Source organism: Sinocyclocheilus rhinocerous, unplaced genomic scaffold (genome assembly GCF_001515625.1).
Source record: "Sinocyclocheilus rhinocerous isolate Xijiao unplaced genomic scaffold, SAMN03320098_v1.1 scaffold603, whole genome shotgun sequence".
NCBI lineage: Eukaryota > Metazoa > Chordata > Actinopteri > Cypriniformes > Cyprinidae > Sinocyclocheilus > Sinocyclocheilus rhinocerous.
The window spans coordinates 1,495,149-1,566,461 of NW_015656630.1; the positions used below are offsets into that span (position 1 = coordinate 1,495,149).

At 36.4% G+C, this 71,313-nt stretch overlaps 5 protein-coding genes across 7 annotated transcripts; 3 read left to right on the top strand and 2 right to left on the bottom strand.

The window, feature by feature from the left end:
• Positions 1–2,474: 2,474 nt before the first annotated feature.
• Positions 2,475–15,471, bottom strand: paxbp1 (PAX3 and PAX7 binding protein 1). Its single transcript, XM_016528437.1, has 18 exons — positions 15,041–15,471; positions 14,403–14,531; positions 13,712–13,903; positions 13,199–13,417; positions 12,843–12,943; positions 11,846–12,069; positions 11,225–11,414; positions 9,243–9,366; positions 8,305–8,407; positions 7,261–7,376; positions 6,971–7,170; positions 6,728–6,878; positions 6,496–6,617; positions 5,773–5,849; positions 5,563–5,629; positions 5,303–5,449; positions 5,013–5,167; positions 2,475–3,198 (listed from the first exon to the last, which is right to left on the bottom strand). The coding sequence occupies exons 1-18, from the start codon at positions 15,318–15,320 to the stop codon at positions 3,081–3,083; spliced, it is 2,715 nt and encodes a 904-aa protein (XP_016383923.1). The 5' UTR covers positions 15,321–15,471; the 3' UTR covers positions 2,475–3,080.
• A 2,418-nt stretch (positions 15,472–17,889) lies between these two features.
• LOC107720579 (E3 ubiquitin/ISG15 ligase TRIM25-like) lies at positions 17,890–21,773 on the bottom strand. The gene is made up of 6 exons (XM_016528303.1): positions 21,189–21,773; positions 20,378–20,473; positions 20,036–20,269; positions 19,691–19,844; positions 19,460–19,519; positions 17,890–18,543 (listed from the first exon to the last, which is right to left on the bottom strand). Exons 1-6 carry the CDS (start codon positions 21,771–21,773, stop codon positions 18,014–18,016), a joined length of 1,659 nt encoding a protein of 552 aa, XP_016383789.1. The 3' UTR covers positions 17,890–18,013.
• A 2,017-nt stretch (positions 21,774–23,790) lies between these two features.
• Positions 23,791–32,200, top strand: hephl1b (hephaestin-like 1b). The gene is made up of 19 exons (XM_016528280.1): positions 23,791–23,957; positions 25,526–25,770; positions 25,857–26,069; positions 26,719–26,907; positions 27,052–27,306; positions 27,648–27,819; positions 27,924–28,063; positions 28,180–28,311; positions 28,403–28,608; positions 28,702–28,846; positions 29,718–29,930; positions 30,027–30,234; positions 30,309–30,448; positions 30,545–30,670; positions 30,856–30,962; positions 31,157–31,376; positions 31,603–31,742; positions 31,862–32,024; positions 32,124–32,200. The coding sequence occupies exons 1-19, from the start codon at positions 23,791–23,793 to the stop codon at positions 32,198–32,200; spliced, it is 3,258 nt and encodes a 1,085-aa protein (XP_016383766.1).
• Positions 32,201–35,116: 2,916 nt separating this feature from the next.
• On the top strand, positions 35,117–46,465 carry LOC107720664 (large neutral amino acids transporter small subunit 4-like). 3 transcript variants are annotated; one of them, XM_016528439.1, is made up of 16 exons: positions 35,117–35,231; positions 35,864–36,099; positions 39,562–39,856; positions 40,017–40,072; positions 40,180–40,256; positions 41,879–41,971; positions 42,055–42,188; positions 42,282–42,475; positions 42,575–42,718; positions 42,943–42,960; positions 43,213–43,278; positions 43,714–43,780; positions 43,907–44,039; positions 44,985–45,058; positions 45,183–45,306; positions 45,405–46,465. In XM_016528439.1, the coding sequence occupies exons 2-16, from the start codon at positions 35,940–35,942 to the stop codon at positions 45,564–45,566; spliced, it is 1,797 nt and encodes a 598-aa protein (XP_016383925.1). In that variant the 5' UTR covers positions 35,117–35,231; positions 35,864–35,939; the 3' UTR covers positions 45,567–46,465. The 3 variants fall into 3 exon arrangements, with proteins under 3 accessions (XP_016383925.1, XP_016383924.1, XP_016383926.1); XM_016528438.1 differs by lacking the exons at positions 43,714–43,780; positions 43,907–44,039 and adding an exon at positions 43,472–43,604 and having other exon boundaries at positions 43,213–43,345; XM_016528440.1 differs by lacking the exons at positions 42,943–42,960; positions 43,714–43,780; positions 43,907–44,039 and adding an exon at positions 43,472–43,604 and having other exon boundaries at positions 43,213–43,345.
• Positions 46,466–48,613: 2,148 nt separating this feature from the next.
• On the top strand, positions 48,614–69,455 carry LOC107720580 (phosphatidylinositol transfer protein alpha isoform). Its single transcript, XM_016528304.1, has 12 exons — positions 48,614–48,807; positions 53,269–53,299; positions 61,668–61,813; positions 63,067–63,158; positions 65,059–65,066; positions 65,307–65,381; positions 65,487–65,570; positions 65,644–65,721; positions 65,866–65,976; positions 66,742–66,864; positions 67,464–67,548; positions 68,981–69,455. The coding sequence occupies exons 1-11, from the start codon at positions 48,791–48,793 to the stop codon at positions 67,509–67,511; spliced, it is 813 nt and encodes a 270-aa protein (XP_016383790.1). The 5' UTR covers positions 48,614–48,790; the 3' UTR covers positions 67,512–67,548; positions 68,981–69,455.
• The last annotated feature ends 1,858 nt before the right edge of the window (positions 69,456–71,313 follow it).

Genomic DNA, 71,313 nt, shown 5'->3' on the forward strand with positions numbered 1-71,313 from the left:
TCCTGAGAGTCATGTTATTAAACATTCAAGGGCTGTGTTAAGGAGGACTTTTCATCAGAGTAACAGGGGGGACATTCAATTCAGGGACACATGTTTTAAAGACTTTAAGCACTAAAAATATATAAATAACAAAAAATATATTTTGTTGAGGAGTATTATAAATAAGAATATTCAACAATATTGAAAATTTTGGAATTTGATTTTATTACTTATATTTGTGGCTGAAGTTATGAAAGCTTACTTGGGGACATGACAGTTTAGCCTTCTTGCACTAAAATAGGAGCAATATTTTTTTTATTAATTAATTTTGGGTACATATTTATTGTGTTCTATGGTAGAGGAGTAGTAACTTTGTAAGATGAGCATTTAGAAACAAGTATTAGCCCATTTTTACAGAAAATATACCACATTATATCATGGGGACTCAAATGGCACCAAATGCTAGGAATGACCCAGAAATATATGTGACCCTGGACCCCAAAACCAGTCATAAGGGTCAATTTTTTGAAATTGAGATTTATTCTGAATAAATAAGCTTTCCATTGATGTATGGTTTGTTATGATAGGACAATATTTGGCCGAGATACAACTATTTGAATAGCTGGAATCAGAGAGTGCAAAAAAACAAAATACTGAGAAAATCGCCTTTAGAGTTATCCAAATGAAGTTCTTAGCAATGCATATTACTAATCAAAAATTAAGTTTTCATATATTTACGGTAGAAAATTTACAAAATATCTTCATGGAACATGATCTTTACTTAATATCCTAATGATTTTTGGCATAAAAGAAAAATTCATGGGGACTCAAATGGCACCAAATGCTAGGAATGACCCAGAAATATATGTGACCCTGGACCCCAAAACCAGTCATAAGGGTCAATTTTTTGAAATTGAGATTTATTCTGAATAAATAAGCTTTCCATTGATGTATGGTTTGTTATGATAGGACAATATTTGGCCGAGATACAACTATTTGAATATCTGGAATCAGAGAGTGCAAAAAAACAAAATATTGAGAAAATCGCCTTTAGAGTTATCAAAATGAAGTTCTTAGCAATGCATATTACTAATCAAAAATTAAGTTTTGATATATTTACGGTAATACAATGTTTTTTTGGCTATTGCTAAAAATATACCCCAGCGACTTAAGACTGGTTTTGTGGTCCAGGGTCACATATTAAAAGCAAATACCACCTGGGTGAAGAAATTGATAGGCTATTATTTGTTGGGGAAATGGCGGACATGATAAATATAATCTAGGCTAAATTAGGTAAAGATTCCATAAACACTCAAGGATGGTTTGGAATTTCATCAAAATTAGAAATTTCAGAAAATCTACTCCGGCACAATAAGGTATGCATGTATTTCCACTTAAGAAAATAATCTTGCTTTGGTAAATCAATTATGACAAAGTAAAACATGAGATGGTGTCTAATTAGGAGTCATAATTATGAGATAAAAAGTCACAATTTTGAGAAGTCAGTATGACAAGACAAAATTATGACGAGTCATAATTCCGACACAAGTCTTTTCATATTTTTTCATCATTTAATGTCAACCGCCTTTATGTAACCACACCTTTAGTATCTCATAATTTTAACTTATCATAAAGACGGTTTATCTATTAGAAATTGGCATCCATATGCATGTGATTTAAAATGAACCAAGATATCAAAAGAAAAAAAAAATGCTTCTAGACCACATGGTTCAAGAGCAGAGGGTGGCACTAACGGGTTTGAAATCAAGACCAGACCAGACAAGTTTAGACTCTCACTTCTTAATGTTCCACATTTCCCTCCAAAGGGAAGGGTTTATAGGCTGCCATAGACTCCCAGCCAGAAACAATAGGAGCCTCCATACCTTCAGTGACTGGCCCTAAAACGAATGAAAAACCGCTAGGGGAGAATACAGTTGCATATTAATAAAAACCAAAAACTGACATGCTGCTGTGCTCTCTGGCTTGGGTTTAAATAAATGTTTCTATAGAATCCATCTGAGTATATATCACTTTGTACCTCAGGCTAAAGCACAGCTAAATAGCCACCGGAGGAAACTGTTGACATAACTATGAAGTGTTTTATATGCAAATTCTTAACTGCATGTAAAAACAATGGTATGCTTAAATCTTTACAGTCATATGGACTAGTGTAATTAAAATGGAAGCCTGTTTCCACAATAAGAGTAAAAAAGTAATGTACTTGTGAGAAAAAAATAAGAAAGTGACATTGTGAGATATTAAGTCATAATTACAAGTTGCAATTACAATAAATAAGTCACACTACATGATACAAAGTTGCAATTATGAGAACTATACCTTTAAAGAAATTAAATTGCAATTGTGATATTTTATAATGCAGCTGTGAAGTGTAAAGTCACAATTACTACAGTTTTTTGTTTTACTAAAGCAGAAAACTAGCCTATATTTGAAATCCCAAATTTCCAATATACTTTTAAACCCAACTGTATATCAAGGAAGGAATTTATCCTCAATATTAACAACACTTTATTTATGCAAATAAAACATTTCAAGTTCCAGGAAAACAACAACAAAAAATAAGATAGTGGGATGAGGTTGGCACATGAGCGATTCAAACTCTGCTTTTAAGATGGGCAGATGCTGGATCATTCAACCCATGGCTGTGCATAAATATTTTTCAAACGATTACAATATGCAGTATGTAACCTGCTCACAGAGATCAGCTTTAGTGCAGTATTTGTGGAAGGGAAAGAGCACAGAACCCATGTGTGAGTTGCAAAGTGGTCTTTTCTTGTAGGTATTGATACTGCAGAGTGATGGACAGTTTAAAAGATGCATTAAGAAAATCCATCCATTTAAAAAAAATGAAGTAAAAAGAAGTGACCTCTCTTTAGGAAAGGGATTACAAAAGTCTTAACACAGCAGCAGAGTGCACTTCAAACCCACTTCCATTGGATTTCAACTGTACTGAAGGAGAGACATCACTAGATTCCACCAACGTGTCCCCAAAGGAAACCCTTCAGCTGCACAAATAAATGTACAATATTCACAGTATTTACATGGTGTGGTTCATCCAAAAACGCATCCCATTGCTTTGCCTTTCATTTGTTCTCCAGGAGAGTCTTTATATCTTTAATGCCGTGTTCTGACGCAACCGCAATCACGTGGTCTAAAGCATTGAGCCGTCCCAGAAGCCGAACCACCTCCTTTATGTGCTCCCTATAGAGAGAAACAATCACTGCATTAATAAAAAATAAAGGGGTGATGCTTACATTGGAGAGCCATTAATATAATGTACATATATACTTGAACGCTACATTTTAATTTAACAATAAAAAAAGTTTAAGGTCAGTTTAATGTCTCTTGCAAATCAAAATATTTGAATGATTCCTGAAGGATCATGTGACACTGAAGACTGGAATAATGACGCTGAAAACTCAGCTTTGCAATCATAGGAATAAATCACATTTTAAAATATATTCAAATAGTAAATCATTGTTTTAAATTAAAATATATATTTCACAATATTACGGTTTTAATGTATTTTGAGCATACACTGTTCATTTCGTTAACAAAAAGTATGACGAAAATGTTCGTTGACGAGCTTTCTTCCCGTGACGATGACGAGATGAGAATAAGGTCAATAAACGATAACTGTGACTATATCAACATGCAATATCGTTGACGACAAAAGACTAAAATGTATTTAAAAAAAATAAAAACTACACCAAAATTTATTTTGATTAATTTCGTTGAAAAAAGGAGCCTCTGTACATGCCTCTACTACTACATGAGTTTTCATGCGTGTGGTTGCCAGATACCAAGAGTTCAAATCCCCAAATCAGAGCTACTCCGTTAAAAGGATATCTTTTCTGCCCGGTGTTTTGCTTAATTTTGCAATCTAGCAAACATGCGCATGCGCTCGCTCTTCATTACGGAAGCACCAACGATGATCTGAAAACACTGATGAATAAGTAAGCTGAAGTTTAGCGATCTCCATGTGAAATGTTCAGCTTAAATGAAAGTGTCATTCAGCCATTATTGGAATTAGGGATGCACCGAATGTTCGGCAACCGGAATTATTCCGAAAATATAACCGAAAATAGCAAAAAAAGCTCATTCGTTGTTTGGCCGAATAAGCGAAAAGACTGAATAAATTGTACCGAACAATGACGTGATGTGATCAAATAAAGGGTCGTGCTAATGCAGCAAACATGTCGGCAATGTGGAAGCATTTAAAACTGTCGGAGAAAGACGCAAAATCATTACAAGCACCGACAGCGAGAGACCGTTTAGTGCTGCATCTGTATCTCATGTCTCCAATGAATGGAAGGGTGGTTGTTGCTGGTTACTGTATGATGACTGAAATGGCGAAATGGCCTTAATTAGTAAACAAACTGAAGAATGTTATGTTTTCTAATACACACACGAAATTGCATGCATTCAAACAGCGCTGCGCTAGCTCGTGGCGCCAGGGTTCAAAGTCCAAAGCGCAAGGAAAATCTGCGCTGAAACAGTTACTCGTCAGTGGCTCAGTAACATTTTTATGAATTTTTACAAGGTATGGATGTGACAATGTGATACGTGATACGTACAAAATTTGGATAATTTATGCAGTGGTGGAAAAAAATTGGCAAAATATATTGGGGAAACAACCGCGAAAAACCATGTTCGGTATTCGGCCTTTGGCCCAGTGTTTCATTTTGTTTTGCTTCGGCAATGAATTTTAATTTCGGTGCATCCCTAATTAGAATTACTATTAGGAATTTCACTGTTAAAATATTTTGATTGTTTTTGCTAGTTTTCATAATGTAGAAAGAGAGTGCATATCTAAGTCTTTGATATTTATTTATATATTAAATAGCCTATAATAAATCAGTACACTAGATGAGGTAAAAAAAAAAAAAAAAAAAAAAAAATGTTAACAAAGTAAAAATTTTTTTGATTTGTGCTTATTGGTAAAATTGCAATACCTGAAATGTAAAAATGAGTTTCTCAAATGACAACAATCTTTTCGATATTTCGATCTTTACCTCACGTTTCTCTTCTCCACGTCTGATCCAGCCACACAGCCATGGTAAAGACTGCTGGCCAGGTGTTTCAAATATCTGCAGAAGTTCTCCAGCTGAGGAAGAGTCTGCTGTCCTTTCAGACTGCTGAACCACTGCACAGGAAAACACTCCACCACCTGAGGGCAGCAGTGAGAGCAATGAAGTGCTTTGTGTCGAAGAAGGAATTGGTATGTAAATACCGTGTTCACATGAATATCAATTCCCAACTACACAACTGATTTGTTAAATAAAAATGTGGAGACAAGTCATACCCTGCGGCATTTCTCCACATGTTCCTCGCTAACGTCAGTGGTCTGCAGGGCTGAGAGAATGTAGCGGTTTAGTGTGCTGTCCACGGCGAGCTCCTTCAGCACTGACGGAGACAGGATCCCATCCCATATTAAGAAATTCCCAAGTAACTGAACACAAGAAAGAGTCTTTAATATTTGAAAATATTTCATGTTAAAATAAGAATAACTGATTCAAACGACAGCAGAAAGTCTTGAGAATATATAAGCATGACTAGCCATACCTTCACACAAGACCAAAACTGTCTCTGGGAAAAGAGGTAAGGACCAGAGTTCTTGTTCTCCATTACACTGTCAGGGAAGAAAACAAAACTTACAGATCACACACTGGTTTACAAAACATATTTAGTCACGATCGGAAACTAGATGATGTGTATAAAGAACAGCATATACAAACGGTGACACAACAGGAGTGATTCAGCTTTTATACTCACTTTTTTGGAAACAGAGGCAGGAAAATGTCATCATCAAGAGTCCGTCGAATTCGCATGACTATGGTCCTCAGAAGCTCCTGAAAACAGACAAATTCTTGTCTTAAGATATTAGATTTTCATTTTTCTCTATGAGAATCAAGCACAATTTAGCCAAGTAAAGCCTGACTTATGAAATAAGTCAAAAATACAGTTTATTGACCATCTAGACAAAAAGAATGTCAGGCTTTTACAGCTCATATAGTATGACAATGAGAATATGGAGTTCACACTACAGAAGGGGGGAAAACACCTAAGAGAACATTTTTTTAAAAATTATTTATGGATAATCAAGTAAACCCATGTTGCTTCACTCCAGTAAATATTCATCTTGAAATATTACTAATAATATAAAAGTCATGTTTGTTTAATAAAAATTGTAAGTTTATAATCAATAAAGATATCACCAAAAAAAAAAAAGACATTAATCACAACCGGAAGGGGGGGGGTTTGGGTTACAATTACACTAAAAGTCCTGTTACATGCTAAAATATATGAACTATCAATCTTGTAGAACAGTGTGCATAACAGGGTTTTCAGCAAAGTATCATGTTAATAATTCATAGGCCTTAGAATTTTTCAGTATCAAATATACTACACATTTGGATTGATAGGGCTAAATGAAGATCAAACACGAAAATAAGAGCCTGTGGCTTTAATGCGTTCCAGTCTCATCTGTTCACTGACTTGTGTGTTGCGGTTGTCGCCGTGCAGCACAGTGGGATAGTCTTTAATCAGCCTCTGCATGAAAGTCACCAGTCTGAATGTCTGACTGCTGGAGAGCGGATCCCAAACCTGATCCATCAGCACTGAGGGGGCAACAGGAAGGGCAGAAATCAGGTTTAAAGGGTGCGATTTGGGTTTGAGATGTTCTGAGTATAAAAGAAATAACTGAGCCATAATGATGGGATAGACTAACCTGCTAGTTTAGGAAGCAGCACTCTTTCCACAATAGCAGGAAGCAGGCTGTTATCTACGTCTTCCTCTTTCTTTAGGGCGCTCTGCTCCCCACAGCCATAGAAGAGCAAAGACTCGAACCACAGCATGTACTCAAAGTTAGGACACTCCACCTGCATGGCATAATTTTGGCACTTTAAGACAAAAATGTTCAGGCGATGCAAAGCAGATCATAAAAAAAGTGGAAAAAACGTGTACTCTGTACCTCCAGTGGAGACCATGAGATGAGCTGCAGTCGAATAAGGGGGTTGAAGAGTTTGGGCAGACACAGTCCGATGTAGGCATCTCTATAGCAAGTAAAATACAGCTTTCTCCAGGTCTCAAAGTGAGACTTTATGTTGTCCAGTGAGTGGAAATCCTCCATAACATCCTCAAAAACCTTCTTTGATTCTATTAAAATGCGATCTGGAAATCAAAAAGATGAATTGTTAATTGACATTAGAGTAAAAAATTAACCAGCAAAAGTCGTTCTCATATTTAAGTTAAGTTGGTCACCTCGCTCTAAGTTGAAGCTGGTGATGTCAGTGGACGTCTCTTCATCATCACTGGACAGCCCCTCCTTATGCTCGGCTCTCTTGCCGTTCTGCTCTCGAGCTTGTCTGCGACGAGTTCTGTTAGGAAGTGTTGAAACTGAATTCATTATAACTGAAATACATCACAGAAACTCAAGTGGAGTAGATCTGGGTATTGATTTTCTAAATCAATCCAATTTGGAGTCTATTTAAAGGGATGGTTCATCCAAATAGGAAAATTCTGTCGATAATTACTCACCCTCATGTCTTTCCAAACCCGTAAGACCTTCGTTCATCTTCGGAACACAAATTAAGATATTTTTGATGAAATCCAAGAGCTTTCTGACCCTGCTTAGACAGCAACTAGGTTCTACGTTAGAACACCAGCTCCTGCGTCAGCAGCACCACACTCTTACACACGCGCGAATGGTGGCGGAGAATGACACGGAAGAGAAGAAATTGTATAAATTAGTCATTATTTTTGTTTTGTTTGTCACATGGACTGTTTTAACGATGTCCTTACTATCTTTCTGGGCCTTGAACGTGGTAGTTGCGTTGCTGTCTAAGCTGGGTCAGAAAGCTCTTGAATTTCATCAAAAATATCTTAATTTGTGTTCCGAAGATGAATGAAGGTCTTACGGGTTCGGAACAACATGAGGGTGAGTAATTAATGACAGAATTTTCATTTTTGAGGGAACTATACCTTTAACATGCTAATAGTAAATAGTCATATGTCCCGTATATGCATTACTGTATATCAAAAGTAGTAATTATTAAAAGTGGTATTAATGTACTGTATTGATATACATTAAGAAAAAGCTGAAAGCGTACCACATTTATGCTGTTTTCCAAACATTTTTGACCATTACAAGTTACAGTACAAAACTAATATGCATAACAATGACACAGAAGAGATTACTAATTTATACCAAATTTATTTAAACCAAAGTCATTAAATAAATAAAAATAATAGACACACACACACATACATGTATGTATGTATGTATGTATGTGAGTGAAAGTATACCGTCTGGCTTCTCTTTCAGCTATCCTCCTCTGCTTGGCCAGCTCCTGATAGGCTGTGCGATCTCTACCGAATGAATCCAAGTTAGGGGCCATAACAGCCTTACCTGAAACAGAAAAAAACAATATTAACTCACAGTAAAGCTGAGCTCACCAGCCCTGTTACAGCCTATAATGACAGATTAGATACTCCTTATTACCTACTCATTAACATATCAGATGTTCGTGCATTAGCCCACAAATTTCAATAAAAATTTAGTTACAATTTGAACTCCATGCACAGTGCTTGCACAGTGATATTTCACCCAAAAATTTAATTGTCATCATTTACCTCAAGATCAAAAACTGTATGACTTTATTCTGTTGAACACAAAAGACAATATTTTGAAGAATGTTGGTAACTAGACAGTTACTGGTAGCCATTGACTTCCATAGTATGGAAAAGAATATTATGGAAGTCAATATCTACCAGCAACTGTTTAGTTACCAACATTCTTCAAAATATTGTCTTCTAACAAAGAAAATCATACAGGTTTGGAATAACACAAGAGTGACAAAAGTTTAATTTTCGGTTGAACTTTAACCAGTTATATTTTTTCCCTCTTTTTAATGATGTCATCAGAATTAATTTCCAACTAGAAGCTGATTTTGATCTAACTGCTCAATTTTACTGGGGTGAGATGAAAACTCTCCTCCAAAACACTCACCTGCTCAGCATCTTAGCAATGTTTCAGTGTAAACACTGACCAATAAGAAGCCAGTGAGCTTTCACCATCCGAAAGCCACATACACTTTCACTTGTCTCAATCACACACACACAGGACAGTCTCTTTGTGTATTATTCTGATGTGCATTTAATCACAACTGTATAACAAAAACGTGAAGGAAAAAAAACAATAAGGCCATTCAAATAAAAAATAAAAACCTTCAAGATGGACTGACTTGAAAGGCTGGAAAACTCCGACGATTCATCTTTAATATCATCCTGTCTTCTCTGGACGAGACGGGATGCCCGCTGCCGAAGTAACTGGTGCATGGCGACCTCTAGCTCCAGAATAACAGGCACCTGAAAGATATGATGCTTTTTGTGACAGCTGAACCAAAGACAAGGGGCTGGAGACCGAGACGAGGGGTTCAGTGTGTTCTGCTGTGGCATGGGAGAGAGTAAGCAGCAAAAGCAGAACAAATTAAGCCATAATTAATGAGCTCTGGACATAAAGCCCATTAGAGCGGAATCAAAATTGGCTTCCCCCTGTGTTAATTCTTCATGTTATTTACCTTATTATGAGCCCAAAAAATTGGCTGAGTAGTTTGAAACTTCTGTGAAAGACTTCCAGTTAGCCATTGTTGGTTATTTTTGACAAACAGATTGTTTTTTTATTATTATTATTAATGTAACAGTACAAATATTCCACTATGGAGAAAATCAATGGGATTTTTACTTCTGTAACCTGACTGTTGCACTCTAGTTTGTACCAAACTGAGACATGTACCAAAAATTAATGTAGGTATTAACATATACTTTGGACAAGCTAACCTTAAGCTAATGCAATCATTAAGCTAACATCCCGGATTTAATTGATAGCTTAAAGGGTTAACCCTAAAAGGACAATTCTGTCATTAATTACTCACCCTCATGTCGTTCCAAACCCGAAAAAGACCTTTGTTCATCTTCAATTAAGATATTAAGATATTGATAAAATCCGAGAGCTTTCTGACCCTGAATAGACAGCAATGCAACTGACATGTTCAAGACGCAGAAAGGTAGTAAGGACATTGTTCATATGACATCAGTGCTTCAACCGTAATTTTATAAAGCTACGAGAATACTTTTTGTGCACAAAAAACTCCCAAAAATACCGTATTTTTTAAAATAAAAAAATAAAAAAAAAACTTATCTTCCGTGCCAGTCCTCAGGTTGAACCACGAATGGCACATGGACTATTATTTTAATAATGTCCTTACTACCTTTCTGGGCCTTGAACATGGTAGTAGTGTTGTTGTCTAATTTCATCAAAAATATCTTAATTTGTGTTCTGAAGATGAAAAAAAGGTCTTACGGGTTTGGAGAGACATGAGGGTGAGTAATTAATGACAATTTTCATTTTTGGGTGAACATTCCCTTTAATGAAAAAAATGCGTAGTTATTGACTTTAAAGGGTTAGTTCACCCAAAAATGAAAATTAGCTTTTGTTTTACTTACCCTCGAAGCATCATAGGTGTATATGACTTTCTTCTTTCAGACGAATCCAGTCGGAGTTATATTAAAGGGGTCATATGATGCGATTTCAACAGTAAGCTTTACAGTAAGTGCATTAAGTCCTTTTTGATAAAGATTTACCTTTTGACCATTTATTACTTTCAGTATTTTTAAAAACGGTCCAACGACACTGCCAACTAGCTAGTTAGCTACCTAGCATCTAACAAATTGGAAGTCTCACACAAAAAAGCAGTATGACCTATGACTTTCTAAATAAAGTGACAAAATTTCCCAACTAATAACACTTTTGATGATCTGTTCTCCATGCCCCATCAAAGACACCATGAATTGTGTATATATAGTGCCTCTTTATAGCTGAAAAACCATCTCTTGATGCATCTTGCTGTGGGAAAAAGATGGAAGATTACACCATAATCTATGAGCTGATAAAAATATGACCTGGTGGACTGCTGAAAATGCATAGTTTTGTAAATGATCATCTTAAACATGAAATATGAGTATATGAAGTAAGGTCATTTTAGTTTCAAATATTTTTAAGTTCTAATTAACTACACAATGCTGACACAGGCAACATTCAATAAACTTCAAAATCAATCACAAAGAAATACAGTACCAAGATTGGGAAAAAAATAAACAAACAAACAAAAACGCAAGTCAGTGAAAAAACGGCAGCAACTTTAAAAACAAATGCATTCATTCTTACCTTTTCACTGAAACACTCAAGCAAGTCTCCAACATACCCTCGCATTTCTTGCAAGAATCTATATTTGTCTGCGGCCTCCTGTGAGGAGCCCTCCAGGAGCTGGATGGTCTTTTTGGAGGCCTCCAGCTCCTCCTGGATCTGCTCAAAGCGCCGGGCATTGGAATCGTGCCCATGGCGCATGAAGCTCAGCCTGGCACACAGGGGAGTCAAAGAGAGATTTATTATTAGTGATGTATGGGGACATCACTAGGGCCGCACATGTCCTGATGAAGACGGTTTTGTCAAAAATATACAATTGAGTCTGTAAAACAATTGCAGATTTTAGCATCTGCAAATTACACCACCTTTAGGATGAAATATTACACTTCAGCCTAACATGGAGTTGAAATATTGCACGCGATAGCCAGAATTAACCAGGATCAATGTGCCTTGGCACTACGCTGGAAGTCCAAGGTGCAATATGAGAGTTGTGAACATTTATGGGACGTGCATCAAATTTATCTGGGAAAAATAAACTAGTGTTTCTACATTCAAAATCCTAGGAAAATCCAACTGGGCAGATCTGCACTTCAATTTGAGGGGTTACAATGGCCGCCGATGAGCAGGCAGTTCAGACCGTACCTGTCTTTGAGACGTTTCTTTACCAGATCTGTGGTTATAGGGGTCAGGTCACAAGAGGGAATGGGATAACTGGGAACTGAAGGCTCTGCTTTCAAAGGCTTGCTGTTGTCTGCTCCAACTGTGGCAGCGTAGCTAAAGGGCATGGCGTAGGATGCTCCATATGGCTGTGCATCATAACTGCCTTGGTAATACATAGTTGGATCCTCGGATTGGATGGTTGGGACCTAAAATATTAAAGAAAGAATATGTCATTAAAAGGATCAGAGTGTCAACATACACACACTCTGTGTGTTAATTACACTGCCATTCAATAGTTTGGGGTCAGAATTGTTTTTCATTTTTTTGAAGACTGCATTTATTTAATCAAAAACACACAGTTAAAACAAATAAGTGTTTTCTATTTCAATAGATTTAAATATGTAATTTATTCATGTGAGGTCAAAGCTGAATTTGTCACATTCTAATGTTAATTTGGTGCTCGAGAAACATTTATTATTATTATTGTATGTTAAAAACAACAAAACAAAAAGCTGCTTAATATTTTTGTGGAAACCATGATACATATTTTTGGATTATCTGATGAACAAAGTTCAAAAGAACAGCATTTATTTTAAATAGGAATCTTTCGTAACATTATGAATGTCTTTACTGTCACTTTTGATCAATTTAATGCATCCTTGCAGAATAAAAGTATATATATATTTTTTTAAATCTTACTGACCCCAAATATGAATACACTGTTTAGAGAGAGAGAAAGAAACAAAGAAAGAAAAATGACTGTCTATTGTGTTACTGATTAATTATTCAATACCGACAAAAAAATTGTCAAAAAATATTCACTGATCTTAATTTCTTTACTTGAATGTTACATGCCATAGTTTTTTCTTTTAAAATAAAGAAACGTGTCAAATCAAATTTTAGTTGTTCTATTGAAATAAGCATTGACAAAATTTTTAAGAGGTGAAAAATGGGAATTGTTGTTATTGTGCCAACTCACCTGTGGGATGCTAATGCCCTTCCTGATCTGCTCCTGCTCCCAGCGACTCACTTCCTCATCCTGCCCATCATCTAGAGCTTCATCATCACTGCATTCAATACCTGAACCCCAACACGTACACACACACATTCAAAACAAACACTAAGGTCAGACCGTGGTTCACTGCACATCTTTTCCAGTATGTGATTTCCCACAAAAGCCCTATTCATAGTAATTCAGTCTTTTTTGTGACATATTCAACGTGACATGACATTTATTACAAGGACAGTCTGTCTGGAGAGCTGGTGAATGGGGATTCCTAAAATTCGACATAAATAGGAGCTTCAGACGACTAGCTCTGAGCTTCATTCACTGACCGATCTCCTCCGCTATTTTCTGCCTCTGACTCTTCATCTTGACTCCACTGAAGACGATTCTCTTCTCGTCTTCGTCGTCACTGCCGTCGTTCTCATCTTCATGAGTGAGGCGCTTGTTTGTAGCCTCATTCTCGACCAGCGGAGCTTCTCCCCCGAGCTCTCGAGCCATCTGCCTACGTTTACGAGCAGCATGAATAAAGGCCGCGTCCGGGATCTCGCCTGTTGAAACGTATGACAGTTATTGTTGCCGTAAACACAATGACTTATTTTCACATGAATTAGTTTAACCAGAAAGAGCCTAAATGGACTAAAAGCATTTGCCATTTAAAAACGGGGATTTGATCAAATGCAGTGTTTAACAACATTCAATGTTTACCCACAATAACCATAAGCAGGTTCCAGCCCTGTATGACTGTTCTCGAAGCGTTTAAAAAGCAAAAACAGCCTAATCATGCTGACGCTGGTCCTGTGACTTGCTCTACATGTCCCGTCTAGATTGATGGGAGCTCTTACCTGGTCTGAGCGAGCTGAGAGCCGACAGAGTTTGGCTAAACGCTCCACCCGCAGGCCTTTGCTCGCCATCCTCCTCCTGTTCCTCATTGCTGTCCACCTCCATTTCTTCTTCTCCCTGTTCACTGCTGGCTCTGCTGCCCTCCAAGAGCTCCACTTTAATTGACAAATTCTGAGCAGGTCCACCTGGACAAACTGGTGAGCGATAATACAAACTTACTATGTAATCTTGAACTAGCTAGATGGTCTAGTGGTAAAGATTTCTGAGGCTTTGTAATACTTTTAGGGTCTAAACTACAATGGAAGAAAAATAACCCTAGAACAAATGGGGTCACACACTGTAAAAATTAGGTGCGCAAGTATGTACAAAGAAACAGCAAGTAGCGCATTGAACTGAACTTTGAAGTAGAAAAACCAAAATAGCATTTTCTTGTAAAAATGTAATATTTTATAATAATCGTTTTATTTACAAGTTTTAACTTTTTTTTTGGTTACAATGTATGCAATTCTCTAAAAAAGTCACTAATGCTTCTTTCTGATGAGAATGCACATTTTTTTTTTAGAAACTACATGCATTTTTTTTAGAAACATTTATTTAATTTGATGTTTTCCTCAAAATAAAAAGCAGTCCCCTGACTTTGATCTATAAACATGCATGACCGATATCATGACAAAAAAAAAAAAAGTCTTGTACCAATGCGTGTGTTTTGATCCTGTATGGCACTGCCGGTCTTTTCCAAATCATCCTTGTATTCTTTCTTCAGCTGCTTTACAATCTTCTTGCTGTGGTTGGATTTCTTCACACGGAACACATCAGTCTCATCTAACAGTGACAGATATATAGTGAAATGCATGAAATTATCAGTGCAATTCACTAGGAGTTACATTGCAAAGTATTTTTCAGGGTCCTCACACTTTTTGATCCACTAATTAACATGACCTTTTCTTTTTTTATGATTAATTAATAAGGGTATAAAAAAAACATTAAATTTTTTTTAAAGCAGTTTTAAAATTCTCCATATTATTTCATATTTCCGTAACATTGAAATCCCGATTCTTACTTAATCATTGTAATATTACCATATTGGTCTTTAGCCAATCATTTGTTATATTCACATATGCAGAGTCCTAATTGGTCAGTATTACTAGCTAATATAATGTGCTAAATAGCTCGTGTTTTTCGGTTAGTGGATGTCACTTTAATGACACGAACTGTTATAGAATTTCAATAGACTGCAATTAGATGGTTAACTACACTGCAAAAACTCTAACACGAATAATTTGTGAAACGTTAAGTTTTCATATGTGTCTTCCGTGGCAGTTCATACGCACCTTCATCATCGCGGAAGCTCAGCAGACTCGCTTTAGGTTCCTCTCGGTTCTCAATCTTTCTCTTCTTCTCTTTGTTGAACTTGACAGCACCGGGCTGAAACCCGTTTCCGTGATTGTTCAGCGTGTTTGCTGCAGGAGCGGAGCCGGTGGTGCTAGTGGACTCACTCGGGTTAGCCGAGTCTTCAGCCCCGGGCCCGCCGGACTGCTGGTCCTCCTCTTTCTCCTCGTCTTCAGAGTCATTCCTCCGTCTGAAATTGCACCTCTTGGCTTTCTTAAACATGGTGATGTAACGTAGTGTGCAACGCCTCTAGGAGAGTATGTACAGACTGATTTTTAGAGTTTTGCAGGGCGCCAATGATGATAACAAGTCCACCATTTTGCCTTTGGCGGAAACGTTTATGTACCTCTGTGGATGTTTAGATTTGCTGAGCGGCATCGGGACCTCGCTGCTGCCATCTAGAGGAGAGGTGCTCGAACAATTTTCCAAGTGTTGGTAATGTATTCATATGAGATTACCTGCAAACACTATATAAAAAAAACCCTGTAATTTATTTTCAATAACTAATGATCAGTGTTGGGAAGGTTACTTCGGAAATGTAATAGCCTAGGTTACAAGTTACCCTATCTAAAATGTAGGCTAATAAGTAGGAGTGTAACTATTTCAATTACTTTATTAAAGTAATGTAACTGATTACATTTGATTACTTTTCTAAATTTCTAATGCTTTCAACTATTAATCATTTTCAAACATTTAAAGCAGGCAGGATTAATCTTACAGTAGGACTCAACACTGATTACTGTCAGAATTCTTCACCACTTGAATTAAGATTATAATAATTAAATTTTAAAGCACAGCCACCACAAAATCAGACTTTAGCACTGTAGCACCTCTTTTTTACTTTGAGATCGTTCTGAGGTTAAATACAGATATAAAACCAAACAAGGAATAGTTTAATAGCTATGATACTGTTTTTGAAATCAAATCTTGCCTAGTTATGACAGGAAAAACTGGCATCTAACATGGCTTGGAAAAAAGTTAATCTTAAAAAATAAAGCATACACATAAACCCAAATAGTACATAAAACGGTTATCAAATAAGCACAGATTAACATAAAAAGATCATTTCAAAATATTATTTTTATTTAAAGTGTGTATTCGTGAGGAAATGTAAAATAAATATACTGAAAGAACACAACTGTTTTTTTATTTCTTATGATAATTTGAAATTGGAAATATTGTTATAAGGCAAACAAAATGTTAAAAATGAGTTAATTAACAATTAACCTTACACACCTGTAGGTAATTGATATGTGCGTAGGGAAACAGACCAAACCAAGGCCAAATACAAAACACCTCAACATCTAGAGGAGAGGTGCTCGAACAATTTTCCAAGTGTTGGTTGGTAATGTATTCATATGAGATTACCCGCAAACACTATATAAAAAAACCCTGTAATTTATTTTCAATAACTAATGATCAGTGTTGGGAAGGTTACTTCGGAAATGTAATAGCCTAGGTTACAAGTTACCCTATCTAAAATGTAGGCTAATAAGTAGGAGTGTAACTATTTCAATTACTTTATTAAAGTAATGTAACTGATTACATTTGATTACTTTTCTAAATTTCTAATGCTTTCAACTATTAATCATTTTCAAACATTTAAAGCAGGCAGGATTAATCTTACAGTAGGACTCAACACTGATTACTGTCAGAATTCTTCACCACTTGAATTAAGATTATAATAATTAAATTTTAAAGCACAGCCACCACAAAATCAGACTTTAGCACTGTAGCACCTCTTTTTTACTTTGAGATCGTTCTGAGGTTAAATACAGATATAAAACCAAACAAGGAATAGTTTAATAGCTATGATACTGTTTTTGAAATCAAATCTTGCCTAGTTATGACAGGAAAAACTGGCATCTAACATGGCTTGGAAAAAAGTTAATCTTAAAAAATAAAGCATACACATAAACCCAAATAGTACATAAAACGGTTATCAAATAAGCACAGATTAACATAAAAAGATCATTTCAAAATATTATTTTTATTTAAAGTGTGTATTCGTGAGGAAATGTAAAATAAATATACTGAAAGAACACAACTGTTTTTTTATTTCTTATGATAATTTGAAATTGGAAATATTGTTATAAGGCAAACAAAATGTTAAAAATGAGTTAATTAACAATTAACCTTACACACCTGTAGGTAATTGATATGTGCGTAGGGAAACAGACCAAACCAAGGCCAAATACAAAACACCTCAACAATTCTGCACACTATCAACTGCACATATATACTTTATTAACAATGTTTCGGTCCTATGACCTTCATCAGGTATACAAAAATATTCAGGCACAACCTCATTTAAAAACAACATATGACCAATCACAAAATGTCGTAACACATCATATTAGAAACAGCTTGTAGAAAGGTTATCTCAAAACAAAATTTTACTCATGTCATATTGCAATAGACTGAAATACAATACATTAATAATGTCACTCTATAGCATCAGCATTTATACCCATAGGTGAAGTATGAAGAGTAAATATCCAGAATAACTCAATTCCAGAGTTACAAATTTTAAAACACACATGATGAAGGACTGCAGTGACAGCTTTTACTCGTATACTATTGTTTGTTTAGTATTATTTATATTCTGTTATAGTATTTATTAACTTTTGAATTCGTTTTTTTATATATGTTCAGTTTTCATGTTAAATTTACTTTAAGTTTTAGTATAATTTTGTATGTTTGTTTTTAGGTTAGTTACGTTTAATGTATGTTTACTAAACTTTATTTCAGGCAACATTTCTAATTTTTCAAGTTTAAGTTTTTCCCCTGATGTTTGTACTTTATTTCAGTCAGATAATGAATACAATAGCTTTAACAGTTCTAGTTAACAATAACAACACTGATAATACAATATTGATGTGATAATACTATTTCTGAATCACACTGATCTACATCTATGTAGTTAGATCACATAGTTTCACACTTGATCCTTTTAAAACCGTAAAGCCAGGATAGAGAGACTGAGTGAATGTGGTCTTGACTCTTTTGAGAAGGGTCATTGTGTCAGAGACGCTGTAGAAGGACAGAGTCCCTGCACTGTGATCCACATACACTCCTATTCTAGAGGACTGTAGGGGTGCCATGATTTTACTGTGTGCAGAATTATGTGTGAATAACAGATCTAAGTTAGTGTTTCGCAATGTCCAGGATTGATCATTACATCCAAACTCACCCTCGACACCCTTCCTGTCGATGCTCTTATAAGACACTGATATTCCCACCCAACAATTCCCACTCCACTCAACCTCCCAGTACGCACGTCCACACACACTCTCTCTACACAACACTTGAGGGCTGACTTTAAATCTGTCTGGATGTGCAATACACAGCTGGCCTTTGTCAGTATAAGTAACTACAGTGTTCCTCTGAGACAGATGGAGGTGGGTATTTGCTGTGTTTGGATCCAGACGGAGTTGACAGGAAGCTGAAAGAAATAAAATAATAAGAAAAATACATATATATTATAAAGAAATACACAGATTAGAAATAAACTTAAAGAATGAAACAGTAAAATTAGTAAGATTAAAATTAATTAATTTTAAATGTATTCAAATAAAAAAGATTGTTTGTAATATTTCAATCGTGTTTAATCTTTGTTCAATGAGTAGTGAACAATAAGACAAAAAAGAAAGAAAACTTGTATTACTGTAGACACATTTATGAAATCAAGAATTAATGGGCTTTATACTATTAATCAATTAATTCTTTAAAAATATGTAAATAATACTATGTAGTGAATTTGTATGGAATGATGTTTAATAATTTTGTGTCAAAGAAAGAATGGCATTCAGGAAAATAATTTGTTTTCCTGTGAATGAACAGACACAGACAGACATAGACAGACAGACAGACAGGCAGACAGACATAGATAGACAGACAGACAGACAGACAGAGACAGACAGACAGATAGATAGATAGATAGATAGATAGACAGACAGACATAGATAGACAGACAGACAGATAGATAAATAGACAGACAGACATAGATAGACAGACAGACACACAGAGACAGACAGACAGATAGATAGATAGATAGACAGACAGACATAGATAGACAGACAGACAGACAGACATAGACAGACAGACAGACCGACAGACAGACAGAGATAGACAGACAGACATAGACAGACAGACAGAGATAGATAGATAGATAGATAGATAATGTCTATCTATATATCTATCCATCCATGTCTGTCTGTCTATCTATCTGTCTGTTGTTTAAATTCACAGGAAAGCAAATTATTTAACAAAATTATAAAACATCATTCCATACATGTAGATAGATCAACAGACAAACAGGCAGACAGACAGACATATAGACAGATGGATAGAACACCTACATTGTAAGAACTCCTCCCTAGTCTTGGGATTATTGGTGGCAGTGATCTGGATGTATTTCACTATGGAGACCAATGAAGAAGTGTGATGTTTTTATGCAAATGTATTTCAAATATACAATTTAAACATTTATACAACAGGAGTACTATATGTTATAGTTGTTAAATATATCTATAAATTGTATACATCACACCTATAAGTTGCAAGGATGCATCAGGTCACCAGTATTTTACCTCTAGCAGAAATCCGTTCCATCTCCTCTTTACAGAAATCTTCCAGTATCCCTCTCAGCAGTGAGACAGATTTTCCAATATTGTCAAAAGAGAGCTGGGAACTGACAGTGATGTCGAGTATGTTCAAATAAGGCAAAACGGAAGGCCTACAATTCTACAGACACAAAAACAGAACTACAATAAAGACATCAAGCTTAAATAAATTAAATCGACTTTATGCAGGATTTCAATGATAATTCTACTCTACATAAATGTTACACAGATTAAATCCTTATATTATTGGTTAAAGAACTTATCAATAAATAAAATGAGTAAAAGTCCTCTTTAATATCAGGATCCTGTCACCTGAAGGAAATGGATGTGATCGTCTGTGTGTGACAACTGCTCCAGCTCCGTGTCTCTCCTCTTCAGTAAATCATTTGATGACTCCAGTCTCTTCAAGAGCTTTTCAGCTTGACTCACTGCAGCCTTTTCCTGAGCTCTGATCAGCTGTGTGACCTCAGAACGTCTTCTCTCAATGGAGTGGATCAGTTCGGTGAAGATCCTCTCACTGTAATCCACTGTTGCCTGAGCGGAGCGCTGTTAGGACACAAAGCCAGGGTTCTCAGACAGGATGGAAAGTGGCCCGACACTGGACTTCCATGTTGACCTTTTCCAGCTCAAAGCAGTTCTCCTCTAAAAACTCACCTTGTGAGAATCCACAGCCTTTCTAAGCTCCTGAAGTTTTTGCTCGTTCTGCTGGATTTCCTCATTGTATTTTCTGCGTATTTCCTCTAATTGCCTCTGTTGAACAAAGAATGAACAGTAAACTGAGAGATGTTCTTCAATATCAGTTCCTATGAGATTTTCAAAAATCAGCCTGGGTTTCATTTCATACAATCATACAGACCACTGGTGCCAAATAACTTTTATATTGTCATTAATGTTTCAAGATGAACATTTACTGGACTGAAACAACATAGGTTCACTTGATTATTCATACATCTTTTTTTTCTTTTTTTTTTTTAGGAAAATCATGTTAAAATGTGAGTCAAATATGATATATCAGGCTTTTGAGGAACCTTTACATCTCAGTCATCACTGTATTGCACTGTATTTTATGTTTATTTCTCCCTAAAATTAATATCAGAAAGCTTAAGTATTTAAATATCATCTAACTGTGACATATTATTGAAAGATATAGAGTGACAACTGATATTTACATGTATTTTCTGTTAGTAGTATGCAAGTAACAGTAGTCTGCTATACTGTTATAAAGATCTAATTACATGATAAGCTATCTAAAGCCAGATGCATCAAATATGATACAAAACATAAAACAAACAAAATTGGCTTGGCTTCACTTCCACAAGTAAATTAATCAATAAAAAAGGAAAAAATAGGGAAACGCATGAAAATATTACGACAAGGTACATCCTCTTACAAACTATCACATTATTTAGTAACTACAATCAATGTAAAATATTACTTTTTATAATGTAAAATGAAAAGTTCATACCTGTTTGTCTGTCCTCTCTGCTGCAGCTGTTCTAGTTTTATGCTTTTGGTGTTTGTCCAGCATACACATCATACAAATACACTCCTGGTCAGTTTGACAGAAAACTTCTAGAGGCCTGTCATGTGTCTTACAGATCATCTGCTGGAGCCGTTCAGTTGCTTCCATCAAATGGTGTTTCTTGTCTTTGAAGAAATTCTCGTGCTGTTCAAGGTGAACTTGACAGTAGGAGTTCATGCACATCAAGCAGGATTTGACGGCTTTGCGTTTTCTTCCAGTACAGACGCTGCACTCCACATCTCCAGGACCAGCAGGAGCAGCAGCAGGTTGTTGGAGTGTTGTCTTCCCCAGTTTCTCCACCATTTCAGCCAGTATGGTGTTTTTGCTCAGTACAGGTCTTGGAGTGAAGGCCTGTCTGCATTGGGGACAGCTGTAGACCCCCTTCTCATCATCCTGATTCCAGCAGTCTGTAATACAGACCATACAGTAAGTGTGTCCACAGGGAAGAGCCACAGGCTCCTTCAGGAGATCCAGACATACTGGACAGCAGAACTGGTCCGGAGCCACTGAAATACTGGCTTCTGCCATTTCACCATGTGCACACGGATAAAACCGCGGGACCACCGCTTTTTCCGTTTCCTGGTTTTGTTTCCGAAAAAACGAAACTCAATGTAAGGAGTCATCCAGTAGGAGGCGGTTTGTCTCTCAGCCTGTACTTACAATGCTGCAAGATTTTCAACCACAGGGTGTCACTATTTTCATGCTTTGGTAAATCACAAAAAAATGGTCCCACTTTATATTAGGTGGCCTTCACTACTATGTACTTGCATCAAAAAAATAAGTACAGTGTACTTATTGTGTTGCAAAACACTTTTGCTTCCCTATGGAAGCCAGTTGTGGTATGGGTAGGTTTAAGGGTGGGTTAAGGTGTAGACTAAGGGATGGATGGGCCAACAGTGTAATTATAAATGTAATTAATTTATGAATTAATTACAGATGTAAATACATGCAGGTATTTTTTTTAAATAAAAGTGCAATGTAAAAACATACACAATAAGTTAATCAAATTAAAATTGATATCAAGTGATTAATTTAAATGTAAATGCATAGTAGTTAAGGCCACCTAATATAAAGTGGGACCAACAAATATTAATATTTATTAAGATTTCATTTTGTATATTTTCATTTAAATTTTAGTAATTTTATTGTGCATTTTAATTTTTTTAAACGTCTATGTACTTTTATATAGTTAATATATTTTTTCGTTTTTTGTTATTTTAGTACATCAAGTTTACAGTAGTACATCAACTAAATAAAAATGTGAAATGTTGCCTTGGCAGCTAGCATGAATAAAATACATTTAAGTTTTTTTTTTTAATATATATTTTATTTCAGTTAACAAGTAATGAAAATGTTTTTGTTTAATGATTTTATTTGTTTTTTAAAATTTTATTTTTATTACCTATAGTACCTAAAGTACCTATATATTACCTATAGTACAACTACAAATAACCTGCATATAAGTCATAATAATAATAATAATAATAAGCAATGACTTATTAATAATAATAACTAGCAATGACTTGCTAAGTCCTAATTATTACATAAAAAGTCAAAATATGACAAAATGTTTAAATTAGAAGACAAAATTACTTTAATGCCATAATTGACTTTTAATGTCATAATTTCAATTTTTGCCATGATTGTGAATTTTATAGTATCATTTTGACTTTTTAATCTCATAATTATGACTTGTGACCTATGATTTTTATTTCATAATTATGATTTACCAAAGCATGATTTTATTTTCGGCAATGTGCTTCCCATAATTCTGTAACTTTAAAATAAACATAAAAATGTAAAAAAATATTGGGTATTTCTGTGTTGTAGAAAATATTCAATGTTAACTATATTAATATTTGTAATATTGGAGATAGCAGGGTCATTGCTAAAGTTCATGGGGCCTGGGACAAAACATTTTATGGGACCTTTCCCCTCAATAATTATTTATTGTATCACAAACCTCAAATACACAATTAGTAGGCTATAATAGCAGACATCTCATTTTATCATTCAGATAGAATTAAATTCTTATATAGACAACTGAAATGCAATTATGGATATTCAAGCCATACCATTTTATATTAAAACTGTTAAAACTGATGTTAAAACCAAGTAGCTGTGTTTTGGAACATGATAGCTGGTTCCTAGCTGGTCATTAGCTGGTGCAAGCTGGTTGTTAACTGGTTGTCCATGTTCAAAATCATCTTGGCCACTTTAAACTAGTGTGACAAGATGGTTTGTTTATTGCTATTCCAAGATGATTGACCAGTTTGCACCAGCTAATGGCCAGCTTGAATCAGCTAATGACCAACTACAAACCAGCTACCATATTACAGCAAGCCATCTCAGATGGATTCTTCCAGCAGGGAAGGGCTTGCCATGAATTTCATGGGTGTGTGAATCCCAGAAGGCTGTCATCATGGCTCATGACTGCTCATCTTAATGTCTTTGCTGTCACATAATAACGCAGGGCCACACAGAACGTTCCTGTTGAGAATTATTTGAGGACTTTAGCAAGGACAGTCGTGTTTTTTCTGAGACTATGGTTACTTTCTGGACCTGTCTGGGAAATTTGAGCATCTTTTGTGCTGTGATAGTACAAGTGTCTGGAATCAACAGAACCTTCTACATTGGAATTCAAGAGGAAAATTGGAATTACGCACCGAGTGGCCATAATCTGATAATTGGGAAACCTATTGCAGTGGATGAGTGAGATTACTATTTATGTATTATATTATTTATTATTATTATTATTACTATATATTAATATAGAATATATTTACATTTTACACACACACACATTCTATAATCTTCTTTATTAATTACAATTCATCTGATTGAAACAGGACAAAACAGTAAATGTTTATATATTTATATGCTTTTCTTTAAAATTGTCCATAAAATGTATAGTGTGTTGTATAGTGTATATATACTGAGTATATATAAAATTCCTGACAAAAGTATCTCTATATTCTATATTCACTCTTTTCTAGTTCGTACAATGAAATTCAGCTGTGTGAATACATACAGCATCAACTGGAAAAAAAAACGATCTACTATCAGACGCTATTATGCCTTTTTTGGAAACTCAGACATGCCGTCACATGATTCATTTTGAGTTTTTTTTTGGCATCCTCCCACCTGCACCTTTTCTCTGTACTCATCTACTAAACTCTGTAGCTGTTCTCTCTTTCTGACAGTTTTGAGGATTGACCTTTTCTAGACAATATCTGGTAGTTTGATATACTGTAACTGTATTCATTTGGGGAATACATTTGATATAGCTTTCCTGGTAAATAATAAATAATTCCTTACATTTATATAGTGCTTTTCTGGGCACTCAAAGCGCTTTACATAGAAGGGGGGAATCTCCTCAACCACCACCAGTGTGCAGCATCCACCTGGATGATGCGACGGCAGCCATATTGCGCCAGATCACCCACCACACACCAGCTTATTGGTGGAGAGAAGACAGAGTGATGAAGCCAATCAGCAGATATGGGGATGGTTAGGAGGCCATGATGGTCAGAGGCCAATGGGCGAATTTGGCCAGGATGCCGGGGTTACACCCCTACTCTTTTTCGAAGGACATCCTGGGATTTCTAATGACCACAGAGAGTCAGGACCTCGGTTTAACGTCTCATCCGAAAGACGGTGATTTTTGTCAGTATAGTGTCCCCGTCAATACATTGGGGCGTTAGGACCCACACAGACCACAGAGTGAGCACCCCCTGCTGGCCTCACTAACACCTCTTCCAGCAGCAACCTAGTTTTCCCAGGAGGTCTCCCATCCAGGTACTGACCAGGCTCAACCCTGCTTAGCTTCAGTGGGCAACCAGTCTTGGGCTGCAGGGTGATATGGCTGCTGACACCAGTGCCCACTAGGAAATTTCCACCACCAACCTTGAATTTTACACATTAAATAAAAAGTGTTTCATCATTCATAAATAGAGGCTTACTGAAGATAAAGACATATTATAAGATTTTTTTTTTATATTTCCCTGCATTTTTTGAGTTTTAGTAATTAAATATATACATTGCTCACAACACAACACATGTTATTTATCACATTTCAGTGATGGATTTGTAATGTTTAATGCCCAAAATACCTTTAAAAGCGTATTTTCTATGCATTATAATGGATTTATCGAAGTTGCATATCCTTGAATTACCAATTTATTTTCTCATTTTATTTTACAATAATCTCCACAATTTCTTATAATCCCATTGGGTTTACAGGTATATTGGAAAATTGTCTTATCTTTCTCATGGCTCAGGTATGCATCAGTATTCCTGCAGCGCGGGCCTCGGCGGATTGGCAGTGTGTACAAAAAGGCGATATACAAGCAGTACACGGATGCTTCTTATTCTCAAGAGATCTCCAAACCCACCTGGCTGGGCTATTTGGGCCCCATACTGAGGGCCGAGGTCCATGATGTCATCATCGTGCACCTGAAGAACTACGCCTCAAGACGTTACTCCATTCATCCTCACGGTGTCTTCTATGCGAAGGACTCCGAAGGTAAAACCTATTTCTCTGTCATTCGCTTCTTATATATTTCAAATATTCCACTTTTACTTGTGTTGACTTCCTCCTGTCTCCACTAGGCGCGCTGTATCCAGACGGAACCTCAGACACTCTGAAGAAGGATGACGGGGTTCCACCGGGTGGAAATTACACCTACATCTGGACTGTGAAGCCAGATTATGCTCCTCAAAAGGGTGACGCCAATTGCCTGACATGGGCCTACCACTCCCATGTCAGTGCTTCACAAGACATTTCCTCTGGGCTTATTGGAGCCCTTCTCACCTGTAAGAAAGGTAAAGCTTCAGCAGACATTCTCATTGTCAGAAAAAATTTTTTTTTAGATAAAGGTCAACTAGAGTTGCTTTAAATGATTAGTTCCCCCAAAAATTGTTACTCACCCTCATGTTGTTCCAAACCTGTAAGATCTTCGTTCATCTTCTGAACACAAATTAAGATATTTTTTGATGAAATCCCAGAGCTTTCTGGCCCTGCATAGACAGCAATGCAACTGACACCTTCAAGGCCCAGAAAGGTAGTAAGGACATCGTTATAATAGTCCATGTAACGGCAGTGGCTCAACCGTAATGTTATGAAGCTACGAACTTTTTGTGCGCGAAGAAAACAAAAATAATTACTTTATTCAACAATTTCTTCTTTTCCGTGTCAGTCTTCGACATGCGTTCACGAGAGTACAACGACACATGCATGCGACGGCGTTCTGACATACAACTCGGATGAGCTGCTCCTTGTTCTCAATCAGAGCAATGCACACATATGCATTGTGGTGTTCTCTTGAATGTGCGACGGAGACTGACATAGAAGAGAAGAAATTGTTGAATAAAGTTATTTTTTGTTTTCTTTGTGCACAAAAGTATTCTTGTAGCCTTATAAAATTAGACTGCATATACTGAATTGCATATCAAATCAAAATGTCGCTCTCAGGAACCCTGCGTACTTCAGATCACCATCAAAATCAACGTGCTGATGTGGACCAGGAACTTGTCCTCATGTTTAGTGTGGTGGATGAGAACATCAGCTGGTACCTGAAAGAGAACATCCAGGCCTTCTGCTCTGATCCATATGGTGTGGACCCTGCCAGAGAAGATTTCCAAGAATCCAACATGATGCATGGTACATACCGGATTATTTACTATGAAATACAATTGTCGCTGTTCAGACATTAAAGACAAAAAGAAAATGGTGTGGTGAGTTTTTTGCAATGGAAACACAAGTTACACAGTTTGAGTCATTATGTAATTTTTCATCCATTTTTAGCCATTAATGGGTACATGTACGGCAACCTACCAGGCACTGAGTTTTGCCAAAACCACACGGTTGCTTTGCATCTCTTTGGCATGGGGAACGAGATCGACATTCACTCTGTTTATTTCCACGGACACACACTCCTGGACCGCGGGCACCGTGTGGATGTCCTGAGTCTGTTTTCTGCCACCTTTGCCACTGCAGAGATGGTCCCTGCGACAATAGGGACGTGGCTCTTGAACTGCCAAGTCAACGATCATCTGAAAGGTAATTTTTGACCAAGCATGTTGATAAAATGACAACATAATAAGGACAAATAAATAAATAAATACTATACTGAGTAGAAAAAACTGAATAATGGAAACCAAATTAAAAAGTAATATTTATATTGGTATAGTATAGGTCTTCATACATGAAAATATATAGAAAGATTACTTGAGTTAAAGAAGTTAAGTTCATTTTTGAGATTTTATTGATTTAGAACAAAAAAGAAATGAACAAAATGTTGACCAAGATTTTTAGAAATTTCAGTTTCTTTAAGGAGCTGTACTTACTGTACCTATGCCTACATGGAACATAGTTATGCTCTTCCATGTTGTCTTCCACAGCTGGTATGCAGGCCTTGTTCAAAGTTTCGTCCTGCAAGGATGAGATGAACTCCACAGTTCATCTCAGTGGGAAGATTAGGAAGTATTTCATTGCTGCTGAGAAGATTCGGTGGGACTATGCACCATCAGGGATGGACAAACTGACCAATGAGTCGCTGACCAAACCTGGGAGGTCTAACATCTGATTATAATTCACAATCACACATTTTACATACACTTCAAACCATTATGAAAGTCAATATAAAGTTAATAATAATAATTCTTGGTTGTCCTTAGCGTTTCAGAGATGTTCTTCGGGATGAGTGGTGGCCGACTTGGTGGAAAGTATTGGAAAGTGGTTTACAGAGAATATACAGATAAGAGTTTCACCTTAAAGAGAAAACGAACCAGTGCTGAGGCTCATCTAGGCATTTTGGGTAAGATCTAAATCATTATAATGCCAATAATATTTTTTAACTTCTGTTAGTTAATAAGTGTTTTATGAGTTTGATTCAAACCTTTCAGTCACATTTAGTTATCATGGTGCCTGTAGGTCCGATACTGAGGGCCGAAGTTGGAGACACCTTTCAGGTGATGTTTATGAACAAGGCTGACAGAATCTACAGTATCCAGCCTCACGGACTCCACTACGACAAACCCTTTGAGGGCGTCTTTTATCAAGATGGTGAGACTTGTTTTACACCATCTGGATAACTTATGCCAATCAAAAGTTTTGTTAGGCCCTAGACAGATAAATGTCTTTGAATGTACTGTAGGTATAAAAAGGAAAGGATATCAGGTTCAGCCAGGTGAAAGGTTCACCTACAGGTGGCAGTTGAGGGAGGGACCGTCTGAAAGTGACCCTCCCTGTATTTCCTACCTGTACTTCTCCTCCAGCGATCCAGTCAGAGACACCAACTCTGGTCTCATAGGCCCACTGCTGGTTTGTAAGAAAGATGCACTGGATTCCAATGGTGCTCAGGTAAAATAAGATTGGGTGCTGGATTGGCCCATGATTTTAAAATAATTACTTTTTATATGTAGATACACATGTATGATGTGATTTTTCTTACAGAAAGACATCAATCTGGAGTTTTTTCTGCTGTTTACAGTGTTTGATGAAAATCTCAGCTGGTACTTGAATCAGAACATTGAAACCTATGACACCAATGAATCAGAATTAGAGAATATGGAGTTCTGGGAGAGCAATAAAATGCATGGTATTTACGCACACACACACCTTAGTTCTGTCTGCCCGGGATATGCTTCATTTTCTGTCTGCCTTTCTGAACATACTCAAAGTCCCGTCTCTAGTATGCACCTCTGATCATGAACTTGACACATGCGTGCTATGACTTATTTGTGACATTTTCTCTATACTTCATCTTCTGTTGTTTTAATTAGTATTTTCCATCTTCTGTAAGTAGTTCTTAAAATCAAAGGCCCAACTAGTAAGGTGGCAATCTGTCTGGTTTTTGGTCAGACAGTATAGTTTTGAAATAACATATCCACCTACTAGCATACTGTAGTCTTGAGCCGGACGCTCATCTTCCTTTTAAGATCGTCACTATTTAATATCAAATTAATAAATTCCTTAAAAGTCAATACTGTATATATAGACAGTTTTATAGACAGAATAGTTACAGAATCACAGCAGAACAGATCTCTGATCAACACAGGGTTTCATTCCTGAATGATTCAGCGTTTTTTAATGATTTAGGGGAGTCAATGATTCAATGACCAATTCCTGAAGAATGAATCCGCTGTTTGGAATGAATCAATTGAATGAATGAATCAATCAATCAATGAATGACTCACTCATTTTCACTCATTAAAAAATGCCCTTGGAAATCAGTTTCAGAGTTTTGGAAATCACACCACCAACTGCATTATATTTGGGCATATGCGCAAACACCTTCCTTCTCACGCAGACAGATTACAAATTTAAGTATAGCGGTAAACAGACAAATGAAGCATATTTTTGGCTTAAAAATCAGAACCCCAATTTAGAAATTTGACGACCCAGAATAATGGTCAAATATCAGCTGAAAGTTTAAAATCCATTCAAGAACTTTCTTTTGTGTAATGTAGCTGTGAACGGATTAATGTATGGGAACCTGCCTGGCCTTGAGATGAATAAAGGGTCAAAGGTCAGATGGCACCTGATGGGACTTGGCACAGAGATGGACATGCATGGTATTTACTTCCAAGGCAACACCTTCCAGAGACACGGAACAACTCGTGACACTCTGGGCCTGTTCCCACACACTACAGTCACAGTGTCCATGCAACCAGATGTCAGTGGTCAGTATATCTATCTATACACACACACATACACAAACACACACATAAGCAATAAAAGTCTGCTTTGCACCTTCTACATATTTCCTTTGTTTGTAGGTGTATTTGAGGTGAGCTGTCTAGTCTCTGATCACTATGTTGGTGGGATGAGACAGCTGTACAGAGTGATGGGCTCAGAGGATGAGGACATCTCAGTGTTAGAGTCTCAAATAATAGAGTATTTCATCTGTGCTGAAGAGGTAGAGTGGGACTACTCACCTGATCGCACCTGGGAGCTGCAGAACTTCAACACGACTGAGGACAACAGGTCGGTTAATATACAACATCTTTTGCTGGAGTTGCAGTATTTGAATGGGATTTGTAACCAGATTCTTGTCTCAGTCCCGGCAGTTTATTTGTGGGAACGGGAAAGAACAGACTAGGCTCCAGATATAAGAAAGCAGTTTATCGAGAATACACTGATGCCACCTTCAGGACAAGGAAACTGAGACAGCCTCAAGAGGAACACTTGGAGATTTTAGGTGACTTAATAACGATTCAAATGTTTGTTCTGCCTAATAAATCAGGCTTTCCTCATTTGAATTAATGAATGATAATCTGTGTGATAATCTTTATAGGACCTATAATCCAAGCTGAAGTAGGTCAGGTTTTGCTGATCACATTCATGAACAAAGCCAGCCATCCTTACTCAATACAGGCACATGGAGTCAGGACCTCTTCTAAACCAGAGGCCGTCATGCCAGGTAGAGGAAGTTGAAACCTCCACCATTTGCCTCCTTATCTCACCTGTGAAATGTATACAAAAACACCTTCAAGGATTCATAAAGCTGTGTGTTTTGAGCATTACCTGACTTCTGCTACGTTTACCCATTACACAGATGAGACATAATGTTCTTGTTGTGAATGCAAATGAAACTGTTTACTGCAGGAAATATGACTCAGTACTGGTGGATCATTCCAGTGAAATCTGGCCCAGGAGTGTCTGACCCAAACTGCATTGCATTTGCCTACCGCTCAGCTGTGGACTTTGTTAAGGTAAAGCTCTTAATAACATAAATAGAGTTTTAATTCCTTACTGAATGTCACATTATAATGATAGTTCTTCTTCTTATACTGTATAACAACATTATTGTTGTTTATTTATTTAGCCTTTTTATTGTGACAGTAATAATAATAGTAATAATAATATCATAAATAGTATTTATTTATGCATTTGTAATATTTTATAGGACACAGCCAGTGGTCTCATTGGGCCATTAATAATCTGCAGGAGAGGTGTACTGGACCAGGACAGACAGAGAACGGATGTGGATAGAGAATTTGCTCTCCTCTTCATGGTGTTTGATGAGAATAAATCCTGGTACCTGGAGGAAAACATTCAGTCCTACTACAACAGCTCAGAACCTATTCTGAGAGATGCTGAGTTTCAGAAAAGCAACAAGATGTATGGTGAGAGCTCACAAGTAAATGCAACCCAACCCTATAGTACTTTGCTGTGATATGCTAAAAAAAAAGTCAAATTATGACCACTAGGAGGCATTATTTGATATATGATGGACTGAATGGGATTCACTATTTGTGTTGTACATAACTGTATAGATGTAAAAAGGACAATTGTAGAAACTACATTAATGTAATTTTGTCTCAGAGTTTTATTTTCTGCCACTACTGACAGGGATCAACGGGAAGCTCTATGCAAACCTTCATGGTCTAGAAATGGTGGAGGGAGAAAGGGTGGTTTGGTACCTGTTTGGGATGGGCAATGAAGCAGACATTCACACCGTCCATTTTCACGCTGAGACCTTCACCTACAAGGTGCACAATACGCAATCAGATTCAATAGAATGAAATTATTTTTCAATGAAATTACTACAGTGTTGTCTGCAAGCAGTTTTCAAACACTAAACGCAAACATTATTATGACTTTTTCTCAGGCAGATGAGGCTCACCGTACTGATGTGTATGACCTGATCCCAGGATCATTTCAGACGTTGGAGATGGTGGCAGAGGTCAATGGAACGTGGCTTCTGCACTGTCATGTTGCTAACCACATCCGTGCTGGAATGGAGACGACTTTTATTGTCAAACCCCGATCAGGTGAGTTACAGTTTTATTGGCTTTGTCACTAATGGCTTTATTTCACAAATGTGGACTCACGGTTTGGAGATATGATGTCTGTGGTCTTTTCTTCCGCAGGTGGTGGCAGAGTGAGGACAGATTTAAGCATTCTTTGCTTTCTGCTCACAACCTTCATGCTCAGACTGATATGCTGATCTTTCTGTGGACATATACTACTTGACCACAATCTCAACAGATTTATTTCTAACACTGTACCGTTCAAAAGTTTAGGGCCGGTAGTACTATTAAATGTTTTTGAAAGAAGTCTGTAATGCTCACCAAGGCTGCATTTATTTGATCAAAATACAGTAAAACAGTATTGTGAAATATTATTACTGCTTACAACAATAGATTTCTATTTGAACATTTTTTAAAAATGTCATTTATTCTTCTGATGGAAAAGCTGAATTTGCAGCAGTCATTACTTCAGTGTAACACGATGCTTCAGAAATCATTCAAACATGCTGATTTGCTGAAACATTTCTTATTATTGTCAATGTTGAAAAAAAGATTTTTGTGGGAACCATGATACTTTTTTTCAGGATTCCTTGATGAATAGAAAGTTTAACAGAACAGCATTTATTTGGAATAGAAAATACTTATATTTAATGCACCTTTGCTGCATTCATTTATCCATGAATAAAAGTATTAAAAAAATTGTATTAACCCCAAACTTTTGAACGATAGTGAAATTTTAAAAGAAAAAAAGCTGATTATTTGTAATTCTGAAGTTACAATAAAGGCACAATTTTCATCATCATGATAAAGAACTCCGAGTTAAAATCTAGGTATTTCATACATTTCTGTTAGCTTACAAATCTTATGATAATAAATAAAGGGTCAATATTTAGATTTTGTGAGAGTAATTTAAACATATTCTATAATTGAAGAAATATATAAATTAATATGTTGTTTTGAAAAAAAGAAGTTTAAATAATGGATAGCTAATGGTCAAGTTTTTATGTATCAAAATGAAACAACTACAACATTCAAATGTGAAACTTACCGCAAGACCACCTAGTGAGCGAAGAGGTCAGTACCTTTCCTTACACCTTCAGTACGATATGTTAATAAGCATTTGCTTTCAATTTTGTTTGAAGTTCTGGAATAAAGATCTACCTTATTCTTACTGACGTTAAAGGGTAAAATCATGAATTTCTCAAGGCTCCTTTAGACCAATGTGAGAAGGAACTAAAATCACAGAGGACGGCGTTAAAGTGAAAAACAAGTGTGAGCTGATTGGAGCTTATGTAACTGAGTGAGCAGTTGTTTTTGTTCCTCTTGGTTCGTGTGATGTGCTCGTTTTGAGCTCAGAGCTTTGAGTTCTCAACTGAATGTAGTTCATCACGTAGGCTTTAAGTAACCGATGCCCAGTTGAGGATTATGATGTAAAGAAGTGAACCTTGCCAATAAACATTTGACTTTAAAGTCCTCAAGAAACTTCTTATAATACTTGTCAACACCTGTGAATGGTTCCTATAGTTTCTTATCAAACCTCTGCTTTTGTTTTGCAAAGATAATAGGTCTGAACCCCCGATCAAGCATTTACTCTTCACAGTGATAAAGTATTGATCACATACTTGAAACAGGCATATCAGCTCACTATAGGAAAGAATGCAAAACTCATTCAAATAAACAAGCTAACTGACAAACATTGTTTCCCTGCCATCAATCATTGGTTGTTTTCAGTGTATAATGTACCACTATTTAGGAAAATAGATTTATTAGTTTTAATAACTTTTTTAAATAACATATCCAGCTGAAAACAGTTTACAGATGGTATATTTAGCATGATAAACGTTTGTGTGTGTGTGTGTGTGTGTGTGAGTGTCAGCTATCAGTCATATTGATATGACAGTGATAGGCAAATAGTTCTTTCTGATTAGGTTGATCAATACGACTTTGTTATGCAATGATTTAATCGAAAACACCAGACTACTGTGCGTGCAGCTGTCTTGAGAACTCCTTTGTAGAAAATGTGACGTTTAATGTTTGCATCAAAATTTATAAGTAGATTGAAAGTAATACCCAGTAGCTTTGCGCCATTCAGAGCGGGTTTCCGAGCGCGCGCAAAGTCTCTATTCTGGTAAATAACACGAGGGCGACGTGTTTCGAGAATAACAACCAGAAAGGTCAGTTATCACACCTCATAGTTTTACACCCGGCATCTATCTACTGTAGCCCGGGTGACCGGGTGTGTAGCCTACTACTGAAAACTGGCCAGTTTATGACACGAACAAAACAATAAAACACATTCTGGCATGTACAATTTAAGCATAAATCTCCTCTTTTATCGCTATGTGACAAAAATCAGCATGGTAACCATAATTTCCGCCAAAAAGTCCAGAAGACCAGTTTAACCTGGTTTTTCAGCAAGGATAGCTTGTTTGTAGCTATGGTCTGTCAGAAAATAGGTTACTATGTTATTTATTCTACAGTATGTGGTTTGAGAGTGAAACAGTATCGTGTGTTAAGTAACACATCCTTTAATGTCACTATTTCAGACACTTCGAGCTGTTTTTGTTGACTTCTGTCGATGACACAGTGTACTAGTTTGTTTTTGCTGTCTTATCTGCATTTTGCAATTCAGCATATCACCTCACGTCCGTGACTCCTCACAGAAAAACAAGTTAATGAAACAGTGACATAAAACAATGACTTTGTCATCTTATTACCTGAATAGCTGTAATGTCTTAGAGATTGATTTATCTTCACTTTATCCACCTTCATAATTCAAATTCTAATCTGCAGTTTAGTAAATAACTCTATAATCAATAAACTCGGTCGAAAATATTGATTTCAGCGTTGATGATAAAACTCGTTTATTGAGACGACAAATCTAAAAACTATTTCCTGTACAAAATCGAGCCCAATTCACCCGCTTCTTCAAATGCAGATAAATATCAAGCTCACCTTTTGACGGCCCGTGATTTTTCAGTGCAGCGGCAGACTCGCAGCTGATTGGCTGACAGGTGTACTCAGCCTCCCGATGCAGCCAATAAAATCGTTTCGATGCTTTCCCACATGAAACCGCTATAAATTCATCCGCTGCCCTGAAACAAATTCTCAGTAAGTGCCGGTAACTGCAGGAGGCAGAGAGAGAGGAGAAGAGGGAGAGCAAAGGCATCAAGGGGAAGACCACTCTGCACTAAAAGTCTACAGAACTTGTTTGCCTGCCTCTCAAAGGTATGTTTTTTTATTTTTTGTTTTATTTATAACTATATATTATTTTCAACAAATGCTTATGTATTATATGGCCAGTTGGTTTGTTAAAAAAAAACAAAGAATATTATTATTTTACACACTAACAGTTTTTACATTAAAGTTACATTACAAAATGTGCTAAATTTAAGAATAATAAGGCATGTGTGTTTGATATACAAGTCACACTAAGATAAGCCTAAAACAATGTCATAATTCTACTGTAATATAGCTTAAAAAGCTCTCTCGATGATATTTTGCATCTAAAACAATGTATGAGGTCTGTTGTAATGTGAATTTTGTAGTTTTGGGACTCCTCCCTGTCACTATTGTTACACTATATTGCAAAACAGACAGAAATACTTTGAAAGTACCGACTCTGAAAGCGATATGCATAACAAAGAAGGTGTGAGTCTTTGAAGTGGCTTTAGTGGCTCATTCACACATCTTAATAATTAAGAGTTCAAGAAATCAAAAAAAAAAAAAAAGTGAATGCTCAACAATTTTAGGAATGTCTTTATTTTAGTTCTATCTACAGTATGTTTCTATATCATCACATGCAGAAATGTTTAACTTGGTCATTACATTCAGCACACCTCTCTCATCTTTATCTACAGATTGTGAGGTCTGATTCCACCAGACAGTCGACCACCCTTTTCCTCTTGTCTGTCTGCTATTCTACTCCTTGCAGCCATGGCACCCACTCTAGCCACCGCATTTGCCCGCCGCTGGTGGATGGCAATAACAGCCATCATTGAAAATCTGCTCTTCTCTGCCGTTCTGCTGGGTTGGGGCTCCTTACTCATCATGCTTAAGTCTGAGGGTTTCTATGCATACCTCTGCACAGATCCAGGTATGAATCCTTCTGCAATATATACATATGTATATAACGTAACACCAAGAACTCAAGAAAACTAGCAAATTAGAAGAGCCATTGAGGAACATTTAGGTTACATGGTATGCAAGTCAAGCTTGTGATCTTACCTTTGAAAAAAATTTAATTTAACGCATGATTGTGTTTTATTTGTCACTACGGATATTGGCAAATTCCATCCATTCCTTCGTTCCAATCTGATCTTGAAACAAAGACAGCATCTGATAGTACCTGAAAGATCCTACTTTTAAAGTCACATGTGTATTGTACAGTAATGCATCACTGACAGTAGCGTTTTATGTGGTGTAACTGATTGCGCTCCGCAGCAAAACACTTTTGTGCTTACCTTCTCTAAGGAGGAGGAATGATGTCTTCCCTCAGGAGCCTCACAACCACACTACCACAGACTTCCATTAATTCAGCTGGTAGTCACAGTAAAACACAAGAATGTTAAAGGGCTTTCCACAGGGATCCTGACCTAATCAAGTGCATCTTTAAATTAAGAAGCTTACAGCCTGTCAGATGTAAATTAAGATGTTTATCATCTCAGTTAGAACATCAGACCTGCTGATTATCTCATATTTAATTGATTGAAATGTCTTTGGTATTGATTAGCATCACATAAGAACATGTTTCGGTCTTATTGTGGCTGGTAATGCCCTTTTATCACTGTCCTGTTCTCCCTCGGGCACTTTGGGCTTGATTTAATAAAAGATGAGGACATTGAGACCTATTTAACCACAAAAGCTGGTTTGAAATGACCAAGCAGACAAGAAAAAGGGGGTAGAGGAGGGGCAGAAGACGAGAAAAAGAGTTGTTTGTGAAGGAAACTGTAGGAGGCTTATCGTTTGGTTAGATCTAGAAATACCACTTCTTCTGGGTGGAGTGGTGGGCATCTGTCTGCTTGGCATGGCATTTTTGCATTGGAAAGTGCTTATCGTTCCTTTTTGCTGCTGTCATAATTCCCATTTTTTGACATTACTCAGCTGATTTGACTGTCCTTTCGGTCAGTCACATTATTGTGACGTAATAAGACTGTCTCAGCGAAAATCATCAGTGTTCAAGAGTATTCAGCAGGCTTAAAGTCCACAGATAAGTCTCAAAGGACAATGTCATGAGACATTAGTCAGCATTCAAATTCTTCGTCTTTGACCATTTTAAATGATGCGAAGCATGTGAGGACTCTTGTGGTTTAGTACACTAGCTGAGATTTCCCATCATGCAATCACTGAAGTCATCATGATAAGAGTTTCACGTTCAAGCTTTCTCAGAAATGAGGTTAGGGACACTTTGTATTGTGTGTGTCTCATTCACTATCTGTTCTTTACATTTTATCAGATCTGGCCACCAAACTAATGGCTGTGAATGAAAAGAACTACCCCTCCTTGTTTTCACTCCCACTTTTGCCCTAATCTGTTCCCAAATCTTCGTATTAATATGTTAATATATTTACAGTTTCCTTTAGGAATGTGAATTTATTGTTAGCTCTTCACCATTTCAAAAGTTTAAGATCATTTTAAGAATTTCGATTTCCATGTGACATTCGTACACAGAAAGGCATCACGTGGCATTCGGCCCATCAGAAAATAGGTGAAGGATTAGATGAAAAGCAATAATAATTACTTAATTGTTACAGTGAAGACAGTTTATTACAGTGAGGTTAAGTAATAAACCCCTAAAATGAGGTTCAATAGGTTCATGTATGCTCCTCTATCAACACCTCTATCGAATGCACACAATCCCGACCGGTTTTTCTTTTTTTTTTTGAGACCAGGTGACTGCTATCTCTCCGGGTGTGTCTTGCACATTTGCACATCAGTGTGGCCTACGTACACCCGCTCTGGTGCATCTTTAGCAGGGTTTACAGCAGGAACACCATTCACACATCAGCACGGTTTAGGAAAGAAGCCAGAGCAAGCCCTGCTAATTTTCTAGCAGTCGAAGTAAAACCCAACCCTTTATGTGTGGCACTAGAAAGTTCACGACTGGGTGCCAAACACGTCAGAACATTCTGCACTCAGTTCTAAAGCACGCTTGGAGTTGGAAACCTCCTCTTTGTTGTAGAAGGAAGACACGTGTATCATCAGGATGACACTGGCACAGTGGATAATTATAGCAAAGTCACTGTTTCCACACCAATAATGGGTGGTATCTTGAGGTTTGAAAATAAAGATTTTGGTCTAATTCACTCACACTTCTTGAGAAAAGTGTTATTTTTTAACCACATTTTGCATTTTTCAGAGAAACATCATACTTTTTATCACCCATCAGCATTTAAGATGGAAAAACAGCCAGATTAGTATAAGGTCAGGTCTAATTATCTAGTTTATATGTTTCCAGTCCAGTGAGACAGCTGCTATGAATGGAGCGTCATCTAGTTCGGTATCAGTAGTTTATATGTATGTGCGTGGTGAGATAATGGCGAACAGGATTGTACAATAGTCCAAAAGGACGATTATAAACATTGTTCCTGCAGCAGAACAAGATAAAGGAAGAACAAATGTTCAGCTTTCTTCTTTCTATCATTCCCAGCCCTTATCTCAGGTTTTATTGAGACCACATAATGGTGATTCCTCATTCCAAGCATTTTACTGCTGGGTGAAGGTTGATCTCAGACACTTTGGAGAACAGCTGAGAAGACCAGCTTAAACCAGAATTCATTCCAGGCTGGTTTATACAGGTCTACTGTAGCCATGCTGTTTAGGGGTGAAACCTGTTTAGTCATTCTGAAGTTTTTGTGCAATTTGACTATATGCACACCATAGCTACAAGGTATAGCTCACGACTTACTTTCGTCTGTGGAACACAAAGAAGATATTTTGAAGAATGTCTCAGTTTCCATACACCAAAGTCAATGTTGCTTGGACCCCAAAGTTCTGCAAATATCTTCTTTTATGTTGCACATAAGAAAAAAAGTCATACCCGGTTTGGAATTACATGAAGGTGAGTAAGTGATGACCTTCACAGGTGTCCAATTCCAAACTCTTAAAGAAATGTTGGAATGTCCTTACCTTAATCCACTGACCGTTCCACCCATGCTGTGTTGAAAAGGCCGTAGAGTGCATGTTTTGAGAAACCCCAGTCAGGAACTTCAAAGAACTATCATGAGGTGTTGGAGTCCACACGTGTTGCATCGGCATGATTGGATAGCAACCAGAATTACAAGTAACTGATGCTTACGTAACAGTATAGGGCTCAGAGCAGGGGCACACCTGACAGGTTTTGACACCAACATCTGAATTTTCTCACTCTCACTCTTTATCAACATGATTTAGCAGAAATGGTAACCCGTTGAGTACTGCAAAACAAATGGGTTGGATATCAGGTCACATCAGTGTTCAAGCTGATTTTTGGAACATGGTAGCTGCTGCTGGTAATGGTTAACATGGGTCCCATTAGCTTAGCCTCTTACATCTCTCCTCTTCTCCTTCTTTCTCAAAGGAAACAGCTCGACGGCAAACTTCTCATTACCAGCTGTGCCTTCATCACTGTCGAATGATGCAGATTATGAATATGACGAGCTTCAGCCAGCCCAGCGTGATGGCGGCGTGGAGGTGGTCCCTCTAAACCATCCGGAGGACAATCTGAGGATGAACGGCTGGCTCATCTGTAAAGAACAGGATGAGATGCTGAATCTGGCCTTCACCGTGGGCTCCTTCCTCCTCAGTGCCATCACACTCCCTCTTGGAATCGTCATGGACAAATACGGCCCACGCAAACTCCGCCTGCTTGGAAGGTAGATAACGTGCTTAATTTTTCAATGTCATTACTATACCAGTCACACGATGGATAATTTATCAATGAAATGAAAAGTGTGGTAAGGTCAGATCACAATAAAAACGAATGGCCAGAAAAGTGTTGAATTTTCCATTAATAACTGACCTTTTCTTTTCCAGTGCCTGCTTTGCCCTCTCGTGCCTTATGATTGCTTATGGAGCCAGCAACCCAAATGGTAAGAACACCATATATGCAACCGAGTTCAAATTTAGTGAAACAGATACCAATGTTGTAACAGAAACCAATAATATTCCATCATTTAACATCTGCTTGTTTTTCTAGATCTGTCCGTTTTGATTTTCATCGCTTTGACCTTTAATGGCTTTGGAGGAATGTGTATGACCTTCACTTCACTTACGGTAAGTGTGTGTTAACTTATTCATGAAAATACACTTCTTTTTTTAGTTCAGCTCTTTTGATGTGTTTGAACTTGCTTACTCCGAGTTGCCTGTAATATTTACATTGCTAATTAGCATAACAATTGTAGGGGATATGTCCCATTTGATATTCAGATTAGCCAATAAGGGTTTTTCAGTGGTTGATTCTTGCATCGTTACATTTGGTGCCCTTGATCCTGCTACATCCAGGCTAGTTAGACGTCTCTTCTTTTTCCTCAATCTCTCTTATTTGAGTGTCTCTCAAGCGTGGTGCAGTAGATTAATCATTAGACCCATCTGTGAGTCTTACTTCAGTGTTTTTCCCGCTGACTCGCTCTTGTTGCTGCACTGGCACCATGCATTAACTCCTGATGATGTACTATCCAGTCTGCTGACCCAGTAAGAATAGCCTGCAGTTATCATGCACTCAGCATGATCTGAGGAACTATTTGACCATGAACACACAAGAACACTCACACCCCGAGTCCAAAATTAACTTTTTTTGTCACATGTTAATGGCCATGAACTGAGAAAATTAAAGTGTGAAGCCTCAAAATGTGAAGATTGCATTGATGGCTTAATGAAAAGCTTTGTTCTTGTTTGCCATGTTGCATTTCCCCCTTGAAGTGTAAATGGTGTGGCAAAGTCGCTTTACAATTAATTTGGAGAATACCTTCAAACCAGTTCTGATAGGAATTCTCACAAAACACAACTCTTCCATTACGAACCTGCTGATCACACACTTTCAGATGCATTCAACAGGACACTCACTGTTGCTCATCCACTTGTCACAGGAACAAGGCATAACTGTGAGCAGGCTGCCCCAGTCTGTGCTCCAATTAGAGTCATAAAACGGACTCGGCTTCAGCCGGTTCAGACTGGACAGATCATTCCTCAGTTCGTACTGCCCCAGTTATTCCTGTTTTATTGACAATGAGGAACAGAAAGTGAAGTAAGAAGGAAGTGTGGATTAAGTGTTCAAAAATATTTCAGGGTCACTGGTAGTGTTCTAATTTTCTTATCATCTGTCAATTGTTCTTTCTCTCTTTTCTTTCTTTCAAATCTCCCAACCTCGTTCTCTGGCTCTAGTCGGTGCCTCTTTCTGCTTTCACTGTTGATTTGCTGTGCTTTCGTCAGCCCATAATTGCTGGCTATCTCTCCTTGCCTGTTTCCATTTATAGAGAAAGACTGTGGATCAGTTGTCTTCAATCAATATCAATCCTCTGAATAGCCATAGTCTGAATAAAAATAGGATAAGAATATTACATTTAAAATATAATTTAAAAAGAACTTAAAAATAAATGTATTTTAATTTAAATAAAATAAATAAATATTATTTTTGCTAATATATAATGATATAATTAATAATAAATAAAATTACTTTATTAATGTATTTATTAAAAAATAAAATAAATCTGAACGTTTTTTCTTTCTTGCCAGGATTGTTATGGATTATTTAAATATTAAAATAAAAAACACCATTTAAAAAAATGTAAATAACTTATTAAATTTATACATTTTGAATTAATAAACAAATGAGATTCATTAATTAACAATTAATTTAACCAAATGAGTTATTAATCTGTTCCTGTATTTACTTCCAGCTTCCCAACATGTTTGGCGACCTGCGTGCCACCTTCATCGCACTCATGATTGGCTCGTACGCTTCCTCGGCTGTCACCTTTCCTGGGGTCAAGGTTTGTTAGATTAAACAATCTGGTGAAAAAAAAGATTATAATGCCACATTATGTTCTTAGATACTAACTGTTTCTCTTTAAAGGTGATTTATGACCTTGGTGTGACCTTCATCACGATTCTGGTGGTCTGGGCAGGCTGTGCAGGCCTCGTCTTCATCAACTGCTTCTTCAACTGGCCCTTGGAGCCTTTCCCTGGACCCGAGGACATGGACTACACGTAAGAAACACACATACACAAAACTCATACGCATCAAACATCTACAATATCTGAAACTCATTCTGTATGTGTTTTGTCTCTCTGTCTATCCAGTGTCAAGATCAAGTTCAGTTGGCTGGGATTTGACCATAAGATTACAGGAAAGCAGTTTTATAAGCAGGTGACGACAGTAGGCAAGCGTCTTAGCGTGGATAACACTCAGAAACAGAAAGAGCTTGCCAAAGAGGGCCAAAAACTCTGCCTGTCCACCATGGACCTGGAACTGCAGTGTGAGGCCAAGGAGGAAAGTAAGTGATCGTCTGACACAGGAAAATGCCAAATATATGTTAATCTGAAAGGTCAATAACTAATTTAGACTAACTCTGTTTTCCTTTACTTCCTTGTAGCTCAGTCATTCATGAAGAGCATTTTCAGCCCTCTCTTTATGTTGAGTCTGGTGACCATGTGTGTAACTCAACTGCGTCTCATCTTCTACATGGGAGCCATGAACAACATCTTGGAGTCCCTCAGTGGAGGAGATCTCAACACTGGTGAATAAGCATGTTTAAATATGTCTGAAAAAAGAAAGTATGTATGTATATCAGAAAAAATACAGCAATTCTGCATCACAGTATATTTTCAGAGCAACAACAAAAAAAACATTTGAATTACGATAATTCAGATATGTAAATACAGCAAAAAAAAAGAAGAAAAAGGTCAGTATATAACTGCCTACTAAATTGCTATTTTTTTTTTTTTTTTACTATTTTTGCAGTTGAGAGAATGGAATTGGGTAAGAATCTCAGTAGCACAGTAGAAACCAATAGAGCGTGTCTTTTCTAAAGCTTGTTATTCTAGCATTTAACCTTCTCCTGTATTCACGTCAAGCGTAACCCATTCCCTGCCCACCTGTGCTCTGGGCCGTAACGCATACACAAGTCTGTAGAGTGCCATAAACTCAGCCATTAAAGAGAGTAGTTATTAACTAACCTCAGACGTTATCTATTAGACAGTGTTATAATCTCTCTCTCTTGCTCTCTCTCAGTGAGCCTCTACACCTCCATTTTTGGCATGATGCAACTCTTGTGCTTGATGACAACGCCGGTCATTGGTCAGATTATGGACTGGAAGCTAAAAGAATGCGATGATGGAGAAAAGGATGAAAAAGAGCCCAACAAGTAGGTTATGAAACACTTTTAGGTGATCTATGGATGCGAACGTGACCTAAATAATCATTTTTGAAGCTCAAAATACTAAAAAAATCAGCTGTTTTAAATGTGTTTGTATTTGCTCTTTGTCTCCAGGGACGAGCCCCAGCCCAAACGCAGAGACAGACAAATTCAGAAAGTCACCAATGCCACACGGGCCTTCATCTTCACCAACATCCTCCTTGTCGGCTTTGGCATCACCTGCCTAATTCCCAACCTCCCTCTTCAGGTGTGTGTTGCGTACAGAATTAATCTCGCAATATGACGAGCATTTGACAATATTACTGAACATTTGACAATATTACTGTTCTTGTGCTTGATGACAACGCCGGTCATTGGTCAGATTATGGACTGGAAGCTAAAAGAATGCGATGATGGAGAAAAGGATGAAAAAGAGCCCAACAAGTAGGTTATGAAACACTTTTAGGTGATCTATGGATGCGAACGTGACCTAAATAATCATTTTTGAAGCTCAAAATACTAAAAAAATCAGCTGTTTTAAATGTGTTTGTATTTGCTCTTTGTCTCCAGGGACGAGCCCCAGCCCAAACGCAGAGACAGACAAATTCAGAAAGTCACCAATGCCACACGGGCCTTCATCTTCACCAACATCCTCCTTGTCGGCTTTGGCATCACCTGCCTAATTCCCAACCTCCCTCTTCAGGTGTGTGTTACGTATGGAATTAATCCTGCAATATGATGAATATTACAGGTTGACACATTCAATGTTGCACAGCACATAGTGTTTTTTTTAATAGTATGCAGTATGCAGTGTATACTTTTTAGTATTTTTAATTCAGTTGAAACAGCAGTTATTTTTAAACAAATTTTCAGTATGCTGTTTTGTACAAGTGTTGTTATTGTTAAACATGACTAAAACTAAAGCTATTAAAATTAGTTTTTGAATAATTGAAATCAAGTAAACAAATTTTGGATGAAAAAAAATAAACTTAAAATGAAAATTAGAAATGTTGCCTGGCAACTAATTGAAATAAGTTGAAGTTGAAGTACTAAAATAACTCAAACTGAAATAATAATAATAATAATAATAATAATAATAATAATACTTAAAAAAATAAACATTAAAATTACTAAAATTACTAAAACTAAAATTAAAATACAAACTTAAAATACAGTTAATTTAAAACATTAATAAATACTATAATAAATAACACAGTTGTACACTATTTTTCTTGCAAATGTAATATTCATGGATATTCTGTGCATGTATTTTCATAGTGTACACAGTATTCCTAGTACATATTGTAGCAATATTAAGAGTAGTATGTTAGCATGCTATTTTGTTTATGTGCAGAAGGCTATTGCTAAATTTGGAATAGCATACTACTCTTAATATTTCTTCCATATTGAGTAGTATGCAAGTATACCATATAGCAGAAATCGTAAGACTAGTATGTACACAGAAAAAAGAAGCAACACTCACTTGCTATTGGAGCCTTGAGTGTCTGCTTAGTTGTACAGCATCTCCCCCTAGTGGCCTAATTATGAAACTAGCACGTCACCTGCTAATTTGACCATAAGAAACAACAGAGCAGACAAGTTTATAATGTATGATTTTGTCATTTAACCTTATGTCATCTCTCTCCAGATGCTCTCGTTTGTCCTTCACACCATCGTCAGAGGCTTCATCCACTCCGCCATCAGTGGACTTTACGCCGCCGTGTGAGTTTATCAATATTATCTGTAAAACATGATTAAATTCCGCTTGTGATCATCACTTTTTCCATTAATAGCTGCATTTAAATCATATAATATGATAACAAATAATCTGTTTGCGCGTCTGCAGGTACCCATCATCTCAGTTCGGCAGTCTGACAGGAATGCAGTCATTGGTTAGCGCTGTGTTCGCACTGCTGCAGCAGCCTTTGTTCATGGCCATGATGGGACCACTGAAGGGAGACCCACTCTGGGTACGACACACACAACAGAGAGCTTTAGTAATACTAAATGGATTAAATGTCCGTCAGGCATGTTTTGAGCTGCTCTTTATGTTTTTTGTTTTTTTTAGGTGAATGTTGGTCTGCTGGTTGTCAGCATGCTGGGCTTCCTGTTACCACTCTACCTGCTGTTCTTCAGGAAAACCCTGCACAAAAAGAGGAAGGAGAAAGAAAACGATGCTAAAATCTATCTCAAAATCAATGGCACTGACGTACCAGAGGCATTTGTATAAAGAAAGCAGATAAAGGGAAAAACAAAGGCATGAGAGAATCATCACATCTACACAAAAACACAAAAACAGAGACGATTAAATACTTTTGTGCCTCTTTCTTAGAGGTTTACTGAGTAACTCAATGGACGAAAAGAGGAATGAGAGAGACAGAAAGCAACCCTCTTCTTCGCCATTTTATTTTCATTTACACAGATATTTTATATTACGCATTTGCACATGTGATAAAGTTTCAACCCTGACAGTTTCTCCATAAAACCAGGGGCATTTCAGTATACAGCATTATATACACCGTTTATGCCAACTGGACGTGAGCCAGCCTGGCCTGCACAGACGGTGTTATGATGCCAGCTGGCTGTCTTTCCCAGGAACACACAAAACAGCCCTATTCATTCAACTAAACTTCACAAGGGATAAACCATTACAGCCCCAGTTTTCACTGTAATAGTTGTGGTGCAATGCAGTTGTATTCACTAAAGACCACATTTTTCGTTTATAATGATCCACAAAGGGCTTTTTACATTTTTCTATGAAATAATGTTGTATTTATGAAAAAGATCTGTGATCTCTTTTGATCATAGGTCCTTTATGAAAGCCACAATTTGTGAATTTCAGTTTGTATATATGTTTTTACACTGCATGCGCATGAGATGCATACATAAAAGAGGCTGAAATGCTTATGATCTGCGAGGTGATGGCTGAAAGCTGAGGCGCAGATGTCAGGGCAACAACAGCACTTTTAACACATGTCCCATAACCCCTCCTCATGACCCATAATTCCCTTTTTCTGTCTTTCTTTCACTAACATTCTGTGATATTTCAGAGTGTATTAAGAGTCATTTGTGTCACTGATCTTAAGATCAAGTTATAATGGACCTCTGAAGTAAAATATTATACAGAAAGCACAACTTAACTCACAAATGTGCCTTTTGTGCGGTTTACAGTGAAGTTAGCGATGCTGATGATAGCTGATGGGAGGACTGGAGCCACGGATACTGTGGAAATGTTTTGGTGTTGTGTGTAATGTATTTATTTCTATAAAATCTAATGGACCATATGGACAATGCAGCCTTATTTGCAAAGGTTTTTATATGAACTTACATCTCAGTGTTTCAGTGGCTGTTTGTTTGTTTTTTTAAAAACCTTCATGTGTTGTTCTATATGACATTACTGTTGAGGACTACATATTCAATAAAATTTGTAATTATTGCTCATTTTTGTCATGTATTGTTTTTACTGTGAAAACATTATAATAGTTTCTATTACATTCATTGTAGGATTAAATATCTTTTTTAAAAGCATAATCAATTAAGAAAAACATTCAGTTGTTTTTTCCTTATGAAATTGTTAGTCATCTGATATTACCAGAAAAATACAAAACCAAAACAAATTTTTACATTTTTAAGATATAAGTTTCTTTTCTAATAATGGAAATCGTGAGAACGTAATTATTTCATAGACAGGCCTAGTTTTTAACAGTAACAAATGAAAACAAATCTGCATAGTGTTGTAGGAAAAAAATTACTTCTTTTTTTCACTTTGCTACAATGAGCAATTAATTACATTAAAATTATTTAGGCTAGTTATTTTAATTACTTAAAATATTATTTAATCTGAATACTTCATTTGTAATGTCACACTATTTATCTAACACCGTATAACAAATTTTTTTTAAAAACCTTCATGTGTTGTTCTATATGACATTACTGTTGAGGACTACATATTCAATAAAATTTGTAATTATTGCTCATTTTTGTCATGTATTGTTTTTACTGTGAAAACATTATAATAGTTTCTATTACATTCATTGTAGGATTAAATATCTTTTTTAAAAGCATAATCAATTAAGAAAAACATTCAGTTGTTTTTTCCTTATGAAATTGTTAGTCATCTGATATTACCAGAAAAATACAAAACCAAAACAAATTTTTACATTTTTAAGATATAAGTTTCTTTTCTAATAATGGAAATCGTGAGAACGTAATTATTTCATAGACAGGCCTAGTTTTTAACAGTAACAAATGAAAACAAATCTGCATAGTGTTGTAGGAAAAAAATTACTTCTTTTTTTCACTTTGCTACAATGAGCAATTAATTACATTAAAATTATTTAGGCTAGTTATTTTAATTACTTAAAATATTATTTAATCTGAATACTTCATTTGTAATGTCACACTATTTATCTAACACCGTATAACAAATCAAAACAACACAACAGTTTTGTTCTGATAACAGTTTGTTTTCTAATAACAGAAATCATAAGAATAATTGTGATTAATTAACAGGCTTTACAGTAAACAAATCTGCATAGTTTTGGGGAAAAAATAGATAATATTTTATTTTGAGTTTAGTACAAGCAATAACAAGTTAATTATTTCATTTAAATTTTAAATATTTATTTAATGTCAATATTTTCGTTGTAATATCACACTTATTTTAGTCTTTATAAATGAAAACATTAAAAAAATTGTAAGCGGACTCTTAATTAGAAATCATATGAAAAATGTTCTATACATAATTAGATTTCTAGTCTACTGCACAAATACATCTGGTTTTGAAATATTTAAATAAACCGTGTGAATGGGAGACACTGTATTTAATGTGCTTTGAGAAACGCTTTGATGGAGGGCAGATCATACTATAACTACATGAAAATAATCGGATGGTGGGATCTGTCTCCAGATGTGCTATAAATAGTCTGCACCAGTTTGTCGTTACATAATTTGTGACAGATTGTAATTTGACTGATATACAGAGAGCTATGCGACCACCAGCTGTTACATCACACAAGCGACCACCTCTCCGTTTTTAAAATGTGTTTTTTTTTTAAATAAAGCATTAAAACATCATCCATGACGTCACCCCTCCTATGTCACAGCATCAGCGCTTGTCGTTAACGACCACCTCCGACCATCCATCGACGCTCGTCCCCGTTTTTATTTAATTATTAAAAAAAATAAATAAAGCATCAAGTCTGACCACTATCAACATCATCCATGACGTCACCACTTCTATGTCACAGCAGCAGGGGTTGTCGTTAACGCCCCCCTCGGCCCTGATCAGGAAGTGAATCTGTGGGAAATAGAAAAACGGTCCCTAGAATGACATAGAAGCGGGTGAGGTGGGGTAGACCGAGACACCGGGACTAACGCAGGACTCGACACCTATTTGGCTTCATCCAGGTGCAAAAGCACGTTATCTTTGGAAGGCATAAAGCACCGGAGAAAATGCTGATTAAAGAATTGTAAGTGCAGCGTTATTTATTGATCTGATTGTGATGGGAGCATCCTCTGACTGTCCATGCAGCGCAGGTACCAAAGGCCATGGCGACATTGTAAACTTGACTTTCTGACAGTTCACATTTAAAGCCCTTGATCGTAAATATTTTTCAGGTATTTAATATACAAACGGCTTTGGCGCATATTTATCAATTTACCTTCGCCTACAGTACACTTCGTGTGTGTTTAAAAACGTGCCTGTGGTGCAATTATAACGTTACCTCTGAATATAAATATTTTTCAGTCAATTAAACGCCTCTGAGTGGATGTTTTGGCACAGATATCTCATCAACCGAGTTTAATTGTCTCTACATTGTGTTATTGATACGCTCGTGAAGGTGAAACGGACCGAATTGAGCACACCGCGTTCCGATATTAAATGGCGCCTGTGTATTTATACTAATACTTTCAGAAACATCCCGTTCATTCATTACCATGCGGCCATGAGATTGCTATATTCACATTTTCATTAAACCGTCCGCGCTTTTCAGAACAACTGGATCCGTTCACCTTGCGCACGTTTCATTGAACCGCGCGACTAACTATAACTTGATAATATACTCCAAACCTCCCCCCGCCAGTCACCTTTGAAATATTAATAACCTTTCTTTGCCCACAAACACACAAGGCACCGTCAGAAAGGTCAATGAAACCATATGAGGCTTTCTATTCATCTCCAAACAGTGCAGATAATATATAGCCTAATTCAGAATATTTTCTGACGTCCTTGGTGGAAAAAATACCAGCCTGATATGTTTATTTGATTTAGATGGGGTTTTGGTATTAGTTTTTTTATTACTTTTAAAATAATTTCTGTTAGTAATTTGCAAGGAGCCTGATCGGTTAGCAACACAAATCGTTTTTTGGCGCCCCTATCGTGAAACTATGGCAAGAACGTTTTCAACAAACACTAGCGATAAGGTGTAAAACCACTCTAATAAAGTGAAACATACATCATATATGACTTTCGTCTGGTTAGGCTGGGACACCAGTTAACAGGCAAACCATCATGTTTTCCTCATTTGTCCTTCAACAATACCTCTTTCTCTTATATTCCGCTGTCGCGCGCACACACGTCTTCTGAATGAGTCAGCCACGAGCTGAATCTCTTCAACGCGAAGCGTGTAATAAGGACGCGCCGCTATCATGTGTCATACGTATCTCTCTGACGTCACTTTCAGCCACGTCATGGAGATTTTAAGGAACGGAGAGGGTTCCGCAGAGAACGAGGTGTCCGTTATGCAGCATATGTAGTTTAAGACTTTAAACAAAAACATGTTATCTTCATACTACTTCAAACTAGCCTACTGCAATAAACAAATGGCACGTTTTTAAGAGGATCAGGTTGTCTTGGCTCTAAAGTGGATGCTTGTACACCTCAGGTCCCTCAGGGTTTGCTGTTCATGGTACTTTGTGCTTTCACTAACGCATTAAAAATAACTTTCAACACTAAAAATACCCTTGGGTAAAGAATTAGACCTTTAATGGGAATTGAAATGTGGTTTAAGTTTCAGTTTTGATAAGTTGTAGGACAGGCTATTTAATTAAGATTAAACTCCAGGTGTCATGTTTATTTAATTATTACATATTATTTAAATTAGTGAAGGTAAAAGGGTGTTTAAAAATGGTAGTGATTGAGATTGATATAAAAACTTAAAACTTGATATTTATAATCAAAAATCCTTGGACATTATGCATTAAACTGTCTACATTTTTGTGCTTTTATTAGACATCAGTGGTCTACTTTTTTGTGAGCTAAAGCAGTGACCTCTTGTTCTGTGTGTCTCGTTCTCACTGCTCTGGTGACACTTTCCTGTGATGTAGTGCACATCCAGGATCCAGACACAATGTCTGATGGGTCTCTTGCATATCTTAATTGCCATAAAGACCATTTTAGTCACACTTGCCTCAATGTCATTTTAATTTTACAATCTTTACGGGTGTATCTTAAACGCACTTCTGGCCTGTGGAATTTAAGAAAATAATCTCTAGCTAGCTAGTTTATTTCATTTGTCTCACTAACAATAACAATTCTGTCATTTTGTCTTTTTTTTTTTCCTGAAAATGAAATGTTAAATATTTTTGGAATAAAATGGCCAACTAATTTGATAGCTACATTTTATGTATCCTAAATACACACAATTAAATAATATTTGTACACTTTTGGTGTTATTCAACAAAATTATAGTGTGATTGAAAGTTTCATTTATAAAATTATCTTTATATTTACCTGAATTTTTCTTAGTTTTCTTCACACATCATGTCTCATATTACATTTTTACTGACACTGTTGTCGCATTGGTAAACAATACACTAACTTGTAAAAAAAAAAAAAAAAAAATTATGACAATTGTGGGACAATTGTAATTTGTGTAAAAATATTTTTCACAATAAATATTGAAATGGTTTATGATTATTTAATTGCAGAAATTAAAAGTCTGGCTTTAGGACAAGGGTAACGTAAAATCTATAAATAAAACAGTAGAAAAGTAAAAAAAAAAAATGCAACCTTCATATAAAAAAAAAAAGAAAATCACAAAAACATTAAACATCATATGTAAAATGTCACATTATGATGACTTAATCTCTAGACGGATGCAGTTTTTTTCACATATTTAGTAAAATAGCGACGCTGACCTTTCAGCTGAATATTGAATTTCACAATCTATTTGTAAACTTGATTGTCTCGTTACCGAAAACAATAAGTATACAGCAAAATGCAGCCATGCAGCCAGCCAAAGGCATTTATAATGCAGAAAGTAGCCTGGGTGTCATGGAGGCAGAGGACATGAGACACCAAATCCAGCATGGTGACCGATAGTCCCTGTTCAGGACACTCAGCAGGCAGCACTCAGGAGGGCAAGGTGACTCCTGCTATTAGCAGATGCTAACAGCAAACAGTAAAACACACTTGTGCGACCATGGCGTTTGTTGATAAATGGTGAAACTTCCCACTGAGTTTATGAAGCATCTGATATATGGCTAGGACAGAAATTCCCTCATGCGCAAAAGGACTATATAGTGCAAAATCATGTTCATAATCAGTATTTTTGACTTGTTTTCTAGTAAAAATATCAGAACTATCCTAACCACTTACTCTCATTAAAGTATGGACTTCTTTGTCAATGATCTTGTCAGACATTAAAAGTGAACCTGGTCCTTGACTTTCTGACAAGCTCATGCTTCATGTCAGAGAAGCCCTCATAAGTCAGATGTAGACAGTCCTGAGGTGTGTGTGTGTGTTCATGTCATAAGGCAGATAATGAGAGAGCTGTGCTGGAATGGAGCGCAGTAGTGGTGTTGTCTTACTCCTGAGAAGTATTGATTATATATGCAAGCTCCACAGAGTTTGGTACGCTGCCAACTACCATCTAGAAACAGTACACATATATCATAGATGTGCTTGACAAGGAATAGCTTTTATAGGTTTGCTAATATGAACAGATTCATTTTGTATTCTGATACTTCAAGCCACTAAATATAAGGTCTTGAAGAGACAAAGCCAAGCAGGTCTTGATGCAGAGATTGCGTTATAGTTTCTCTATCACTTTTGTAAGTGCTGTAAGTTATGGTTTATTAGGAATATGAGATGAGCTGAAAATGACTGTGGAAAAACATCAACAAAGTTGCTTTGAAACAGAGGGTATGTAACATTAGAAGCAGTTTCCCAAACACTGCTGGCCACTGTGCACTGAAAAATTCTTCTAATCTTGGTGATTAAATAAATTTTCAAAAATCTAATGAAAAAGTGACTTTATATTTAAGTTATATTTAGTTTATATTTTAGGTTACTTATGCTGGTTTAAAAATATAGTATATATATATATATATATATATATATATATATTTTATATACAGTACATATTTTATATTAAAATATATGCATACTGTTCAAAAGGTTAAGGTCATTAAGGTTTTGTAAAAAAAATTTATACTTTTATTCAGCAAGGGCACGTTAAGTTGATCAAACATAACCATAAAAAATATAATGTTACAAAATTTCTATTTCAAATAAATGCTGGTCTTTTAATTTTTCTATTCATCTAAGAATCCTTGGGAAAGAACATGGTTTTCACAAAAATATTAAATTAATAATTAATTAACAGTAATAAACAATAATAAATTACAATTGAAAATATATTAAAACAGAAAACATATATTTAGATATTTAAAATTTGTAATGCTATTTCACAATATCACTGTTTTTACTGTATTTTATTAAATAAATGCAGCCATTAAAAAAAATAAATTTTCCTTGGCAATTCCTTGGCATTTGTATGTTGTGGTTATATTTTATGAAATTGTCAAAATAGTGGCTGAAGAAAAATCCTATTCATTTGTGGAGTTTTCGAAACATGATGGTAATAGCAATAATGATTTTATTATTGGTAGATTTTAAATAATTTGTTTTTCTTGTTCTCTTGCAGTCGAGTGATCCTACCGATTTCTGTGGAGGAGGTAAGTGTAAATTGAGTGTGTGTGTGTGTGTGCTTGTGAACGCTGGTAATGACACTGAATCCAAAAATTGTTTTGGTATGTGTGTGTGCGGTGTCAATCGCTGATTTGCATGTGTTGACTTCGGATGACTCAGTCTTAGCTGGTTTTGACAGCAGAGGAGTCACGATGTAATTTCGTGATGCTCTCCATGTGCACTAAGCCATAGATCTGCACACCACTCTGTCATTCAGTCACTTATGACTCAGTTATCTCAGCAAGAGGATGAATCTTTCTCCTCTCATGCTGTTTGATCCCATACAGCCCGTGCGGAAACAGTAATGCATCATTTGTCTCACTATGCGCCAATATTAATAGCTGTGCTTTTGGCCTTGTCAGCAGTTCTCACATCTTTGCTTCCTCTCTGGCTCTCATTCTTTCCTCTGGCCCCATTCAGACTGAGCATTCCCTGTGTCTCCCAGTCTCCTCATGTGCTTGTGAACGCTGGTAATGACACTGAATCCAAAAATTGTTTTGGTATGTGTGTGTGCGGTGTCAATCGCTGATTTGCATGTGTTGACTTCGGATGACTCAGTCTTAGCTGGTTTTGACAGCAGAGGAGTCACGATGTAATTTCGTGATGCTCTCCATGTGCACTAAGCCATAGATCTGCACACCACTCTGTCATTCAGTCACTTATGACTCAGTTATCTCAGCAAGAGGATGAATCTTTCTCCTCTCATGCTGTTTGATCCCATACAGCCCGTGCGGAAACAGTAATGCATCATTTGTCTCACTATGCGCCAATATTAATAGCTGTGCTTTTGGCCTTGTCAGCAGTTCTCACATCTTTGCTTCCTCTCTGGCTCTCATTCTTTCCTCTGGCCCCATTCAGACTGAGCATTCCCTGTGTCTCCCAGTCTCCTCATTTCCCATGATCCTCTAGCGTGTCATTCTATTCAGTGACCTGGTCGTGAATATCTAACGAGTTACCTGATACCACCTCCTTCTGCTTCTCTTTCTCTCAGCTTTTCTTGTTGTCTAAGCTCAAGCACTTGCTGATCTGTAAATAAACAAAATTTAGACTTTCACATTTATGCTTTTGAGGTGGCAAAATGGGGAAGTGACAACTGCCAAGATTATCAGTTTATTCGGAGCATTAATGGTGCAGTGTGTAATTTCTAACCACAAATCAGAATCAGAATATGCTTTATTCACCAAGTGTGCTTTTTGCCTGAACAATGACTGACGGTTGGAATTTGTTGTTTTGTCAAGTTTTGCAAATATTACATACTGCAGCTTTAAAGGAATAGTTCACCCCAAAATTAAACAGATTTGCCAGAGATTTGGAGAAATGTAGCATTACTTGCTCACTAATGGATCCTCTGCAGTGAATGAGTGCTGCCAAAATGAGAGTCCAAACAGCTGATAAAAACATCACAATAATCCACACCACTCCAGTCAACCAAATATCATCTTGTGAAGTGAAAAGCTGCGTGTTTGCAAGAAACAAATTCATGAATATAGCTGCAAGCAGCAATTCGGGGCTAAGCACAGCATGTACAGCCAGAATAATAATCACAGCAAACTCATCAAAGCACATCACATTGAACAGTCAAAGGCTCCAAAATATGCATCTCAAAAGCACAAAACACTCTCAAGATTTTGTAAGTGTGCCACATGTTATGTGCTACACTGGATTCGAACCCACAACCTGGAAGGTTCGGGGCCTGTGGCTCAGCAGAGTGTGTCACTCAGTGCACAGTCATCAGGCTGCTGAGAAGAGCTTTCAGTGTAGAATGATAACATAAAAGCAATACTTAGCATGTTGACCAGATTAGCATGCTAAAATACGTTATTATACTAACATATTTTCGGTTAATCTGATAGCTGAAGAGTCACATTATATAGAATGGCAACTGATTAGCACTTTAACAAATTACCACTCTAAGCTAACTAACTAATAAGCACAGTAGGGCTGCACGATAAATCGAAATGGAATCGAGATCGCGATTCGACAGAAGCTGCGATTGTCATGCGTATCTTTCAGTGAAGCACGGTTCTGTGATCAGCAGTAAATCTCCATCCAAAGGCCAGAGGGCGCTGTCGCGCTGAAACTCCAAATACGCCTCGCAGAAGAAACCCAGAAAATGCCTATCGCTGCAGCTGAATAAACAGAAGATTAAACTGCTTTCATTGATTCAACGTGAATAATAAACACTTGCGTAACTTGTCAGTGAACTACGGCTATGTGTAGTAAATTCTGCTCCATCTGAAAGCACGTGATGATGATTTCCTGCTGATTACAGAACCGGCTTTTTTAACAAAATGCGCATGATAATCGCATTCGATTAATCGTGCAGCCCTAAAGCACAGTCAACCTTGGAGAGTTATTTCTCAGGAACGGTAGGGAATATCACAAATCTGTTCAGTCATGTCTATGTGGCTCGGTCCAAAGATTATCTGATCAGATTTTTGAACAGAATTGGACAATTTATAGGAGGGGTAGTGAAAAAACAGTTTTTCATTTACTTCAAAAATGGCAGACAAACAAAATGTTGAAAACTGAGATATCATCAGACTCGGCATAAGCCAAGGAATGTATTAACACAGAGAAAACAAAATTAGGACAATGCTTTTAAAAGTTATAAAAATTTTTTTTTGCTAAAATCCTTATATCTCTGGAAGACTAGGTGGCGTTGTCTTCAAACTTCTTAGGTACCTTCAGGACATGATATCGATGATCCCTACCAATTTTTGTGCCGAAACGTAAAATTGTTCAAAAGATATTGCAATTTATGACAAATTTCAAAACAGCAGACAAGCAGTTCATCTCATTCTGGCAAAATTTGTTATCCTTGGATTCGGCATGACCCAAGGAATCCACAATCATTCAAAAGTTATAAGCAAAAATATACATTTTTGGTATTTCACGACCCATAAGTGGTGCTGTTCCCAACTTTGGCATGGACCCTCAGATCATGGTGTTGATAAAGTGTACCAAGTTTCATTTCAATTGATCAAAGTTTGTCCGAGATACAGCCTCTGAACCAATTTTGGGTCAACAATGTTAAGTTCGTAACACCATAACTTTTGAACAAAGATGAATATCAAAATTCTGTTCAGTCATTTCTGTGCAGCTCAGTCTGAAGATCATCTGAGCCAATTTTTGTAAAAAGTGGGCAAATTATGAAGGAGGAGTAGCGAAAAAACTTTTTCACTGGAGGAAGCATTACTATGAATTATGGACAGAAGCATCGGTTTAAAGTTAAAATGATTCAATAGATTTGTTTCTTACAAACATGCAGCTTTTTACTTCACAAGACATTAATAATGGACTGGAGTCATGTTGGCACCCATTCACCATCCACTGGTGAGCAAGTAATGGCCTGTGGGTACATTTTCAGCAAATTTCAACTATTCCAGCTATTAATAAACTATTCCTTTTAAGATCCAGTCACATGATTAACCATCTGATCACATAAATCACCTCAGCTGCCAGACTACCTGACTCCAGCTGTTCATGTTTCTATAAATAATATCCTAGTAATTTCCTAGTAACTTTGGACCGACATGAGCATGTGGGATCTGCCCTGAGGGACAAACCCTTATCTGGGCCGGATTATGCAAATTAAAAGGCTGCTTCCACCTTGTGAGGCCCCTCTTTTCATCTGCACTCATTTTTACATACCTCAGCATATTCTCCAAAAAAGTACTGCCAGCCAAAATCCATTTGGATAATAGTCTAATCAGTTCTGTCACATAAAATATGTCTGGGACGAGACATTTTAATGTAAGTCCTTCCTGTCAGGTCAGAGTCTTCTCCTAGCACCCAGTGGGAGTTTAAAAGGTTAAAAAGGAGATTTTGCATTGCATTGCATTCATTAAGACTGCACAATTAAATGGATGTTGACCAGATTAGATTTAAATTGAGTTGAATGAACCAAGGGTGGGTGAACATACCTAGTTTCATTATTTCTTCATCATTTTCATTGATTAGTGTATTTTCAGAGTAATGATCCTTATTGTTGAAACACTGTCATTAGCATAAAGAGATCGCAGATAAAATATGATTGGCTGCTTTAGTGCCCATTCCTGGAAAATTGACATTTAAGGGAAGCCACTTCATTTATAAAGGTTGATCTATAATTCATAGAGGTTTACTTTGATACTTTAAATATGTAGATCTTTAAAAGTATAGTTTCACTGCAGTATTTTTAAATGCTGTATAAACTATGAAGTATTCTTATAAGCCTATAGTTAAGCAATATCACATGAGCAAGAGTGTCGTCATTTCAGCAAGACTGTAATTATATTGATTCAATAAAAAGAAGCCAATACTTTCATTTCAATGTGGAAGTAAGCTATTTCCTGTCAATGCTTAAGATTTCATTCAAGACTTAGCCGTTAATTAGATTAACAGTGCAGTAAACCTTTATGATTATGAAAATAAAATAATATGATAATAAACATTACTTAACTATATTATTGTACACCAAAAACAACTGGAATCGTCTGACACAAGAAGCCTTGCACATTGTAGTTGAAAAGGTCTGCAACTTCTCTTACATTAAAATAAAGTGGATTGAGTAACTTTTAGACCGAAAATTCAAAGAATAAACAAAAAGTAACTGCCTTTATTCTTTCTGTTTTAAAGATATTTTAATATTCATTTGTCTGTATATTGAGTGTGTTGTAGGTTTGTGTTTTATTGGTTGATTTCTCCCCTCTTCCCACCCTCTACACTCCCACTTTTCCACAGCCTTACATGCCCATTTCTGGAGTCTTCTTCAGATCTAAGGTGTGAAAGACCAGTGCTGAAACAGGGGGGGTTTCATGACACTACATATGGACCAAATAAGAATATGTATTTTGTGCCTTTGCGCTGATTTGCTTTGACATTATGATGTTTTAATTGTTGTAAGAACATGTTCTTTACATGTATTGAAAACACTGAATGTGAAAACATTTTGTGTGACACATCTGCTGGATTTACGAATAAACTCTTACAGTGTTAAAATGTACTCTGTGACTAAAGTACATATTTCACACTTTCAAAAATGTTATTTTAACTCCAAAATAGAGGAAGTCATATAAACATTTCAGGAGTGTTAAATTTGACTCAAATTGAGTTAATTGTACACTGGCTTTTTTGCTGTGTAGGCACAATATTGTCAGTTACTTATACACCAGTGTAACAGTCCCAAACAAAGTCAAAGCAGAAGCATTGCGCATCTCAGAGCAACACGTAGTAGTGTGTTTCGTTCCTGAATGAATTTTAAAATGAATCGGTTAATTGAATGATTCAATGACTCACTCACTTTTTTCATTGCTGAATGAATTAAAGTTTTGAATCAATCTTTTGACTGAATGATTCAAACTCACACAAAGACAGTCACTTATCTTATTTTGTTTGTATACCCCTATGAAGGCATTTAAATTAAAAATATTTTATTTAACATTTAGTCAACATATTGTTGACTAATGTTTCTTAGATTACTTGAGGAGAAAACAACAAGGATGAAATCTGGAATCCATATTTTAAAAACATGGAATTATGATATGATGTTAATTCCCCTCATTGAAAATGTTGGCCCTCTGTGCCTCCCATTTTCATACAGTTCCCAGAATCACCACTGGTCATTCGTCTTAATGCTTGCAGATACGAATAAATAATGACAATCGACTTTCTTTTGAGCACTGAAAGCAGAGAGCAGCTCTTGTCAGATAAGCTCACATGAATTAAAGCCCTGATCCTTCATCTGCTTTCAGGAGCCTTAAAGACACATTTTATTTGGTGGATGTTGTTTAAATCAAGAGGGCAAAATGCTATTCCTGGAGTCCATTCATTCAGCAGGGAATGATGGATTAAGAAAGCTTACTTGCTTAAGGGCAGCTGGGCAGTTTATGCCCCCTTTATGACACTCCCTTATTTCTACCCTTCTTCCTCTTCCTGTTTATAATTATACACACACACGCACACACACAAACACCACAAGCTGTCTGTCATTGTAGACAGGCTCTGCGCGTGAGACATCCTCTGTTAGCCTGTCGATTAGTCTGAGCTCACATCTTTTAGGCTGTCCATCACCATCAGTGAACTATAATCAGGGTTTAACCATACTACACATCACATGCTGCTCATTCAAAAAGATTACAGTTTTATGCAGTGTCACTTTAAAAATGGATATATGGCACACTGATACAAAAAAATAGCACACCCACTGCAGACGAAACCCTGTCTGATGCTGTGTGTGTGTGTGGACTGCAGAGAGAGTGGGATGAAAATGTGTGATATAGGTTGGATTTTCATAGAGTGCTGCAAAGTGACGCATTCTGCTACTGGCCTCTGATTGGCTGAGAGGACAGAGGGAACTCTCTGATTGGCAGAGGAATGATGACACTGCATGTAGATACAGAACCATACACATAGTCCCCACACTACACAGGAGGCATGAAATCCATCCATCCATCATCTATATATCTATGTATATATGTATCCATCTATGTCTGTATGTATATATGTATCTATCTATGCAATGGAGTGTGTCACCGCACTCTCCTCCCTCTCTTTCTTTTTCTCCCCTTTTCTCCTCTATCTGTCATTCTCTGGTGCCAACTGGTATAAATAGGCAGTCTGCTTTGTGTCGTCATTTTCTTTCCTCTGTTCTCTCTCTTTCTCTCACACACACACACACACACACACACAAATGCTTATGCGTGATGGATGGTGTGTTTAGGGATGAATTACCACATTTAAACAGTCGGGCTGTTTCTAGGTAAGATTCTGGAGGTGTTTTAGCTTGAGTTTTTGCTGCTGGCTCAGCTTAGACTCTGAGTAGAGGCTGCTGACAGTGAACGTGTGTCAGGACACTAAATCTCTTAGTCTAACACACTCGATCTGCGTGCTTAAAAAAAGGTTCTTTACTGGCATTGATGGTTCCAACTTCCATGAAGAACTATGTTCTTCTAAAAAATGATTCTTCTATTGCGTCGCTGAGAAAACACCCTTTTTGGTACAACATAAGACTCAACAATATCTGCAGGTTTTCTCTTTTTATATTGTCATGCCCATTCAAATATGTATATTGTGAATGTTTTTTTAAATATATTTTTTATTTTTATAATTAATATGCTTGATTATTGTAGGGTTATAAGAAAATCTAAATTGCTTTAGCAAAGTCTAAATGTCCACTTTTGCATCCTTAGTTTGCAGATCCTCCTTTTAAATGGAAAATTATTGTCATTATTAGTAGATTATAATTTGAACTTTAACATGTTGTGATATGGAAAATCACTCATTAGGCTAATGATACAATAGTAACACAAAATGTGTTTCATTTCAATACAGGCATCCCTAAAATTGATAATTTGCCGGTCAGAAAGTGAGTTAGATGTTGATTCATTTTCCAACAGTTCAGTGTAGGATTTGATAGATTCAAACCGCTAACTGAAATCTTTGAACTATTCATTAAAAACCAGCTCAAAGGGGTCATTAGATCAGGACTGCACTGTTTCACACTGTATGGATTCAATAAAAAGAACAATTTCATACGAGTAATTTGTTCAGGAATCAGACTAAACTGTTCCCTTAGTAAGACTTCTCTTTCCTTTCCTTTTGTTTTTTTTTTAATTGCAACATTCAATGCAGACCGCATCTCACATTCCCCTATTATGAATGTGATGCACTAAAATGTCCTTGTGCATGTGTCAGTGCTTATGCGTCTTTTTGCAGTGTTTACTGTGTATGGTGTGTCTGTTTATATTCTAACTATATTCTCTACAGGATTATATGTGACCCTGGAACACAAAACCAGTCATAAGGGTCAATTTTTCGAATAAATGAGCTTTCCATTGATGTATGGTTTGTTAGGATCGGACAATATTTGGCCGAGATACAACTATTTGAAAATCTGGAATCTGAGGGTGCAAAAAAAAATCAAAATATTGAGCAAATCGCCTTTAAAGTTGTCCAAATGAATTCTTAGCAATGCATATTACTAATCAAAAATTAAGTTTTCGGTGTGGAATAAAGGTAAATTATGTGAAAAAGAATGCGTTTTTTTTTTAAACAAAGCATTAACACATGTTAGACTGCACCCCATAAACACAATCAAGCCTAGAAAAAAAACAGTGAACCACCCCTTTAAGACTGGTTTTATGATCCAGGGTCACATATGTGATTAAGATATGAAAGAAGCCATTGTTTATTCAGCATAGATTAGCAGAAGAGGAGGGAAACACACACACACACACACACACACAGAGGGAAGGAGAGAGAGAGAGAGAGAGAAAGAGAGTGACACAAGAGAACCCAGGATTAATAGACAATAGTGATCAAACACACTTAAGAAGTTTGAGATTGTGAAATGTATTTCTGTGTGTCTCACAGTATCAGGTCGGGCAGCTGTACTCCGTAGCGGAGGCCAGTAAGAACGAGACAGGTGGAGGAGAGGGCGTTGAGGTCCTGAAGAACGAACCCTATGAGAAGGATGGAGAGAAGGGACAGTACACACACAAAATCTACCACCTGCAGAGGTACTCATACTTACACAAACCCACAGACACATGAGTGTATTAATTAAAATGTGCTAGATTAATGTTAAAATTTAAAAACAATAGTGCACTAAAAATAGGTTCATCATTTACATATCCTCAAGTTGTTCCAAACCAGTACATTTTATCTTCCACAAGTAAAGAAGTTCAGCAGAATGTCCAGGTTTTTTTTTTTCATACAATTTAGTTGATCTCAAATAATGACAAAAAGCACCATAAAAATGCTGTGTTGTAAGTTCCTCACTGAAAACTATCAAAATGCTTTAGAACACTCGGAATATGAATGATATGGACTACTTGTCTGTAGTTTTATGATGCTGTTCTGACATTTTGGTGCTTGACTTCTTTATTTGCTTAATTTTCTGTTACCTAATGCTTTAAAGTGGTAGTTCACTCAAAAATGAAAATTACCCCATAATTTACTCACCCTCAAGCCACCCATGACTTTCTTTTTTTCAGACGAATCCAATCGCAGTTATATTTGAAAACGTCCTGGCTCTTCCAAGCTTTATAATGACAGTGGGTGGGTGTTGTTTTAGTAGTCCAAAATAGTCCAAAAGAAGTCCAATAAAGCACATCCATCCATAATAAAAAGTGCCTCACACGGTTCCAGGGGGTGAATAAAGGCCTCCTGCAGCGAATCGATGCGTTTTTGTAAAAAAAATATCCATATTTAAAATTTTATAAACAGTAATCTCTAACTTCCGCTAGCTGTCATACGCACATTCACAATAGAATGCCGTTCCAGCAGATGACATAGGACGTCGGCGTAGTGCAAGTTTTGATTAAAAGTTAGAGGAAGTTAGAGATTACGGTTTATAAAATTTTAAATATGGATATGTTTCTTACAAAAACGCATCGATTCGCTACAGGAGGCCTTTATTCCCCCTCTCCCGGAGCCTTGTGAGGTCATATAGCCTACACCTAGGATGGCTTAAGGGTGAGTAGATCATGGGGTAATTTTCATTTTTGGGTGAACTAACCCTTTAAGGTGATAGTGTGTTATTTAAATCAAAAGAAATGTAAAAACAATGAATATTTTCAAACAGATTTCCAAAATACCTCCCTTGTCGGTTATTGGTCAGACAAACAGATAGCCACGCCCCAAACTCACACCAGAGCCACTGTTGCTATGTTGCTAATTTAACTAGTTAAATTGCTCAAACAAACAAAGTTTTGGAGAAAGTATTTTAAGAATATTAGTCTACTTCTCATTTGCATTTTTGCTTTTTCAGTAAAGTCCCGTCATTTGTACGAATGCTTGCACCAGCGTCAGCACTGAACATTCATGAGAAAGCTTGGAACGCCTACCCATACTGCCGCACAGGTAACACACACACACACACACACACTCTTAACAGCTAAATTTCTTCTCATGTGCTCTTTCTTCCTCTTGCTTTCATATTATTATGTCTTCTTATCTGTTTCTCCCCGTCTCTTTTCTGTCACTGCATTTGCGGGCACTGAATAATTCACTATTTGAGCTGAGCAGGAGTGGAGTTACAGCACAGGAAACTGAGATTATATTGACACATTCCCTTCACATCATTCTCACAGCCGCATAGATGACAGACTCCCCATTCGCTAAAGTCTGCTATCAAGATATTTCTAAATCTCACTGCAGTGCTTAAAACAAGTCTACAGTTTTGTTTTTGAATACATGTAAAAAGTTGATATGGCAAGTATTGAGCTATATTGAATTTTTGAATGATTTAATAATATTAATATTGAATAACAAAATGATTTGTCTGAGATTATTGGCCAACCGTCAGCAAGCTGCTAGAAGAAAGAAATGTGTTTTCCACTATTTGTCCAAGTCAGGGTGTCTAGATACAGTTACATTGTAGTGCGTTAGAGGTATTCAATTAAGAGCCAAGAGCTCTAGCTTCTACAGTTCTACAGTTCCTTCACAGGAAAAGGTCCAAACATCTGTTTCAGGAGTCAATATGGAATTTTTTTGTATTCATTGCAAATTACAAAAGTTAGCAACCTAATTTTACTGTACCTTGTAAAATTAATAAATAATAGATTTTAAAAGTGGCAATAAAATGGAAGTATTTATAGATATTTTCTTCTGTATTGTGGTGTACATATGAGTGTAACAGATTATTGAAAAATAAAATAATCCATCGGTTGCCGATTTTGTGGAGTTTGTGGGGTTGATTGTGGAGAGACTGGGTTTAATAAACATCTAAAGACTAAATCATTGGAGTCGAGATTGAGTTATGACATTTTGATCAAAAATTACAATGTCAAATTTAAATGATAACAATAATAAAGCACGCATAGATGAATCGTTCACAATAAGATGAATAACATGCATTTGAGAAATAGATAGGGTGAATTTTCATTTCATTTCATGCTGATTTTAAGTAAATCTGCTTTCAGATATTGAATTACAAACATAGAATCACTGACATTTTCCTCAAAAATAGCATTAGAGTAAAACAACATCTTTAAGCATTTAATGTCAAGTTAAGTTGCATGAAGTGAACAGAATTACTGAGCTTATTTATTGTTTCTCACCATTTTGACTATGAAACCTACAAAGCTTATCGTTGTATAATGAGAATTTATGAGTAATGATTCACGGTCTGATTAGAACTAATGTTGAGTTTGTATATGGATATTATTTCAGTATGTTTACTTCCAGACTAATATGTGACCCTGGACCACAAAACCAGTCATAAGGGTCAATTTTTTGAAATTGAGATTTATAAATCATCTGAAAGCTGAATAAATAAGCTTTCCAGTGATGTATGGTTTGTTAGGATAGGACAATATTTGGCCGAGATACAACTATTTGAAAATCTGGAATCTGAGGGTGCAAAAAAATCAAAATACTGAGAAAATCGCCTTCAAAGTTGTCCAAATGAAGTTCTTAGCAATGCATATTACTAATCAAAAATTAAGTTTTGATATATTTAAGGTAGGAAATTTACAAAATATCTTCATGGAACATGATCTTTACTTAATATCCTACTGATTTTTGGCATAAAAGAAAAATAGATAATTTTGACCCACACAATGTTTTTTTGGCTATTGCTACATATAGCCCAGTGACTTAAGACTGGTTTTGTGGTCCAGGGTCACATATGGGCTAAAATGAGATTAAATAAAATTAGAAATGGTCTTAAATGAGATTTGATGTATTCTTAAACATAAATGATCTAATTCACATTTTATTTTCCTTTCCCCCCCATTGTCTGTCCTGCATCACCCTTCAGTAATTACTGTAAGTATACAATCTTTGCAAGTACACAAATAAGTCATATTCATTCATATGAATGAACAAACATGTTGAACATGTAGATGTACAGCACAAACTCATACAAACACTCACTGTTTGACTGAAAGAGGAGACAGTAACTTTAGCTGGAGTGAAAGGAGAGAGGACAGATGTCAGTATGTCACTGCGGAGTCTGTCCTTCAGTTATGGTTTATCAGTTTGTTCATTGATTATCTGTGTTTTTAGAATGAGTATATGAAAGAAAACTTCCTCATCAAGATCGAGACGTGGCACAAACCCGACATGGGACAGCAGGACAATGTGAGTATAGGTCTAGTAGTAGATTATATGTGTGTGAACTCCACAATTTTGTGCCAAACCTGACAATTATGTTCTCAAGTATGATAGTTCTGTTCTTCTTTACAGGTTCACGGGCTAGACCCAGACACCTGGAAGAAGGTGGAGGTGGTGTACCTAGACATCGCAGACCGCAGTCAGGTGGAGCCAAAGGTGAGCTTTACTTAGATAAAATAGCTGCCTTTTCCAGTTACTTTCTAATCCGATCAGTGCTGTCTCTGTGTAGGACTATAAACCAGATGAAGACCCCACTAAGTTTAAGTCTGTAAAGACTGGAAGAGGGCCGCTCGGTCAGGATTGGAAGGTGATACATTTTAAAGCACCTCTAATGGCTGTGTGCTTGTATAAAATTTGTGTAAATGTAGTAAGTGCATGCTTGATGTATGAGTGGGAAGCTTATTAATGGCAAATTATATCCAAATGCTTAATGGATTTTGGGTGTGTGTAGAAAGAGCTACCTAAAAGGACAGACTGCCCACACATGTGTGCCTACAAACTGGTTACTGTCAAGTTCAAGTGGTGGGGCCTGCAAAACAAAGTGGAAAACTTTATTCAAAAGGTCAGTGTGATTGATTAAACCGTTTATTAAAGTTACCATCAAATCAAATTTTTGACCATATTTAGTGCATGTTCCTGGACTGATTGTCTATGATTCATCTGCGCAATATAAAGGTTTACTGAGAGGACAAAATCTGTTGTTTACCAACTTTATTTTTTTTTGTAAATAAATTAATATATTTATTCACATTCAATTGATCAAAAGTGACAGTAAAGACATTTATAATTTTGTTGTGATATGGAAAAAAGATTTATATTTTAAATGAATGATCGTCTTGTGAACTTTATATTTATCAATGAATCCTAAAAATTATTGTAACACTGTTTCCACATAATTATTAAGCAGCACAGCTGTTTTCAACATTGAGAATAATAAAAAAATGTTTCTTAAATCAGAAGAATCTTCCTTCAGATATTCTGAAGGATCATGTGACACCGTGATTGATGAGTGATTGATGCGGAAAATTCGGCTTTGCCATCACAGGAATAAATTATACATTTAAACATATTGAAATACATGAAATCTTATCAACCCCCAAATTTTAAATGGTTTGAAGTCTGACTAAATTCTATTTTTTTGTTTTACTTTATTATTTTCTACACATAGACAAATGCCATCAGAAAGTTAGTTACCATTAACTGATATAAACTGTATGTCATCCAATCCCTGATAAAATTAAGTTCCATCCTCCAATTTTATGTAAATAAAATCAGTTTAAAATTCACCTTCCAAAATGAATTTTGTACCTCCTTCTCCCTTTAACAGCAAGAGAAGCGCTTGTTCACTAATTTCCACCGGCAGCTGTTCTGTTGGATTGATAAATGGATCGAGCTGAACATGGACGACATCCGCAGAATGGAGGAAGAGACCAGGAGGGAACTGGATGAGGTCAGATGACCCTGTCTTTGTCCACTTTAAATTATTCCTCATCTCTGTTATTCAGTTTGAACCAGCCTTTATATGGTAATGATCAATTTTAGTCAGTTAGCCAAACAAACGAATTGCTCCGAGATATTTTCTTGTAGAATTTACAAACAGCTGAATTCATTTGTTGCGAGATTGAGTTTTTGTTTGTGTTTGTCTGGTGTTTTGAGTGTCGCCTTTCGGCCTGCCACAAATTTTCCCACCACACAAAGACAATTACGTGTATCAAGGCAGATGAATAATTGAATGTAGCCCATAATGAGGTCCAGTCACTGCGAACAAAAGGGGCAGCAGAGTGGAGCAGGTCACAGTTCAGCGCTCTCAGGTGCCGTTCGGGGAATGAGTGACGTCATGTATTGGCGGCATCCCTAGTTTCACATACTTTGCAGGACTATCCCAGAAATCAGTGTCTCCTCCTTGACTCCCACAAGTGATCTGTAATCCCAGAGGATAGGAAAAATCAGGATAAGTCCTTCTTGAATCACATTTGTAGCCTGTTGTTCTTCCACAAGGAGCTATTCACTTTATGTACACATGCATGTTTTTCTCTTGCTGTCTTTCAGATGAGAGTGAAGGATCCAGTGAAAGGCATGGTGGCTCTTGAAGACTGAAGCTGCTACGTGTTCCTGGATGCTGCTGTTCATAAAGGTAATTGACAATCTTTAGCGCCCCCTAACGTCATTTATCTAAAACAGCAAGTGAGAACTTTATTTTTTTTTAAATATATTTCCTAGTATATGGATGCAATATATGGGCTATGTTTGGGATAGCATATTCACATTAACTATGTTGGGAGTACAGTATGCATAGAATACTAAACTTGAACTTTCAGTGCCAGACTGCCAAAAATGAAAATAATTTTAAAAAGAAATGTAATAATGTATTTTTAAGTTGATAACTGCTGATAACCACAACTGTTCGCAACATAAGGTCATGCGACAAAGTTTTTTTTGTATTTTTGAAAGAAGTCTCTTGTGCTTACCAAGTTTGCATTTATTTGATCAATAATAGTCAAAACAGCAATATGGAATATTATTATCATTTTAAATAACGGTTTTCTATTTTAATGTATTTTAAAATTTAATAATTTATTCCTGTGATGGTAAAGCTTAATTTTCAGCATCATGACTCAGTCTTCAGTGTCACATGATCCTTCAGATATCATTCTAATATGTGACCCTGGACCACAAAACCAGTCTTAAGTCGCTTGGGTATATTTGTAGCAATAGCCAAAAATACATTGTATGGGTCAAAATGATTGATTTTTCATTTATGTCAAGTAAGTAAAGATCATGTTCCATTAATATATTTTGTAAATTTCCTACCGTAAATATATCAAAACTTAATTTTTGATTAGTAATATGCATGGCTAAGAACTTAATTTGGACAAATTTAAAGGTGATATTCTCAATATTTTGATTTTTTTTGCACCCTCAGATTCCAGATTTTCAAATAGTTGTATCTCGGCCAAATATTTTCCTATCATAACAAACCATACATCAATGGAAAGCTTATTTATTCAGCGTTCAGATGATGTATAATTGAAAAATTGACACTTAAGACTAACTTAATTTGGACAAATTTAAAGGTGATATTCTCAATATTTTGATTTTTTTTGCACCCTCAGATTCCAGATTTTCAAATAGTTGTATCTCGGCCAAATATTTTCCTATCATAACAAACCATACATCAATGGAAAGCTTATTTATTCAGCGTTCAGATGATGTATAAATCTCAATTTCGAGAAATTGACCCTTATGACTGGATTTGTGGTCCAGGGTCACATATGCGGATTTGAAACCATTTTTTCAAGATTCTTTGATCAATAGATAGTTTGTTGTAACGTTTTAAAAATCATTATTGTTACTTATTTAATGCATCCTTGCTGACTACAAGTATATAAAAAAATAAATAATCTTACTGACCCAAAACCACTGAATGGCAGTATGTACTGGACAGTATTCAATCAGTAGCAGGTTAGTAATCTATTCTGATCATCACTGTGGAGTTTAACCTTTAAAGTAATTGAATATTCTTGTTCTCTCTCTCTGTCATGTCATTTCCTGTGAGTCTTTCTCAGATCAGACCTGAACTACTGGAGACCAGCAGCATCCCTCCCCTCAATCAAATCAAAGCAACATGTCTTTTTAATCATAATCAAAGTCCTTCATCCAGCCCTTTTGGTGCAGTTTGTCCTGAGCATCCTTCATATCCTCCTTTCAGTCTGACAGTGGAGCACATTGACTAGTTAAATAGGCTATTATACCGGTTCTAACGTCATGCCCAGTTTATGAAGTCTACCTACTTAAACAAATACAGGGACGATCAGCAGTTCGTCATTTATGATGTCAGATCATTACCTTAATAAATGGAGCTCGGCAGAATTGTGTTTTAAGATGAGTTTAATGTAAAGCAGATGATATTTGTGTGCATATATATTCAGAATATCTATTGGCAGTGAAATTATTGTGACAGATGTATAAACAGGGTTTTTAAGTAATTGTCCTCCTAAATTTTTTTTTTTTTTGTGGACCAAGCCGGGTTTTCCTTGTTTTGTTTTAATCTGTAGTGATTTGTTTTTGTTGCTGTTTGTTTTAATTTCATTTTACCCATTTTTTTTTACCTATTTACCAGCTGATCCAAGGTGTAAATGTGTCTCTTTATAGTGTAGTACTGTACAATCACAGTCGTTTCATCCTGACCATTAATTTATTTGTAACATGCATTATGGACTACAAGTACAGTTCATATTTAAATGCAAAAAACAGAGTTTATTATAATCAGCTGATCGAACAGTATCACATTCTTGAAATAAGCTGAAGTTAAAAGTATTGTTGTTTGTTAATCAATCAATATTAATGGTTTCATAGTAATTTCTTCCACAGTTTCCTTGTATGTGCTATTTTAGTCAAGCTATTTTATTTATTTATATAAAAAAGACAGGTATACTGTAGCTGTAGCTCGCCCTCCCTTGGTTGTTTTTGATTGGTTTACAAGATCAGGCTCCGCCCTTTTCTTTAGTCAGTGACTGACTGACTGTCTTTGAAAGAACTTGAAGAGGCGACACTAAATCTTTTAGTCTTGACATCTTTCATAAAAGGTTTATTACTAATATAAAAAAGTTTTTTTTCCTGACTATTTTGTCACCAGATGAGGTGCTCAAGGAGGATGTTTTACGTTATGCGCATATTTTATAAATGTATAATTAATTTTCGTCTCACCTCCTTTCCATTTTATTGAAGGATCGATTATCGTACTTACCCTTTTATAACATGTCTTGAGGATAAAGACACATTTATCCAGATATTAGCAATAATACCTCATTTGACAAACCCTTCCAATCAACATACATGATGTGAGATAGTGACTTTAGAAGTGTATAATCCATTCCCTCTCAGAATGTTGCGTCATTAGGACTTTAATACAAATATACTCTCACTTCCAATCGCTCCTAGTTTTATTGATATGGAATCGGGTAAGGAAGGTGAAATGGGTTGAGTATGGGTTTTTAAATCAGTCTTTTCTTAGTAACGTGATGTGTGTATGGATGTATGTGCGTTTGAAGTTCTCAGTGTTTCTTGTTTTCGCGTGAGGGACATCCGACATGTAACTAAAATGGAAGTTTACACCCTTGTGTTTCTTTCCGCCAATGCTCAGGACCCATTAATGCACACCTAAATTCACTCTGACAAGAGTTAAATTATTCTTGTAGAATTACATCGAATTCTTTGAAATTCGTAGAAATTCCATTGAATTCTTAAGAGATGGATGCAAGTTTTATGGTGTAGATTGCGCGTGTTAAAACATCTTTACCGTCATAATACAACCATCGATACACCAAAACTGTGTTGGTCCTGAGTCTTATCAAAGTGATGTATGGATGTATGTATTGAATTGTATATAGTATATAAATATATGTAGATGAACACATAAATATATATATATATATAACTATATAAATATAGCTCAGACTATCCTGCCAGGCTATCAGCACATAAAGCCTTCCATCAACCCAACCAGAATAATTATATCTAGTGGTTTAGTAATGGCTGGGTGTTATCTGTGGGAAAAGTTACTGGAAGGTGGTGATTAATGGTGGTTTAGGAAATTAAAACTAGATTTGAGCTATTGATTTGAACAATCTATAAGGGAACCTTCAGATAACTCCGCCCATCACTGTCACTGGCCCCGCCCCACATCCCTGGCCGCTCCTCTTTGGCAGGATGGTGTCTAAATATGTTTTCATTCATCGATTGTTGTTGTATTTTTGCTGTGAGCCATAGAAATCTCTCACTTTCAAATTCCTTTCAAAGCTTACACTGTGAACGAAGCCATGACCTTTGAACTTGAGAAAAAGACCCTTTCAGGAGGTTTTGGACTAGGTTGCCATTCTTCTCTCGATTGAAACTTGTC

What these genes read in the sequence shown, in the direction of transcription:
- hephl1b (XM_016528280.1), top strand. Translation starts at nt 23,791, where the DNA reads ATGGTTACTTTCTGGACCTGTCTGGGAAATTTGAGCATCTTTTGTGCT. An exon ending in AGAATCCAACATGATGCATG is followed by an intron (nt 26,908 to 27,051) that starts GTACATACCGGA and finishes ATCCATTTTTAG; the next exon opens with CCATTAATGGGTACATGTAC. An exon ending in TCGCTGACCAAACCTGGGAG is followed by an intron (nt 27,820 to 27,923) that starts GTCTAACATCTG and finishes GGTTGTCCTTAG; the next exon opens with CGTTTCAGAGATGTTCTTCG.
- LOC107720580 (XM_016528304.1), top strand. An exon ending in ACATGGGACAGCAGGACAAT is followed by an intron (nt 65,382 to 65,486) that starts GTGAGTATAGGT and finishes TCTTCTTTACAG; the next exon opens with GTTCACGGGCTAGACCCAGA. An exon ending in CGCTCGGTCAGGATTGGAAG is followed by an intron (nt 65,722 to 65,865) that starts GTGATACATTTT and finishes GGGTGTGTGTAG; the next exon opens with AAAGAGCTACCTAAAAGGAC.
- paxbp1 (XM_016528437.1), bottom strand. Translation starts at nt 15,320, where the DNA reads ATGTTTAAGAAAGCCAAGAGGTGCAATTTCAGACGGAGGAATGACTCT. An exon ending in CAGCTTCAACTTAGAGCGAG is followed by an intron (nt 7,171 to 7,260) that starts GTGACCAACTTA and finishes TTTGATTTCCAG; the next exon opens with ATCGCATTTTAATAGAATCA. An exon ending in ATGTGGAGAAATGCCGCAGG is followed by an intron (nt 5,168 to 5,302) that starts GTATGACTTGTC and finishes TGCTGCCCTCAG; the next exon opens with GTGGTGGAGTGTTTTCCTGT.
- LOC107720664 (XM_016528438.1), top strand. Translation starts at nt 35,940, where the DNA reads ATGGCACCCACTCTAGCCACCGCATTTGCCCGCCGCTGGTGGATGGCA. An exon ending in TGGAGCCAGCAACCCAAATG is followed by an intron (nt 40,073 to 40,179) that starts GTAAGAACACCA and finishes TTGTTTTTCTAG; the next exon opens with ATCTGTCCGTTTTGATTTTC. An exon ending in GATGAAAAAGAGCCCAACAA is followed by an intron (nt 43,346 to 43,471) that starts GTAGGTTATGAA and finishes CTTTGTCTCCAG; the next exon opens with GGACGAGCCCCAGCCCAAAC.
- LOC107720579 (XM_016528303.1), bottom strand. Translation starts at nt 21,773, where the DNA reads ATGGCAGAAGCCAGTATTTCAGTGGCTCCGGACCAGTTCTGCTGTCCA. An exon ending in CAGAGAGGACAGACAAACAG is followed by an intron (nt 20,474 to 21,188) that starts GTATGAACTTTT and finishes TTTGTTCAACAG; the next exon opens with AGGCAATTAGAGGAAATACG. An exon ending in AGGCTGTGGATTCTCACAAG is followed by an intron (nt 20,270 to 20,377) that starts GTGAGTTTTTAG and finishes GTGTCCTAACAG; the next exon opens with CGCTCCGCTCAGGCAACAGT.